At 36.0% G+C, this 72,089-nt stretch overlaps 2 protein-coding genes across 31 annotated transcripts; one reads left to right on the top strand and one right to left on the bottom strand.

Annotated features, from left to right (window-relative positions):
• Positions 1–26,997: 26,997 nt before the first annotated feature.
• Positions 26,998–67,976, top strand: LOC131155411 (pentatricopeptide repeat-containing protein At4g19440, chloroplastic). 30 transcript variants are annotated; one of them, XM_058108519.1, is made up of 12 exons: positions 27,038–29,812; positions 29,991–30,070; positions 45,085–45,154; positions 48,094–48,399; positions 48,491–48,579; positions 53,048–53,131; positions 55,110–55,175; positions 55,293–55,510; positions 55,736–55,860; positions 55,955–56,096; positions 56,803–56,868; positions 67,441–67,976. In XM_058108519.1, exon 1 carries the CDS (start codon positions 27,267–27,269, stop codon positions 29,793–29,795), a length of 2,529 nt encoding a protein of 842 aa, XP_057964502.1. In that variant the 5' UTR covers positions 27,038–27,266; the 3' UTR covers positions 29,796–29,812; positions 29,991–30,070; positions 45,085–45,154; positions 48,094–48,399; positions 48,491–48,579; positions 53,048–53,131; positions 55,110–55,175; positions 55,293–55,510; positions 55,736–55,860; positions 55,955–56,096; positions 56,803–56,868; positions 67,441–67,976. The 30 variants fall into 30 exon arrangements, with proteins under 30 accessions (XP_057964510.1, XP_057964514.1, XP_057964512.1 ...); XM_058108518.1 differs by lacking the exons at positions 53,048–53,131; positions 56,803–56,868; positions 67,441–67,976 and adding exons at positions 30,874–30,971; positions 56,234–56,441 and having other exon boundaries at positions 48,094–48,248; positions 48,319–48,399; XM_058108521.1 differs by lacking the exons at positions 53,048–53,131; positions 67,441–67,976 and adding exons at positions 30,874–30,971; positions 49,088–49,141 and having other exon boundaries at positions 48,094–48,579; positions 56,803–57,036.
• LOC131155413 (coniferyl alcohol acyltransferase) lies at positions 64,009–65,682 on the bottom strand. Its single transcript, XM_058108533.1, has one exon. The coding sequence runs from the start codon at positions 65,545–65,547 to the stop codon at positions 64,189–64,191; it is 1,359 nt and encodes a 452-aa protein (XP_057964516.1). The 5' UTR covers positions 65,548–65,682; the 3' UTR covers positions 64,009–64,188.
• Positions 67,977–72,089: the final 4,113 nt, after the last annotated feature.

Genomic DNA, 72,089 nt, shown 5'->3' with positions numbered 1-72,089 from the left:
ACAAAACGCAACCAATGCACTCACAAATAATATGTATTTATGCTCAAAATGAGATTGGTCAAGTTATATGTCAACTCTCAACCAATGTGTATATATTGTATATACGTGAGAGTGATACCTTTGATTTAAGATAATATATTCAAAAACCCAATAATTAAAGGACCTTGAAATCCTAATCAAATATCTCAAAAAATATTTTTCAAGTATTTAGCACTATAGATATTAGGATCTAAGCTTACCAAAAACGTTTTATATCAAAAGCACAAGCAAGCTTTCAAATCTAGAAACAAGGATGCCAAGTGTAACGCTCTGAACTCGAAAATCAGGTCTGGTGCATTATACTTAAATAAACCGTGCTTCGTGGTGCCCCGAACCTGCCTGGTGGAACCTGGGTGCAACGTCATCCATTCATTTACCTGATACCTAACATTCTATTATCATTTACGCAACGAAAAACATAAATATAATCCTCCAACAATATAATACTAGAGTTTTCTACATCTATCTACATTTCAAAATAAACTATTCATCCACCTGTATCCACATATATACATATCTCTAAAAACATAACTTATATCTTCCAGTATTTACAACTCAGAAAACTTATAACATAAAACACAAAATTTATACATCCCAAAAATATCATCAAGTTAATACCTTTTTTCCTTTCTATAACCCAAAAATGCTATAATAGTCTCGAGCTCTCTAAGCTCGATCCCGTTGAGGTCCTAAAAAAGATAAATTTGTATTTGGGTGAGACACATCTCAGTAAAGATTGGGATTTGTAAATAACATATGTATATGTATTCATCATTCGTATATCATTATCGTAATTTCTAAAATCCTTTCCTAAGCCTGATCAAACTCATGCAAAGTATTTTACCCACGAGAATACCTAAGGATTGGGGTGATTATCTGCTCATACAAGTAGCACCCCTTTATTGTGATATTTTAGGCAACAAATTATCATAATTGAAGCATATCAAGGCACTTACCTTACTTAGTAAGTCCCCAGGTGAAAAAGTAATCTCATACTCACACAGTTCATACAAAGATTTACTAGAAAAGACTCCTAAAAATAAGGAAATTTACCCGCCCATACAAGTAATTTCTCTCTGCTCTAATACGTTATGCAGCCTACTGCTACATCTGATACCTATTAGGGTACTCGTCTTTCTCAGCAAGCCCTCGGGAGAAGAGTTTGCCCCGCCCATAACACATACCATGTTATATTAGCATATATACTGATACTACTGTAATACATTATTCTGTCTATCATTTTTCCTGCATTTCTCACCTATTCATATTCTTAACTTTGACATTTCGTAGAATTTCACTTTACGTGGAACTTTCCCATTTTACATCATTCACATTTCACATTTCATTTTCATTTCATTCACATTTCATTTCATTCTCATTTTCATTTCATTTCCCTTGCATTCGTACTATAGCTCCTTTCAGTTGTACATCAGTTAGTCCACATAGATATACGCTAAATTTGCTCCTTTTAGTTGTCATCAGTTAGTCTACAGCTCCTTTCAACTATTCATCATTTACATGGTTGCATTAACAATCACTTGCAATATAATCTATATAACATTTTCATTCCCATTGCATTCCTTGTATAATTTGTATCTCATACGTATAACATAATCCAATATAGAATTCCCATTTTACTCATGCCACACAATTTACCAATATATTTCAACCATTTTTTGTAAAATAAGCCAACCCGCATTCAACATTCATATATTGAAAATATACCTTTAATTTTTTACATAATTATCCTAAAAAATCTTTCACTTTCATTAGTCCATTTTCACATATACATAACTAATAAAACAGCCTTAGGCTCAGAAATCATAATTTAAACGGTTAGCATTTTTAACCCATAAGAAAACGTATACATATACATAAATTATCCATTTTTATCTAATTAATTTCATAAAAACCTAGTTTAATATATTTCCCCTTTACCTGCTTTCTTGAACTATGCCAACAAGAACCCCAGAAGATGCCTGTGGCGCTCACCCAAACCTTGAATAAAAAACCCTAGTTTAATCAGATAAGCCCCAAATAATCTACTATTTTTGCATTTCCTCAACCTATAATATAACGCCCCGACCCTTTATACGGCCCCAGAGTGCTACTATATATACATAACCTTTACAATCAGATAACATACATCAAATACCCGCCCTAAGCTGGGACATATGGGTATATCATACTGATCTATATTTTCATATACTATGGAAAAACATAAACATTCATATGGATTCTAATAGACATATCAGAGTATCTAATTGTTCCTTACATACACTCATCCATACATAAAACATAAACTATATTACATTCCCGAAATGCCAACCAGGCTAACAACCCAGTTTCACACAGAAACTTACGTTAACTAACAAGACTCTATGCTCCACAGTCTCTCTAGAAAACTAGGACCGATTTCCTGTAACTCCTAAAACAAAGGTTGTAAGATTGGGGGTGAGACACTTCTCAGTAAGGAGGAAGATATTACATCAGTGTGTGACAACATGTGTTTAAATCATTAGTGGCACTTAACATTCACAACATTCTCAGTACTATAATCTAGGAGATATGTATATAATTCCTGCAATAGATAACTTATCATTGTAACAAGCGAGAGTTCCCGAGGTTAGGGTAGGGTACAGGTCCATACACTGCACAATCCCTCCGCCCGATACTCAAACCTGTGATTTTGCCAATTAAAGCTTTTAAATCATGTATATGCATATTTAGAACATCGTCTAGTTTTGAAACTATCATAACTATGCCAGTAACTCCCCATGGTCAAGGTTGTGCGATAACTAAGCACTGATCGAGCCCTATTCATGCAGGCATTGTCAGGCATTATAACATACTACAACCCGACGTGGCCATCACCACCGTGATCCCTTTTGACCAGTGGCCCTTCACACCAAGCCGACTACTAGATACCCACAATGAAAACTTGTGTGTGGTTGCACTATATCTATCTGTTCTAGCAATGGTACCGTGCTTAAACTTTTTAAGGCTTCATATAACATTGAGCTTTTTATGCTCTAAGTGACAAGTTGTTGTCCTAATTATCATATATACAATTTACAATAAAACATATTAACCTGTGCAATTATAGTATTTTTCACAATCTCATTCATGCATTCTTAAATATATACTTTCTTTCATTCATACTGAGGTATAAACCGATACATACCCTCTCGATTTAACCCTTACATACATAGTGCACAGTATTTAACCGGCATCTCATTTCTGCATTCCTGAAAGTCATTTGGGACTCAATCCCCATATTTCATATACATACTTAACTGAATCAGTATATTCTCTTATAGTACCATTTCATATCATATGCCACACCTATTTGGTCAAAATATACATTTCCTATAAACTGGTTTGAAAAATATCATTTCTGCTGCAATCAAGAGTTTCAAGCATCTCCTATTTTAGTTTTAATGCAAATAAAGTCATTTTAAGAAATTTGGAGATCATATGCCAAAAACCTTATTTTTTTCCAAAATTGTAAAACTGCAGAACCGACATATCTACTCGGTGAAATTTTTCTAATAAGCAGTCATATTATTCATATAAACATAAGCTACATATCTAGTGGTTTCGTTTTCTAAAAATACCAATGTAAAAAAATTCCTTTACCTTAATCCTAAAAATTGAAACACGAACGAATCGATACAAAACAACGACATGGGATCCTCGAAACCTAAAAACCGAAGAACAATACTTCACTATAATCCCAACTACTACATATCTACCGAATTAAAAACAAAATTAGGTCCTTACCTCAATTTTAAGGAAAAACCTAAAAATCCTCAGAACGAAGATCTTATCTACTATGACTGTAGAGATTCTCCTCCTAATCCATGTAGCGACATTGGATCATTGATTCTTGCAACAAATGGCACGAAATCTTATAGAGAGAGAGAGAAGGCCGGTTCGTGTTTTAGAGAGAGAGAGAGAGAGAGAGAGAGAGAGAGAGAATTGGGATAACTTAGCAATGAAGCAATGAATATTCTATTTATAACTAGGTTTACCCGGCCAGCCTCGTCGATGAGTTGGAGTTCTCGTCGACAAGCCGAAGAAGGGTGTTCGTCGCCAAGAGAGTGACCTCGTCGATGAGCCTGAGATTTCAAAATTTCTTAAAATCCCTTGGTATCTTCTCGTTGATGGGCCCCTGTATCTCATCGTTGAGCCATAGAAGAGACTTCATCAACGAGAAAAGGAGCTTCGTCGACAAGCTCTGTTGTTTTATCCTTTTTAATTTCCCTTCTCTTTTCTTTATTTATTTTTCGGATTCAGGTCCCTACAATATCCCCTCCTTATAAGAATTTTGTCCCCAAAATTCACCAACTGATATCAAGCATACTCTACCTTACATCGAAGACATACAGAAGATTCAGCAATTACCCACAAAGCAGCTCTGGCCTGAATTTATTACCTACCCTCTCTTATGGCAGAGGAATACCATGGTTACAACATGATGTTTCGAAAGATTACATACACATACCAAACTCTCATGAAGACCATACCAATTTAACTTGAACCACCTATACTACTATACATACTCATGTACCATCAGAAAATAACTGCGGGTACTTCTGGCATATCTCTAACTCTAGTTCCCATGAAACTTCCTCTACTACGTGGTTATGCCATAATACCTTCACTAGCGGTATTTTCTTAGTCCGTAACTACTGAACTTTCCAATCTAATATATGTATTGGTACCTCTTTATATGATAAAGCATCACTAATCTCTAGAGGTTTATAACTTAGCACGTGTGATGGATCTGACACGTACTTCCTCAGCACTGACACGTGGAACACGTCATGGACTCTAGATAGTGCTGGGGGTAAAGCCACTCAATAAGCAACCAAACCTATCCTTTTCAGGATCTCGAAAAGCCTAATATACTGAGGAATTAGCTTCCCCTTCTTCCTGAACCTCATCACCCCTTTCATCAGAGCGATCTTCAGGAATACCATACTTCCTACCTTGAACTCTTGCTCTCGTCGGCGAGTATCAGCATAACTCTTCTGCCAACTTTGAGCTGCCTTAATTCTTTCCCTAATTAACTCGACCTTTGTAGAGGCCTAATGAATCAATTTTGGACCTAGTATCTACCGCTCACCTACCTGATCCCAGTACAACAAAGATCGAGACTGATGACCATAATGTCTCGTAAGGTGTCATCTACTGGCCTGGTAACTATTGTTATACGCAAACTCAACAAATGGTAGATACCATATCCAACTATCACCAAAATCTCATACAAAAGCCCACAACATATCCTATAACGTCTGAATAGTCCTCTCAGACTGCCCATCCATCTGCGGGTGGAAACACATACTAAATATGAGCTACGATCCCAAGGTATCCTGTAGACTCTTCTAGAAATGAGACGTAAAATGTGGATCTTGATCTGAAACAATAGAAAAAGGGACACCATGGAGTCGTACAATCTCTTGCACATACAACTCAGCCAACTGATTCAAAGCATAGCTGACTCTGATTGAAATGAAATGTGCAGTCTTTGCCAACCGATCAACTATAACCCATATGGCATTCTGTTCGTGCACTGCTGTAGGTAACCCCTACACAAAATCCATCGAGATGTGCTCCCACTTCCACTTGGGGATGTCAAGTGGCTAAAGTGGTCTTCCTAGCCTCTAGTACTCTACCTTGACCTGCTGACATGTCAGACACTGCTCTATGAATCAAGCGATCTCCCTTTTCCTGTTTGACCACCAGAAAGATTCCCTCAGATCCGAGTACATCTTTGTACTGTCAGGATGTACGGTGTAGAGCGAACGGTGTGCCTCCTCCAGAATGACCCGTTTAATCCTAGTGTCATCTGGTACACATACCCTGCTATGGAATCTCAAAATCCCATCACTAGAAATATTGAAATCCAGCTTTAACCCACTCTGGACTCTTTCTATAACCTCAACCAGTTCTAGATCTTCCTTCTAAGCTGTTCAGATCTTCTATTGTAAGGTCGGCTGTACCACCAAGCTAACAAGAACAGCTTGGTGATTTCCTTTCACCACTTCTAAGCACAACATTTCTAGGTTCATATAAATCTGATGCTGAACTCCCATTGTAGAGACTGACGCATCAACAGACTTCCGAATCAGAGCATCAGCTACCACATTTGTTTTTCCTGGGTAATAGCTAATAGTACAGTCATAGTCCTTTATTAACTCAAGTCATCTATGCTGCCTTATGTTCAGCTCTTTCTAGGTGAAAATGTACTTAAGACTTTTGTGATCAGTAAAAATCTCACACCTTTCACCATAAAGGTAGTGCCTCCAGATTTTCAATACAAAAACTATAGCTACCAATTCCATATCATGCGTCGGGTAGTTCTTCTCGTACTCCTTGAGTTGACAAGAAGTGTATGCAACCACCCTTCCCTGCTGCATTAGAACACAACCGAGACCCTTCTTAGAGGCGTCACTATAAATAACAAATCCACCAACCCCAGATGGAATGGTCAGAACTGGAGCAGTAACCAATCACGGTTTCAACTCTTGGAAACTCAGCTCATACTCACCAGTCCAAGTGTACGTCACGTTCTTTCTCTTGAGTCATGTTAATGGACCCACTAAACTAAAGCACCCTTTTACAAAACGACGGTAGTAACCCGTAAGACCTAGAAAACTTCTGACCTCCCAAACATTCTTCGGTCTCTCCCAGTCCACCACCACTTCTATTTTACTCGGATCCATTAATACCCCTCCTTTCAACACTATATGCCCTAGAAACGAAATCTATTCTAGCTAGAACTCGCCCTTTTTCAGTTTAGCATATAACCTCTTATCCTTGAGCACTTGCAACACCAGTCTCAGATGAACTTCATGCTCTACAGCACTCCTAGAATATACTAGGATGTCATCAAAGAATACCATGATGAACTAATCTAAGTATTCTTGGAAAACCCAGTTCGTCAGATCCATAAATGCTGCAGGTACATTCGTCAGACCAAATGGCATAACCATGAATTCATAATGGTCGTACCGAGTTCGAAAATCTATTTTCAGAACATCTTCTGTTTTCACCTTCAGTTGGTGATACCCAAACCATAGATTGATCTTACAGAAGATCTGCGTGCCCTGAAGCTGGTCGAACAGATCATCGATCCTAGTGGGTATTTGTTCTTTATTGTCACCTTATTAAGTTCTTTGTAGTTGATGCACATCCTTATCGATTCGTCATTCTTCTTTACAAATAGCATCGGTGCTCCCCAGGGCAAAACACTCAGTCGAATATACCCCTTTTCAAGAAGCTCCTGTAGTTGTTCCTTCAACTCCCTCAATTCTGCTAGAGCCATATGATACGGAGCTTTCAATATTGGCATCGTACGGAGAACCAACTCTATACCAAACTCCACCTCATGATGTGGAGGTAATCCTGACAAGTCCTCAAGAAACACGTCTAGGAATTCGTACACCATGGGAATCTCCTCCAATTTACTTTCTCCTATTGGCGTATCTTTCATGAACGCCAAATACCCTTGGCATCCCTCCAAGAGTAATCTCCTAACCTGCAAAGTTGAGAAGATCCAGGGTGCAGAACGCATGCACGACCCAATGAAATTGTATTCTTGCTTCCTTGGAGGTCTAAACACCATTTCTCTCCTATGGCAATCAATACTGGCATAACTAGTAGACAACTAGTCCATCCCTAGGATGATATCAAAGCATGCATGTCAAATATAATAAGGCTGATTGGTAGTATCATCTCCTGAATTTCTATTGGAAAGTCACGGATTACCCTACTACATACGACTACCGACCCTGAAGGCGTAGTCACTACCAGTTCATAATCTAACTGTGAGTCTCAATTCCACACAGTTTAACAAATCCTCAGGAGATAAATGAATGGTTGCCCGCGAGTCAAATAGTATAACGGCTTTATTCGAAAGTATGTATATGGTACCTGTGACGACATCTCCTGCATTCTTTGTGTCACCATACATCAAAAACGAGCTCCAAAACCCTTCAAACACTTTCCTGAGTGAGATCTACCACACGTAGAACAAATTGGAGTGGATGTGGTACTCTAAGAAACACCATTGTTTTTCTTCTTCCAATTACCCTGCCTTGAACCAGAAGATGAATTGGGAGGCGCTGGCCTCTTCCTCGGGATTTGCACCACAAAATCTTACAGAAGACTCTCCTTTGCTATGGCGGCTTTATCCACCAAAGTAGCAAAGTCTTGCATCTTCTAGATTGCAGTTTGCTTCCTGATCTCCTTTTTTAGACCCCTGTGAAACTTCCAGGCCTTCATTGCCTCGTCGAGAATCATAAAGAGAGCAAATCGAGATAGCTTCTGAAATCTGGCAGCATTCTTCTAAACTGACAGCTGCCCCTGCTCTAGACTCATGAATTCCTCCATCTTGGCATTTCTAACCATGACTAGAAAATACTGTTCAAAGAATAAATCTTTGAACTGGGCCCACGTCACAACTATAGGAATAGGTCAATGCTCTTTAAACATCTTAACTAACTTCCACCACCTCTTTTCTTCGCCCATCAGCTTGAACGTCACAAAGGCTACCTTCTGCTTCTCAATGCAGTTAAGAACGTCTAGGATTTTCTCAATCTCTCCAATCCAATTCTCAGCTCGAATCGGATCTGCACTCCCTACGAAGACGAGAGGTTTCAATCATGTGAACTGGTCAATGGAGCATCCCAACTCAGCAGGGGGACGATCCTGACTCTTATTCTTTTGGACAACCTCAGTCATAAGCTGCTGAGCGAAGTCCCGCAGAACACTCATGGAGTCGCTGCCAGCCTCATAGCCAACTCTTTCACTACTACTGCCTCCAACGTTAGCAGTAATATCCCTAGATTCCATCCTAAAGAAGCAATTGAGAAAATCAATTAGAAGCTTAATCAACTAATACTACAATACTATAAACTCATTTCCCATAATAACATTCCTAACACTGAGGCACTCTAATGACTCACATTCTCATTCTAACTCAAGTTCCACCCTTCCACTTGGAAACAAAACCGCCAATAGATTGCCGTGATTTTTTGAACCTTTCAAATGATTTAGAAAAGCATAGAAGTCTATGAATGAATTTATGTCTCTAGGTATACAAAGCTACACTCAAGAATCGTATTCACATATTAAACTCTGGAATAGTTAAATCGACAAAACCTTGCAACCTAAGCTCTAAGCATATCCATAACCAGGCAGTGCAATTCACACCACACTTCTGGATGGCTATGGCTTTGATTTTAACTGTAACGCCCCGACCCTTTATTCGGCCCTAGAGTGCTACTATACATACGTAACCTATATAATCATATAACATACATCAAATACCCACCCTAAACAGGGACAAACGGGTATATCATACTGATCTGTACTTCCATATATTGTGGAAAAATAGAAACATTCATATGGATTATAATAGACGTACCAGAGTATCTAACTGTTCCTTACATACACTCATTCGTACGTAAAACATAAACTATATTACATTCCCAAAAAGCCAACCAGGCTAACAACCCAGTACTCACACAGAAACTTATGTTAACTAACAAGACTCTACGGTCCACAGTCTCTTTCGAAGACTAGGACCAATTTCCTGTAACACCTGAAACAAAGGTTGTAAGATTGGGGTGAGACACTTCTCAATAAGGAGGAAGATATTACATCAGTGTGTGACAACATGTGTTTAAACCATTAGCGGCACTTAATATTCACAACATTCTCAATACTGTAATATAGGAGATATGTATATAATTCCTGCAATAGATAACTCAGCATTGTAACAAGCAAGAGTTCCTGAGGTTAGGGTAGGGTATAGGTCCATACACTGCACAGTCCCTCCACCCGGTACTTAAACCTGTGATTTTGCCCATTAAAGCTTTTAAATCATGTATATGCATATTTAGAACACAGTCCAGTTTTAAAACTATCATAACTATGCCAATAACTCCCCATGGTTAGGGTTGTGCGATAACTAAGCACTGATCGAGCCCTATTCATCCAGGCATTGTTAGGGATCATAACATACTACCGCCCAACTTGGCCATCACCACCCTGATCCCTTTTGACTAGCGGCCCTTCGCACCAAGCCGACTACTAGATACCCATACTGAGAATATGTGTGTGGTTGCACTGTATCTATTTGTTCTAGCAATGGTACCGCGCTTAAACTTTTTAAGGCTTCATATAACATTAAGCTTCTTATGCTCTGAGTGACAAGTTGCGGTCCCAATTATCATATATACACTTTACCATAAAACATATTAACCTATGCAATTCTAGTATTTTTCACAATCTCATTCATGCATTCTTAAATACATACTTTCTTTCATTCATACTGAGGTATAAACCGGCACATACCTTCTCGAACATACATAGTGCATGGTATTTAACCGACATCTCATTTCTGCATTCTTGAAAGTCATTTGGGACTCAATCCCCATATTTCATATACGTACTTAACTGAATCAGTATATTCTTTTATACTACCATTTCATATCATATGCCACACCTATTTGGTCAAAATATACATTTCCTATAAACTGGTTCGAAAAATATCATTTCTACTGCAATCAAGAGTTTCAAGCATCTCCTACTTTAGTTTTAATGCAAATAAAGTAATTTTAATAAATTTGGAGATCATATGCCAAAAACCTCATTTTTTTGCCAAAACCGTAAAACTACAGAACCGGCATATCTATCTAGTGAAATTTTACAAATAAGCAGTCATATCATTCATATAAACATAAGCTACATATCTAGTGGTTTTGTTTTCTAAAAATACTGTTGTAAATAAATCCCCTTACCTTAATCTCAAAAATCGAAACACGAATGAATTGATCCAAAAAAATGACACGAGATCCTCAAAACCTAAAAACCAAAGAACAATACTTCAATATAATCCCAACTACTGCATATCTAGCGAACCAAAAACGAAATCAGATTCTTACCTCGATTTTAGGGAAAAACCAAAAAATCCTCAGAACAAGGATCTAATCCGCTATAACTGTAGAGATTCTCCTCCTAATCCACGTAGCAACGTCGGATCGTTGATTATGGCAACAGACAACGTAAAATCTTAGAGAGAGAGAGAGAGAGAGAGAGGGTTGGTTCATGTTCTAGAGAAAGAGAGAGAGAATTGAGATAACTTAGCAATGAATATTCTATTTATAACTAGGTTGACCAGGCTAGCCTCGTCGACGAGTTGGAGTTCTCGTCCACGAGCTCTGCTGTTTTATCTTTTTTAATTTCTTTTCTTTTTTCTTTATTTATTTTTCGGATTCGGGTCCCTACATATAAATCTCACATAAGCCTTTAAAACCCCAAAATTGAGAATCTTAACCCTCACCTCAGCTTTGGAGTGTTTCCCAAAAAGTTCAGTTTATAAATCTGCTTCGCTAGATGTGTAGAGAACCTTCGCTAGAACATCGTAGCGGTCTCTGTTTGTCGATTCGGGCTGAATCTGGGTCGGATTTAAAGAGATAAGGGAGAGGAGATGATTTCTAGAGAGAGAAAATGGAGAGAAATGGATTTCTTTGCGAGGAAGCTTCCCTGGTTCCTTTTATACGCGATTTTGCCACATGGATTCATCAACTAGAAGACAGGCTTCGTCAACAAACCACAGAAGGGACTTCGTCAATGAGAGGGTGCGTTCATCGACAAAACTTAAAATCTAAAATCTGCTCACTCAAGATCTCTTCATCGACAAGGGACTAAACTTCGTTGACGATCCCTAGAAGAACACTCGTCGACGAAGACAGTATATTCATCGACGAGGTTTGCTGTTCTTCTTTCCAAAATTTTCCTTTCTCCCTTATTCTTTATTTATCTATTCCATTTATTATCTTCCTAATTATTTTAATCATTATAAATTTTCAGGGTCGTTACATTCTCCCCTCATTTAGAAAATTTCGTCCTCGAAATTTCATTAATGATTCATTTCTACACTTCACTAAATCATATACAATTCAGTATTATCATCAAATGAACTTTTACATCATCTATAACTAAGTAAAATTATCATATAAATTTCCAAATTATCCATAATTGAATTAAATCAGACTTATCTTAATCATAAACCCATACCTGCGCCCCTGACATTATCTGGCTTAAGCTAAATCAACGAGTAAACTCGTGTTGGACCACCTCTTCCTAGTGGTACTTGCTGCTTCCCCCTGTCCTGGTTTGGTACAGATACAACAGGCAACAGCTCTTGACAATTTTTCTTGATATGCCCCAGCTTACCGCACCTGAAACAATTAGGAGTCCCAAACTAGCATTCACGCCTATGCCTCTTGTTACATTTCTGGCATACGGAGTAAGACTGATTACCCTGATAACTAGGATAACCCCAATCTTCTATCTCCTGTCTCGAGCCCACTACATCTTTCCCTTTCTTCCCTGATCCTTGACTGACCTCGACCTAAAAATTGGGTGGTGCAGACCTCTTTTTCTGTTTTGTAGGCTCTATACTGCCATGGATGCTTTTTTCTAGCACCGAAACCTTACCAACCAAGTCTGAGAAATTCTAGACCTGGAGTCCCACCACCAACTCATAAATTCCGTGTCTCATACCTTTTTCAAATTTCCTAACCTTCCTTAGCTCATTCGGGATCAAGAACGGTGTGCAATGAGATAGCTCCACAAATTTCGCTGCATACTACCCAACGATCATATTCCCCTAGGTCAGGTTAGTAAACTCTTCAATCTTTTCCTCTCTTGTAGATAAGGAAAAATACCTATCAAAAAACAGTTCTTTGAATCGCTCCCAAGTCAGTGCTATCTTTACCAGCCTCTACTCCTCTAGTAGCTTCACAGAAAGCCACCAGCGTTTTGCATCTCCAGTTATCTTAAATGTGGTATAACAAACCTTTTGCTCGTCCGTGCAGTTAAGTACAACCATGATCTCCTCTATCTCCTATACCCAATTCTCCGTAGCAACTGGACTAGGTCCTCCTACGAAGGTCGGAGGGTTCATTCTCATGAACTCCTTGATGTTGCAATCCTGACCTGTAGGTCTATAGTTTTGCCCTCTAGTATCCTTCCTCATTTCTACCCTGACCTATCGAGCTATACCCCACAGCATTGTGGAGGTATCAATATCCTCTTTGCTAGAAGTTGCTGAATCATCCCTTCCTTTAGCCTCTACATCCTTATCCCTAGGATCCATCTTGAAAATGGAATAGAAAAAGGATAAGAATTCCATTATCATAAACTTCTGCAATACAATCATTAAATTTAAATCCAATATACATCCAAGTTCTCCATATAAGGACTAGTCTCACAGCTCAGAAATGAAATCATTTAAGGTTTACTGTGGCTTGTCTAAGGTTGTTGACTGCTTTAGAAAAATCATAGGAAATCATCGACGTATTTCCGCCTCTAAATTACAAAACAAAATCTTATGCTTCTCAACACCTAACCTATCCATCTAGTATCCTCATCCTAATTGATTCCTATACTCTGGTATAAATCATCCCTAAGTTTGCAGATCCCAAAACCTGGCTCTAATACCAAATTGTAATGTTCTAAACTCGAAAACTCTGTCCGGTGCGTTATACCTGAATAAACTGTGCTTTGTGGCGCCCTAAACCTGCCTGGTGGAACCCGGGTGCCATGTCATCCTTTCATTTACCTGATACGTGAATTCTATTATCATTTACGGAGCGAAAAACATAAATATAATCCTCCAACAATATAATACCAAAGTTTTCTACATCTATCTACATTTCAAAATAAACCATTCATCCACCTATATGCACATATATACATATCTCCAAAAACATAACCTACATCTTCCAGTATTCACAACTCAGAAAACTTATAACATAAAACAAAAAATTTATACATCCCAAAAATATCATCAAATTTATACCTTTTTCCTTTTTATAACCCAAAAATGTTATAATAGTCTCGAGCTCTCTAAGCTTGATCCGTGGAGGTCCTGAAAAAGATAAATTTGTATTCGGGTGAGACACATCTCAGTAAAGGAAGAAACAATATATTAAATCAGTGTGTAACCAACATGAGGTTTGTAAATAACATATGTATATATATTCACCATTTGCAAATCTTTATCATAATTTCTAAAATCCTTTCCTGAGCCTGATCAAACACATGCAAAATATTTTACCCATGAGAATACCTAAGGATTGGGGTGATTTCCCGCTCATACAAATAGCACCTCTTTGCTATGATATTTTAAGCAACCAACGGTCACAACTAAAGCATATCTGGGCACTTACCTTACTCAGTAAGCCTTCAGGTGAAAAAGTAATCTCGTACTCACATAGTTCATACAAAGATTTACCAGCAAAGGCTCTCAAGAATAAGAAATTTTACTTGCCAATACAAGTAATTTTCCTCTGCCCTAATATGTTATGCAGCCTACTGCTACATTTGATACCTATTAGGGCACTCGCCTTTCTCAGCAAGCCCTCGGGCGAAGAGTTTGCCCCGCCCATAACACGTACCATGTTAAACTAGCATATATATTAACACTATTGTAATACATTATTCTGTCTATCATTTATCCTGCATTTCTCATCAGTTCATGTTCTTAACTTTGACATTTCATAGCATTTTACTTTACGTTACTCTTTTCCATTTTAAATCGTTTACATTTCACATTTCATTTTCATTTCATTCACATTTCATTTCATTCTCATTTTCATTTCATTTCCCTTGCATTCGTACTACAACTTCTTTCAACTATACATCAGTTAATCCACATAGGTATGCGCTAAATTTGCTACTACAACTCCTTTTAGCTATCATCAGTTAGTCTACAACTCCTTTCAACTATTCATCATTTACATGGTTGCATTAATAATCACATGCAGCATAATCCATACAACATTTTCATTCTCATTGCATTCCTTGTATAATCTGTATCTCATACATATAACATAATTCAACATAGAATTTCCATTTTACTCATGCCACACAATTTAGCAACAAATTTCAACCATTTTTCATAAAATAACCCAACTCGCATTCAACATTCATATATTGAAAATATACCTTTAATTTCTTACATAATTATCTTGAAAAATATTTCACTTTCATCAGTCCATTTTTCACATATGCATAACTAATAAAACAACCCTAGGCTCAAAAATCATAATTTAGATTGTTAGCATTTTTAACCCATAAGAAAACGTACACATATACATAAATTATCCATTTTTATTCGATTAATTTCATAAAAAGCTGGTTTAATATATTTCCCCCTTACCCACTTTCTTGAACTACGCCAACAGGAACCCTAGAAGATGCCTGCGGCGCTCACCTAAACCATGAATCAAAAAAGCTATTTTAATAAGATAAACCCTAAATAATCTACTATTTCTGCATTTCCTCAACCTATAAACCTCACATAAGCATTTAAAACCCCAAAACTAAGAATCTTAACCCTTACCTTAACTTTGAAGCGTTTTCTAAAAAGCCCACAGAAGGGACTTCCTCGATGAGAGGGTGCATTCATTGACAAAACTTAAAATATGAAATCTGCTCACTCGAGATCTCTTCGTCGATGAGGGACTAAATTTCGTCAATGATCCCTAGAAGATCACTCATCGATGAAGATAGTATATTCATTGACGAGGTCTGCTGTTCTTCTTTCCAAAATTTTTCCTTTTCCCTTATTCTTTATTTATCTATTCCATTTATTATCTTCCTAATTATTTTAATCATTATAATTTTTCTAGGTCGTTACACCAAGACTCATAAGCGAATAAGAGTTCTTCCCAAATGATATTTATCAATAAAATACAACAGGAATAACTTAGCTTACTCTAAAAAATTGATATCAATCAATGCAAATAAGTGAGAGTTGTAAGCTTTAAAAAGATGTATGAAATGCGCACAACAATCAAAAATCAAACTCCCTTTCAATTTGTAATTAGTTTGCAACCAAGGAGTATAACAAATGATTCTCCTCAAAAATAGTTTTTTAAATCAAAGTGTAAGGAAAATGAGTAGTATGCTTTGAAAGATTGAAAGAATTTGAGCAATAAGAGGAGTATGAGTATAAAAGATTTGAGAGAATTTTTGCTAATAATTTTTTTCTAATCTCTTGCTAATTAAGACAAATGAGGGAATATATATATATATATATATATATATATATATATATATATATATATATATATATAGACATCCATAAAAAATTAACCGTTGGGGACATGGAGGTCTTTTTGAAAAAAAATTAATTATGTTTAATTAAAACTAACCTTATTTATTTACGGTAAAAATGTTCCAACCCAAAAGTTTCGGTCGCTTGACGCCTAGGGTTGGTCGCCTGAACACTCACAATGACTCACAAGCAGTTTTCCAGTTCAGTCGATCGTGAACATACTTGGTCGGCTGAGCCAGGCGATTCCCCAAAAGCTTCATGGTTTCGGTCGCCCTGTGAGAGGTTCGGTCTGCTGAGTTTAAACTTCAGTCAACCGAGATCAATTTGAACTACAGATTTGGTCGGCTAAGGAAGGTGAAGAAAGTCACATCCCAGCTTCGGTCAACCATGGACAATATGCACAAAACATGTTCAGTCGGCTGAGGCAAAGTCAACATGTTGACTTCTAACCTATTTGGTCGATCGAGACATTTATATTGCCAAGGGTTCGGTCGACCGAGACCACTTAAAAGTGTGCATTTAAGTTCATCTTGGTCTCTGTGCTTCATCAACCTTATGTGAATAAGCATATGCCATTTAGGTTTGAAAGGTGATGGTTCCTATCATCATATTAAGGCCTCTTTGAGCATAAACCTATCATGCATGATATGCAAATATTATAGTCCATTATTACACACTTAAAATATGAAACCAAATGCATTACAATTAAAATAAATATGCCTTCTCCTTTTTTCCTTGCTCTTCTGACTTCATGGAATATGCCGAAGTGAGCGTTAAGTCCTGTCTTGGCTTCCATGTTCTCTTACCCTTATGTGTGTGTTGAATATTATACCTGTTCACGTACTGATACACACATAAGTAACTTGCGGTTTGTCATTATTAAAACCCGGGATCGGACTCAAAAAGTCAAAAGGTTAGATACGGATTTGAATTTATTCAATCATTAATCCAACTAATTTGTTACGAATTATCCAATCTGATCTGCTTTTCCAGTTTTGCCTCCATAACCTTTGCCATTTCACCTTATAATATCCAAAGAGTTTGAAATTGAAATGGTCCTCGCAAGCATGGTTGTAAAACCTAAACTGGTGACCAACCCAATGAAGCCATTGGTGTAACGACCCAGAAAATTTTAACTATTTAAAATAATAAGAAAGATAATAAAATAGAAAAAAAGGGAAATAAAAGAAAGGGTAAAAAAATTTTAAAAGGGTAGCAAATAGGCACTCGTCAACGGGCTGGATTTTCTCGTCGATAAGCAATCTTCTGAGCCTCGTCGCTGAGTATGCATGTCTCGTCGACGAGGGTTTACTGAGAGAGGTTCACATATTTCTGAATTTCGTCGACGAGATCTCAGTTTCATCCACGAACAATGTTCTTGGGCTCGTCGACGAGTCCACGTGTCTCGTCGACGAATCCCTGCCTATAAATAGCAATTCTTTTCATTTTTCAGCGAGAAAACGTTGCATGTACTCTTTCTTTCTGTGTGTGTGTGTGTGTAAATAGCAATTCTTTTCATTTGGAGTTTTCTTAACAAATACAATTATTTGGAGCCTAGGAAGTATTAAATGAGTGTTTTTCTGAGATTTGAGTAAGTAGGGATTTTTGGAATACAGGGTCTCGTGTTTGATCGATTTTAGACTGAATCCCGAGGAGCAGGTAAGGGGAAATATTTTATAACAACATTTTTATTAATTTTAAATCGGCTAATTTTGGGTATAAATTCTACATATTTAAGTATAATTTTCTGAACGTGCAGGTATTGAAAATACTGTTTTTGAATATATAATATATTGGAAAAAATTGTGTGGCATTAAAATAGCTTTGAAAATTAAATAGTTGCGAGTATTGTGGGATGATGAATTATTGTGATTATGAATACTATTTGGGCTGCGATTTCTGTTTGGTTGGAAATATTGGTTAGTTGTGAATACTGTTTGGTTGTGATGCTGTTTGGATGATTAAATTCTGTGAAAGGAAATGCGTTGATGTGTTTATCTGTACTATATGTGTATTGTGATGTGGTATGTGTAAAATTGCAATATAATGCTGGCAGTGGTATGAGGAGGTCATTATGTACCTAATACAAATTGCGATATAACGTTGGCAGTGGTATGAGGAGGTCGTTATATTGTACCTAATATAAATAGTCATATAATGTTGGTAGTGGTATGAGGACGTCGTTATATAGGGGGTAAAACATTGGCAATGGTATGGGGAGTTTGTTTTATCTATTTACCTTGAACAAGGTTGTGTGAGTATGGGTGTGAAGGAAGATTGTGCAAGTAATTCTGTGTGGACTGTGATACTTGCATGGATATGGACCCTGTGTGGGTGAGAATGGATAATGTGTATATCCTATGTAGATTGATTGTGATCTTGGTATGTGTGGAACTCTGTGAAATAATTGTCATTGGTTGCGTGTAACTTTAATTACTTAAGTATTTTTGGTAAAGTAGAATACTCCACCCGAGGGCTTGCTGAGGAAGGTGAGTACTCTAGTAATTATTTGTGGATACCAGAGTAGAGGGAAGCCACTTGTATGGGCAAGTGACCTTCCCTATTCTCAAAGACTTTACCTAGATACATAACCCGAGGGCTTACTGAGAAAGGTGAGTGTCTTGGTGTTAGCACTAAAGTAGAGGGAATCTATTTCTATGGGCAGGTAAACTTCCCTATTCTCAAAAATTATCAGTAAAAATAATTATGTATATGTGTATGTGATTGGGTGATAGAGAAGTTGACAATGGTGTGTTTATGAATGCGTCTTCTTGGCTACAACGAGTGGTGTAATACGATTGTATGTGCATTTTGTAAATATATTAAACACTTCAACCACACACTGTTATAACTTATTTCTTCCTTACTGAGAGGTGTCTCACCTCGTCGATTTATCAATCTTTTCAGGTCTTCCAAGTGATTGAGCTTAGAAAGCTCTAGGGCGAGGTAGTTTTGTGAGTAAATAAAAAGAACGGATATGTATAGTTTTATGTTTAATTATTCTGGTCATGTAATATGGATAACGTGGTTGTACTTTATGGGTTTGCATATGTAAATATAGAACTCTGGTATTATATTCGAGGTTATTTAATTATTTCTGCTATGTGAATGGTATCAGAGACGCGTGTTTGGTCTCATAACACTCCAAGCCCCACGTGGTTGTTGGTCAGACTAGTTGGTAACATTAGTGATCGAACTAGTAATGTTATAAACACACACATATTATACGTGTGTGTATAATATAGGAAAAAAAAAGTAAATCTTTATTTACTTAAATAAATTTATTTAGGTTTTGTTTGAATCTAGAATTTTGTTTTGAAAAAGGAAATAAAAAGAAAATAAGCTAAGGAATATACTTCTATTGTATTTTTCTCTAATTTTAAATATTATTAAAAATAAAAATTTATTTTAATAATTAAAAATTAAGAAAATCAAATATTAATGATGTATAAAGTCAAATTTTTGTTCATTATTTTAGTGTATGTGTATATATTTCACTTTCATTGATAACCAATATGAAAATTTTAGATTCCTTTATATATGTTTTTCTTTTTTGAATGTTCTTCTTGTTCCAAACAAGTCCTTAAGTTAAAAGAGTTCAAAAGTCAATAAAATATATGTGTTGTGTATATGTATTTATAAATATAATATAAATATATTGTGTTGAATGTGTAATCACATGTAAGACTTTGAAGAGAATAGGAGAGCAGGCCACGAGTTCAATTTCCCCCCTTCCCCAGCCCAATGCTCATTTATACAAACAGTTTTTATAAATAATATGGAGGTCATCCTAGCCGGCTCATTCGGCCCAACTAGGTCAGACCAAGTCACCCAGGCTTTGCTAGATTGACCCCAGTTTGCTCCATATAAGGTTTGAAAATCCTATCTAGCTATATTGATAGGGTGATCGATTTGAGTCAAACAAACCAATTTAAATTGGTTTTCAAAACTATATTGTAAGGCTTGCTATAAGTACTCCATTGTGGCCAGTGATAGTCTCCTATAATAGAAAGTAATTAAAGCACACCCATCTCAACTATAACTTACTAACTTTATCTTTTATCTCTTCATGCTCTTGTAAACCCCAGATATTAGCTTGGTGAGAGAGATATGCTTTGACCTTTGAGATTTCCCCAATTTAAAAATTGAACTCCTAATTTGAGCCTAATCTCACTAAAAAGATTTATATGCGAGATTTGGGAAAAAGTATAGAGAGAAGGGGATTTGAGCAAGAAACTTGGGGGATTTCTTGAAGAGAGAGAGAGAGAGAGAGAGAGAGAGAGAGAGAGAGAGAGCTCATTTTTTTCTTTGGAAAAGGAAAATGGGGTATATTAATGAATAAAAGAATAAAGAAAAAAAATAATGATGGCTAGATAACCTAAGACAAAAAAACTAGTGCAAGACAAGTGGAGATCAGTCAAGTTAGTATTAATCTGTCTAACAAGATCTTCCTCTTTACATTTAATGCCCTAATAATGAGTTAATTCCTAGCTGATCAAATATGGTACATAGTGGTGGACATCATGATTTTATAGATAGTAGCTAAAATACGACTAAGTTTAACAATTCTTTGAATCTCTCTCTCTTCTAAGGACATAAGGATTTAGGGGCTTCAACAGCAGTCCCAGACATATAGAAAATGTTTTTTGTGAAGTTGTATTTGGTAGCACCAAAAGAGTCCATGGGTGGGCTTGATACACATGGGTGAGCACTAACTTGACCCAAAAGTTTAAGCCTATTGGGTCTTAAGCCCAACCATGTATATAAGCACCCATCATCCACTCAATTTTTCCAATGTACGACAAACTTACAAGTGGAATTCTCAACAATCTCCCCCTTACTTGTGAGTTTCAATTGTTTCCTCTTGAATAGAATTCATCGATCTCCCTCATGAGAGTTAGCTCAATTCTCCAATAGTTGCTCAAGTGGGCCTTACCACAGCGTCTTATGTATTTTGAATTACATTCCACGTGCCTCCAAACCAATCCTACCTCCCACATCTTGACTCTATTTAGATCCATCTTCCAACCCTAGATGATCCTTATTGGTCTCGGTCATACACTTGGTCCTCCAACTGTTTAGAATGTCAAGAGAATTAGCTTCACACATAAATTTTTTCCTATAATGTCGCTCACCTAGAGTTACCGTCAGCTCTGATACCACTTGTTAGCACCGGAGGAGTGCATGAGTGGGCTTGATATACATGGGTGAGCACCAACTTGACCCAAAAGCTTAAGCTTATTGGGTCTTGGGCCCAATCATATATATAAGCACCCATCATTTACTTAATTTTTCCAATATGGGACAAACTCACAAGTGAAATTCTCAATCGTATTCAAAAAATAGGTGATCCCTGCTTTTATTTTCTTTTCATAGAAAACACAAGAAGAATAGACAAGCTACCATTTTAAGAGCCTGTCTTTGGCTTTTAAGCTTATTTTATATAGCTAGTCATACAATGATAAGTAATTGGGGGGGAGGGGGGGGGGGGTTGTCTCTTGAAACTAGATTGCCTCATACCGAGAGAAAAAAAAAAGGCATTTTTCCCTGATACAAATTCCAAATTAAGCTAAAGTTGAGATGAGAGATGCTTTTCCTTGAAAAAGGATCTTGTCAACCTGATAGGTTTTCAGAGGAAAAAGGATAGAAGTAATGAACTCTTTAGCCTTGATAGAATGCCTTCTAAGCTAAGCCCATTAACCATGTCTAATGATGCTTGAGACTTTGGCATCAAGCTGGAGCTACAAGTCGCTAAGAATGCAAAGGCTATACTTTACAAAAAGAGGGGGGGGGGGGGGGGCGCAATAGGGCACTAGTTGTCATGGATCACAAGAATGTCTCTTCCATCACCAATGATACATTTAAAGTCCAAGGAAACTTTGCTTCTAATCATTAAAATACTTTTCTAAGAACCAATGTTATTGGCCAATTTGACAGCCCAAATGTTCCTGTTCTTTAATAGAGATTCGACCATTTGATATAGAGAAACGACATGCCATGTCGGCGCTCGAGTACACTGTCAAATATGCGAGGGTTCCTACATCATTTTGGATGTGGATAGGTAAAGAAGTTAGTTAAGGAAACTAGAGTTAGATTATCAACTTAAAATATGGGGACCTTACGGGTAAAGGCATGAAAATTGTGGACACAATGATTAGAAGAAAAATTAATATAATTTGTATTCAAGAAACTAAGTAGGTGGGGGAGAAAGCTAGAGAAGTTAATAAATCAGGATTTAAACTTTGGTATACTAGAAAAGAAAAACATAAGAATGGAGTAGGAATTACTATAAATAAAAATTTAAAAGATAGCGTTATTGATGTAAACACAGTAGGGGATAACATTATAAAAATTAAGATGGTATTAGGCCAAGAGATAATAAATATCATTAATATTTATGCTCCTAAAGTAGGCTTAACAAAAAATCTTAATTAGATAATTTTGGGAAGATATCGGTAGTATTAAACAAGACATACCAAGGACTAAGAAAATATTTATAAGAGGAGATATGAATGGACATGTTGGAAGGGATAATAAAAGTTATAAGATGATACATAAATGATATGGATATGGAAACAAAAATGAGCTTGGGGAGGTAATCTTAGACCTCATTATGTTATATGATTTTAGTGTAATGAATACTTACTTTAATTAGAAGAGAGAAGAACATTTAATAACCTTTAAAAGTGGACAAAATAGAAGTTAAATAATTTTTTTTTAATTAGTAGGGTAGATCGTTTATCATGCAAGGATTGTAAAATTATTCCAAATGAAAGTCTAACCACACAACATAGAGTCTTAGTTTTAGATATATGTATTAAAAAATGGAAAAAAAATATAAAATAAGCCAGTGTAAAAGAACTAGGTGGTGGAACCTAAAAGGAGAAAATATAATAAAATTTAAAGATAAAAATGATCAAAGATGAGGATTGGACTATACAAGATGAGATAGATATAAATACTCTTTGGAGTAGAATAGCTAGCTCTCTATTAAAAAGATAGCAAAAGAGATTTTAAGTGAATCAAGAGGAAGATTCTCAAATAGTAAAGAAAGTTGGTGGTAGGATAAAGATATCCAAAAAGCCGTAAATACAAAAAGAATTTGGTATAAAACAGGACAAAAATGTAGAAACATGGATAACTTTGAAAAGTATAAAAAGACAAGAAAAGATGTAAAAAAGGTCATTTGTGAAGGTAAATAAAGATAATTTAATAGTTTGTATAATATATTAGATACAAAAGAAGGGGCAAGAGATATATTTAAACTTGCCAAAACTAGAGAAAAGAAGAGTAAGGACTTAGGAAATGTAAAATATATAAAAAATGAGGATGATATTGTTTTGGTTAAAGACGAAGACATAAAAGAAAGATGGAGAAGTTACTTTAGTACGTTGTTTAATGAAAACCAAATAGAAGACTTAAACTTAGACTTGACAAATGAGGAAAAGACAAAAAAATATAAAATTTATTCACAAAATTAGAATTAACAAAGTTGAGGTTGCACTAAAAAAGATGAAAAGTGAGAAAGTTATAAGATCAGATAACATCCCGATTGAAGTTTGGAAATATTTAGATGATAACAAAATTATATGGTTAACTGATTTATTTAGGATAATTATAAAACCTAAGAAAATGTCAGATGAAGGGAGGAAAAACACTTTAATACCTATATAAAAAATAAAGGAAATATTCAAAATTTAAATAACTATCGTGGAATTAAACTTATGAGTTATACGATGAAACTATGGGAAAAGGGTAGTTGAACAAAGATTGATATTAGAAATGAAGGTCTTAAAAAATCAATTTGGTTTTATGCCTGAGAGATCTACCACAGAAGGTATATATCTTTTAAGAAAATTAATGGAAAAGTTTAAGGAAAAGAAGAGAGACTTGCATATGGTATTTATTGACCTAAAGAAAGCATATGATAGGGTACTTGGGGAAATTCTATAGTGGGTTGAAAAAAAAAAGAAGGTATATGTAGTAGGTATACTGATGTCATTAAAGATATGCACGGTGAAGTAATGACTAGTGTAAGGACTATAGATGGAGAAATTAGAGAATTTTGAATCACTATAGGTGTACATCAAGAATTTGCTTTAAACCCTTATCTTGTTGCTTTAGTGATGAACCAAACTGAGTAAAAGTATTCAAAATAAGGTTCCATGGTATATGTTGTTTGTAGATTATATTGTATTAATGGATGAAATTAGGGGCGAAGTAGAGGTTGAGTTAGAATTATGGAGATAAATTTTGGAATCTAGAGGCTTTAGGATAAGTAGTAATAAGACAGAATATATGAAATGTAATTTCAGCAATGGTAGGAGGAATATTGGAGACAAAGTTAAACTTGATGATGACGAAATAAATGACACTTGTAAATTTCGATAACTTGGATCTATTATGCAAGCTAAAAGAGAAATTGAAAACGATGTAATGCATATAGTTAAAGTAGGTTGGGTAAAATGAAGAATTGTTTTAAGTGTACTTTGTGATCGTTGAATACCCTTAAAATTAAAAGGGAAGTTTTATAGGATGACTATAAGACTAACCATGCTATATGGATCAAAATGTTGGGCGATGAAGAAACAGGATATCCAAAAAGTAATTTGTTGAGATGAGAATGCTTAGATGGATGAGTGGTATAATATTGAAAGATAAATTAAAGAATGAACATATTCATGGTAAGTTACTTGTAGCTCCTTTAGAAGATAAGATAAAAGAGGGATGACTTAGATGGTATAAACACTTGTAATGTAGGCCACATAGTGCATCAGTGATGAAGAGTGAGTTAGTTACTATAGAGGGCAGTAGAAGGAGTAGTAGCAAACCTAAAATAACTTGGAATGAGATAATGAGTAAGAATTTAAAAACCCCGAATCTTTAAAAAAAAATGGTCCATGATTGTATAAATTGGCGAAAAAAATTCAAATAGTCATCCCCATTTAGTGAGACTTAAGATTTGGTTTTGTTTTTGTTGTTATTGATTTGCAACCTAATACATTACATTTTCTTCTCAAAACATTTTTTCCATTATCATTTGATTCATTTCATTCTTCCCAGATAGGTCCATTAAAATAATAAAATTTTAATTTAATGATTAATACAAGAATAGTGAGTATAACTAAATAACAACCAAAACTAATATAATTAGAAATTTTAAAATCCTTTCAAAGTTTTACATCAATTTGGGGTATTAAATGTCACATTCTTCTTTCTTCTTTAAATATTCCCCAAATTATTATTATTATTATTATTATTGTACTTACTGTTATAATTTTAAGAATAACAATTAAGATTGTGTTTATAAATCATAATTTATGTAAAATAAATTATCAATGCACATGTACTCTTATAGGTGAATTTTAAAAGAGTAAACTAGTTTAACTTGCTACCAAGAGAATTGGATAGTCTCATAGTTCATTGCTTAGTCCTTTTTATTTTGGGTAAAATCTTGCAACATCGCTTCTGTTTTCTAAAAATGACATTTTACCTCTTGTGTTTTTTAAAATTACCAAAGAACCCTGTGAGGTTTAATTTTATTGACAAAATGAACCATTCATTAGTTGACCATTAGTCAACAATTAAGTATATTTGAAAATAACTTAATTTTTGCCATAATAAAATGATATTTTAAACTGACACCTGTTTAAAAAATTGAATTGAAAAAATTGATCAGCATAATGTCTTGAAAACTAATTAAACAACTAAGAAATCTAATTGATTCTCAAATTAATTGGTCTAATCGTTAATTGCTTTAGATCAACCAATTGACGTTAGCATAATAAAATTTCTATTATTGTTTCAAATATTTTTTAAAAATATATGAAAAAATAAAGAAATATTAATAGACCATAAAAAATACCTAGTAATTATAATTCTACTAAATATTTATTAGATGTAATTTTCATTTAATGGTTAAACACATCATAAAACAAATAAAACATAGTTCAATATTTTTAAATTCAAGTAACTTATCAAACATTTTTAAAATTCATTCTTTATAAATTCAAATTATTAAGTTGGATGCTAGTTATTCTTTGTAGAATATGAATGCTAATTTGATAAAGAAAACTCAAATTTATATTAATTGGTTGATAATTGTTTGATACAATTCACTAGTTGTCCTAATTTTATTCAAGTTGGAATGTTATTAATGTGGTATTCAACCAAATCCAGAAAGCAAACCATAATTTGACCGACCGTTCGATTTGAGCCGATTTTTTAAATTATATTTTATTTGTTAAAGATATAGTTAGTCATTTGATTTTCATAATTTTTAATTTTTTTAAAAATAAGAAATTAATAATGTTGTCATGCTTATATTAATGATTGGCTCATCTACTATTGGGTTCATTTATAAGTTTAATTTTCAAAATATATTGCAATTAATTAACTAATTTTTTTAACTTAATTTATGAAATTAATATCATTTTTTAATTTATCTTATTAAAATTGAGTAAAAGGGTAAAATTTTCATTTTATTAAAAATAAGCTTTATTTATTTTTTACTAAATTTAATGGTTGATTAGCAGTCGAAAGATTTATTTTGTCAATAAAATTAAAGTTTTTAAAAAATTTATGATAATTTTAAAAATTTAAAAACATTATATAATATTTTTAAAAAGTAAAGAATGAAAAGGATGTAGATGAATTTTATCCTTTTTATTTTCCATTCCAAAAATAGGTTTGGTGGTTCTTCAATTTGGGCCATGACCATCTGGTTTCGCGGGCTTAGCCCACAACAATTCTTAGTTTAGGCCCGTCTGGGGCTACCTCGACCTGACCCGCCACTGGCCCACGCTGCAATTTGCAAGACTACTCTCTCTCCCCCTGACCTGAACCCTCATTTCTCCTTCGCCTTCTGCTCCGAAGTCTGAAACAGGATTCTGAAGCGCGAGGCCGTTTCTCTCTCTCTCTCTCTCTCTGCCTTTCCTTCTCTTTTCTCAACTTGTAACGTAACTCATGGCACCATTTCCACCGCCGCCGTCGTTGCCGCCACCACCGCGGCAAACCGAGCCTCTTCCACTCTAAAGGGCATTTGCAGACGCCTTAGAGCCACAATATTTTCTGTTTAGTGTATATGCATTCGTCTATGGATTTGCGAAGGCTCACTATCGCCAAACCAACCCTCATCTTCTATTCAGTTACGCGCCCCTTAACCTGCGTCACTTCTACCTTCCAACAACAGCCCGAACGACCGCAAGAACACGAACCAGCCCACACGCAGCCGCCATTGCTTCCAAAGAACCAACTAAAGCCGTTGGATAAGAGTCTCCTTAGCCGGATAACTTCAATTCTCTCAAACCCAATTTTGGATTCCTCTAAATGTACAGATATAATACCCCATTTGTGTCCTCATCAGTTCGATGGGCTTTTCTATACTAATCGATCAACGGTGAACCCAAAAACTGCTTTGAATTTCTTTTATTTCGCGTCTGAATCATATAGGTTTCGATTCACCATTAGATCTTATTCTCTTTTGATTCGTTTGCTCATATTTTCTAATCTTGATGCGCCTGCGAGATTGCTTTTGATTCGTGTGATCGATAGGAAGCTGCCTGTTTTGTTTGCAAACCCCAAAAATCGTCATATTGAGATAGCCGTTGCTATGGCAGATTTAAATGACATGTCAGAGTCGGCTCTTGGGGTTCGAACATTTGATTTGTTGGTTCACGTTTATTGTACCCAATTTAAGGATGCGGGGTTTGTCCTTGCTGTGGATGTGTTTCGGTCATTGGCAGATAAGGCAATGTTTCCATCTTTGAAGACATTGACTTTTCTTCTGAATTCTTTAGTGAGGGCAAATGAGTTCAACAAGAGTTATGAGGTTTTTGAGATTATGCTTCAAGGTGTTTCTCCAGATGTTTACTTGTTTACTACTGCTATTAATGCATATTGTAGGGGAGGGAAGGTTGAAAAAGCAATGCAGTTGTTTTTGAAAATGGAAGGGTTGGGTGTTTCTCCCAATGTTGTGACTTACAATAATCTTATTCATGGGCTCTGCAAGAGGGGCAGGATAGATGAAGCTTTTCGGTTTAAGGAGAAGATGTTGAAGAATGGTGTGAATCCTAGTCTTATAACATACAGTATTCTTATTAATGGTTTGATGAAATTAGAGAAATTTGACGAAGCTAATAATGTTTTGAAGGAAATGTCATCTAGGGCATTTGTCCCTAATGAGGTAGTTTATAACACGTTGATTGATGGGTATTTTAGAATGGGAAATATTGAGGCAGGATTGAAGGTAAGGGATGATATGGTGTCCAAGGGGCTTCACCCAAACTCAGTTACATTAAATTTGCTTATACAAGGTTTTTGCAAGAATGGCCAGATGGAACAAGCAGAGCAAGTTTTGGAGGAGATGCTGGTGAGAAGATTATCTGTAAATCAGGGTGCTTTCACTTCAGTTATTAATTGGCTTTGCATGAATTCTAAATTGGACTCTGCACTTTGTCTTATTTGGGAGATGCTATTGAGAAGTCTGAAGCCCAATGATAGTTTGCTGACCATATTAGTCAGTGGGCTATGTAAGGATGGCAAACATTTGGAGGCAGTTAAACTTTGGTTTAAGCTGTTGGAGATTGGATTTGCAGTCAATACTATGACATCAAATGCTCTAATTCATGGACTTTGTAAGGCAGGCAATATGGTAGAGGCTGTTAGGCTTCTCAAGGAGATGCTAGGGAGGGGTTTGCCATTGGATAGGATCACATACAACACCCTTATATCAGGGTGTTGCAGTGAGGGGAAAGTGCAAGAGGGTTTTAAGCTGAGGGAAGAGATGGTTAGGAGAGGAATTGAACCTGACATCTTTACTTACAATTTGTTAATACATGGGCTGTGTAGTATAGGTAAAATAGACGAAGCCTTGAAGCTCTGGAATGAGTGCAAAAGAAGTGGTATGACTCCTAATGTTTACACATATGGGGTTATGATAGATGGATACTGTAAAGCGGACAAAATTGAAGAGGGGGAAAATCTCTTCAATGAGTTGGTCACTCAGAATCTGGAGCTGAATACTTTTGTTTATAATTCACTTATAAATGCATACTGTCGGAATGGGAATATGATTGGGGCTTTTGGACTACGTGATGACATGAAAAGCAAGGGCATCCTGCCAACTTCTGCTACATATTCTTCTCTAATACATGGACTTTGCAACATTGGCCGTGTTGATGATGCCAAACATCTTTTTCATGAAATGAGAATAGAGGGTTTGCTGCCAAATGTTGTCTGCTATACTGCCCTAATTGGTGGCTATTGCAAGTTAGGTCAGATGGATAAAGTGGGGAATGTCTTGAAGGAAATGTCTTCTTTTGGCATACATCCAAATAATATTACTTACACTGTTATGATCAATGGGTATTGTAAGTTGGGTGATATGAAAGAAGCAGTTAAGCTTCTTGGTGAGATGATTCAAAATGGAATTGTCCCAGATGCTGTCACTTATAATACCTTGACGAATGGGTTTTGCAAGGAAAAGATGGTAGAAGAAGCCTTTAAAATGAGTGATTGCATGTCCCAGAGGGGTGTAACTCCTGATGAGGTTACTTACACCACTTTGATTCATGGATGGCAGTTTCCATCAACAATTACAACTCAAGAATGATCATGAAACTATAAAAGGTTCGTTTCTTTATCTGTACATGACTATTTTTCTCTCACAACATTTCAGATCTGCGATCAAGTTGTTTGAAGAAAGATTCATTAAATTTTGGTAATTCATGTACTTTGGTGTTCTTAGTTACATATATGTGTGGTTTACATTTCTCTTTCTCTCTCTCTTCCTTTTATCTTTTCTCAGGCGAGCTGTTTGTAGACCCTTCTAGGAAGGCATCATCTAACCTTCTCTTTTCAAGAATCATGGGAAGAGGCTTGTATAAAGTAGGTATTTATGTTCTGCAATATCTCTTCTTTCTCGTTCTATTTTCAACATCCAGCTGTTGGAGCATTACCTGTTTTTATTTTCTTGTTGCAACTAGCCTATCTTGATAGTACATAGTTGATCTCTGTTGATGGCGGGTCTATCTAGTTGTGAAAAACAATTTTTTTTTTTTAATTTCATTTTTTTATTTAATACAAAAATGCCATCTTGTTTTCCAGCTTTCCAAAATTTATATGGAGAACTTGGAAAACTAGCAAGATTTTCAACTTTCTTATACAAATGTTGAAGAACTAGAAACAGGGCCGGCCTAACCATTAGGCGGTTGAGGTGTTCGCCTTGGGGCCCCCAAATTTTTTTTAATATAATAATATATTTTTGGGGCCCCAATATTTTTTTTAATTAAATAATGTTAACATTATTTATTATGCTCTCTTCCCATACATTGACTTCTCAACTAATAAATAAATGAAATTGTATTTTAAAATGTAAAATAAATGCAATTTAAATTTTTTTTTTTTTTTCAAGTCTCATTGACTTCCCAACTAAGAACTTATTATGTTTCTAACTATCTATTACTCTCATCTCTTTCTCTTAGCCTCTCTAAAAAAATCTTTCCATCTCTCACACTTTCTCACTCTCATCTCTCGGCCTCTCTATGATTTTTGCTCCGGCTCTTGTGTTCATCATCTTCGGGCCTCCGATTCTCTATAATTTTCATTAATCCTAATTTTGATTTCAATGTTTGTGCATTATTTTTCTATTCTTTTCACTTTGAATTTTTTTTTTTTCTATTTTTTCTTAGATTTTGAAGGCTTTGAGGCTAGAGCATTGTATCCGACAAGAATCCGATATCTATAAAGCCTCGCTCGCCAATTGATTTGCAATAATAATAATAATCAGGTTATATTTTTTCAATCTATTATTTCAATAGATTTATTAAATTTTTTTTTATTTGTTTACATAATTTGTCAATTTATAGTTAGTGTTAATTTTGAAATTTAATTATGTCAATGAGAAAATATGAATCCGGATATGAAAAACGAAGAAAGAAAAAGAAAATATTAAGGGTCCTTGATTAAATCATTGGCCTAGGGCCCCATATTGTGAAGAGCCGGCTCTGACTAGAAAACAAGGTGACATATATGTAATTAATTGAAAAATTGAAAATGAAAAATGAAAACTGTCTTCCACAGCTACACTCTACATAGGCCCTAATATTTTTCTCATTACTCACTTTTGAGGCTGGTAAATTGAACTCATATGATAGAAAAAATAATTTTTTATTCCCCCACCTCCTAAAAATTACTCCCATATCCATTGTTCTTTGATTGTTTTCTCCAATGCAAAGTCTTCCTTTTGCTGTTTCCAGAATTTTCATCCTCTTTCCCCTTATTTATATATATGTAAAAATATATATATATATATATATATGTATATATATATATATATTATATTATATATATTAATTTTCTGCTTCACTGAACTATCGTGGTGGTCTATTGTGGCATGTCCATTAATCAAGGCAGCATATTGGTGTTAAATGTTTTCAATTAATATAAATGAGATCCATAAATTAGTTAACCATTAATTCATATGCAAATACAACTAATTTAGATATAAATTGCATAAATTGTTGTAGTTAATCACAAAAGAAAGCAAATTTGATAAGATTGATATTTCATTTTTGATTGTTAAGAATCTTAAACTTCAATTTCAAGGTTTTTCCATAGCCAAAATGTTGACAAATTGTGTTAAAAATTCAAATTTTTCAATAAATTTTGGGTGTGTGGAACTTTTGATTGAAAAATAGTAAATTGAAATTGAAAGCCTTTTTGATTTCAAGGATAGCAAAAGTGGAATCTTTGATCAAAGTTTGACAGTTTTGTGGAAGTTTAAGAGCCGAGTTCGGTCTGAATGAGCTCAAATTTCCAACCAAACTGATTAGGTTGGTTTGAGAAAGAAACTCAAACCTAAGTCGAACTATATGGGATGTGGTTTGGATTGGTTTGATATTCGGGTAGACTGGATCAGGTTGGTGGTTTAGTTTTATTTCTTTAAGAAGCCAAATAACATATAAAAGTGTTAGTGTAAATTGAAATTTTGCAAAACAAATGCAAGTGACTTAAGTTTCTAATGGCTCGAAACATGGATATTAAATTGCTAGCAAGCTTGAGAGGATCATGAGAGAGTTTTTGTGGTCCGGTGGGGGGAGTCATAGGGATCATTTATTGAGTTGGAATGAGGTTTGTAGATCTAAAAAGGAGGGCGGTTTGGGTCTTGGCATGTTGGTGTCTAAAGACACCACTCTTCTAGCCAAAAGGCTATGGAATTTCCCTCAGGAAGAATGGTTCCTTTGGTATAAAGTTCTAGCCAAAAGGCTTTGGAATTTCCCTCAGAAAGAATGGTTCCTTTGGTATAAAGTAATAAGAAGTAAGTTTGGGTTGGATGAGAATGGGTGGGATACCAATACTAATTTAAGATGCTCTCTGGGAAGTCCATGAAGGTCCATTTCTTACATTTATCCTTCTTTCATCCCTCACATTGAACTTGAGGTGGGGAGGGGTTCTTATATTCGGTTTTTGGAAAGACCTTTAGCTAGGAAATGCACCGTTTTCTACTTTTTTCCTTCGTCCAATTCATCTTAGTTCTGAACAAAATATAGACATTTCTTTCTTTGTTGCAAAATTGAGTAGTCCTTTGGTTTCTTGGAATCTTCATTTTAGGAGACCTATAAATGATAGGGAGGTGATGGAGTTGTCATCCTTGTTATCTTTATTGAGCCAAAGTAATCAATCTTCGGGGAGGGACTTTCATTCTTGGTCTTTGGGCTAGTCAGGTGCATTTTCTTGCAAATCTATTTTTGAATTTTTGATTCGTTCCAACTCTTCTTTCTCTTACTCCACTATTTGGAAGGCTAAGGTTTCTCTAAAATAAAGGCTTTCACTTGGCTGGTTGTGCTTAATAAGATAAATAGCAATAACTTGTTGCAAATTAGGAGACCTATGAAGGCTCTCTCTCCCAATGTATGTGTGATTTCTTACAAGAACTCTAAGACAACATCTCACCTTCTTTTGCAATGTGAACTTTCTTAGAGTATTTGGAATATGGTTTTTGGCGCTATGGGAGAAAGCTAGGTTTGTCCTCCCTCGGTGGAAGACCTTTTAGAAACATCCTTTGCAGGTTTTGGTAGAAGAAAGGGCCGGACAACTTTATGGTGTGGTTTTTTCTTAGTATTATGGGGTTTATGAATGGAACGTAATACTTGGATATTTTTCGGGGGAAAAATTAATTAGATGTTGGTTTGGGAAAAAATAAAATATTTGGTCTCTTTGTGGTGTGTCGGGTATGGATTTTTTAAAGAGGCAAGTTTTCAGGAGCTGCAAAGAGATTGGGGGAACACGTTGACTGGATGATTTTCTCTTGGGATTTTTTACTTTTATTTTTGTTTTTTTAATGCTTTTTGTTTAATATTGGAGAGTTTCAATTTGTCTCGAGAGTTTTCCCATTCTCCCCATTGTAAATTCTCTTTCTATTAATTATATTTTATTTTCTTTTGTTATTGAAAAAAACATAGATATTGAATTGGAGAAAGTTTCTCTTAAGAACCTTAACCTCAACGCAACACCCTCAATATGCAACTCCCTTTTTTTTTGTTCTTTATTTTACCTTTTTGCCATTATATTTGGTTTGGGTCGGGTTGGGTGGTTTGCACACTCGATCCGTCATCCAACCCACATGTTTGGTTTGTATGGAATTATAATCCACTACCCATCTCAATCACTTTTGAAACCATTCTTCATAGGTGGTTTGGATTGGATTGGGTTGAGTCGGGTTGGTCAGTTCTATGAACACCTCTAGGCTCTAGCTCTATCATCCCTTCTTTTTATTCTTTCAATGCAAGCCATCATCTCTCTCTTACACACACACACACACACACACACACACAAAAACACCCATCCACACGCATACCCCACCAACACTCACCCACCCACCCTCATGCACACCCACACCACACCCATGCCCACATAAACACACCCCGGCGTCCAATATATTAATTGCCATTGAATTTTCTCACCATCACCGATTTGTCATGGTCCATATCTTTGCCGAGAAGCCATTCTTTACATTAGGGGTTCTTGGTTGTTGCCATTGTCTTCTTCCTTCCCCTCTTCATTTCATTGTCCACCTGCCCTACTATTTGTTTTCCTCCTCCTACTTTATTATTCTTTTAATTTGAATACCAAAAGCAAAATCTAAGGGAGGCCTGTGCGTTGGTATTTTGGTTTCTAAAAGCATTTCTTTGATAGGAAAATGGTTATGGAGATTCCCCTTAAGAGTTTGGTTGCTTATGCACAAAGTAATTAAGAGTAAGTGTGGTATTCATGGGAATGAGTGGGATGCTAAGGGGAGTGGAATTGGTTTTGATGCATGCCCTTGGAAATTTGTCTCTCAAGTTTCTGGCTGTATCATTCCTCTCATTCGTTTTTCTGTTGGTTTTGGGGGTAGAGTTTGCTTTTGGGAAGATATTTGGGTGGGTGAGACCTCGTTGGAATACCTTGTGCCTTGATTACATAGACTTTCATCTGTGCATGATGTCCCATTTCTGAATTTTATTTTTCTAAGAGGGTTCTTGTGTCATAAGACTTACATTTTTTAGGAGACCCAATAAGAGAGAGATTGAAGAGCTCACTTGCATGAGTGTGCATTCATTCCCAAAAGTAGGGGGAATAGTAGGCTTTGGATTGGGGACTCTTTGGGTTTATTCTTTTCAAACGTATTTTTTTGTTCATTTGTCTAAACCTATTATTCCCAGTCCTTTTCATTTGGGTAAAGTAGTGTGGAAGTTTGTTGTTCCTTTTAATATTCGAGGTTTGATATGGATTTTCTCTCAATAGGATTAATACAAATGACTTGCTTTAATTAGGAGGCCTTATGAGGCTCTCAGTCCTAACTTCTATTTGATGTGTGGCAAGGAAAGTGGGACTAATCTCATTTCTTCCTACATTGTGAGGTGCATGGGCGATGTGGACTAATTTGTTTTCCTATAGTGGCGAGGATTAGGTGGCTCTGAAGACTATTTATGATTTCATATCGATACAACTTTGGGACTTCAGAAGGAAGAGAAAATGAAAAGGTTTTGGTTTTGTGTGTTTCTTGCTATATTGTGGACTTTTAAGCTTGAAAGGAATGCCAGGATAATTGGAGATCAGAAGACTCCAATGCATTTGATTTGGGAGAAAGCTTCGTTTTTGTCTGCATGTTGGGCTTATTCTTTTGGGGTTTTTAAGGGTATTTTGTTGTCTGATATCCGAATGGATTCAAAGGCAGATTATTTGTTTCTTTATTACTTTTGTTTTTGTTGCAAAGAAGGATTGCTTGTCCCTTTTTCTTGTAGTTTTTTCTTATTTTTTGCATTAATAAAAGTTTCTGTATCTAAAGAAAAAAAAAAATAAAAAAAATAAACATAGAAATTCTAAAATCTTTTACCAAAGTAAGAACTATAATTACGAGAAAAGGTCGAAGACTTTTTGCAAAACTATTGCGCATATTTCTTCATAGATGTCATATGATAATCAACTTCAATTCTTTTTGTCTGTCGGAAGACTAGGTTAGAGCCAGTATGAATAGTAGCTTGATTATCACAAATCAACTCCGTAAGTCGAGAATGTGGAAAACCAAGTTCTTCCAATATGTTCTCTAGCCAAACAAGTTCACATGTAATGTGGGCCATGGATTGATATTTTGACTTAGAACTCAATTAGGCCACCATAACTTGTTTCTTACTCTTCCAAGATACCAAGTTACTAGACTTTGCACCAATTAAAAAACTGTACCTTGGTTTGGATCTCTTGTGTTGGAAGGTGAGTTGGTCTGATCTACATATGTATATCCTGAATATTAGTGTGATCATGATCCTGATATAAGAGACCACTTCCAAGTGCACTTTTGAGGTATTTGAAGACATGAATGATGGCATCCTAGTGACTGGTTCATAGAGAATAAAGAAACTAGCTCATAACACTTGTTGCAAAAGATATATCTCATCAAGTAATTGTGAGATAATTCAACTTTTGAATAGGTCTCTGGTATTGTCTAGGGTTAGCTAGTAAATCATCGACATCTGGCACTACTATTAGGATCCCAACACCCAATTTCATCTAAAAGGTTAAGAAAATACTTCCTTAGTGACAAAACAGTTCCTTCATGAGATCTGGATACTTCAATTTCCTAGAATTTTTTCAATGTCCTAAATCTTGCCATGAAATTTAGTTTGTAGTTTAGGCATTGGATACCTTGACAATCACAATATCATGCACATATACAATGAGTAGTATCTTATTGGAACTAATATGGCAATGCAATAGAGTGACCAACTACACACTGCGGAAGGCCAAATTCAAGTACTATGACACTGATTTGACAAAATGGTGCTCAAGGAGATTGCTTTAGACCATACAATGATTTCTTGGAGCCAGCACAGTAATCGTGATTCCTTTTGAGCAACATAACCCATTGGTTGCTCCATATGGACCTCCTCCTAACTATTACCATGTAAGAAGGCATTCTTCATGTAGAGGTTATTGACAAGTGGCTGCTAAGGAGATAAGAAAAATGAGGTAAGGTTAGCAACCAAGGAGAATGTGTCTAACTAATCTAGACTATGCACCTGAGTGTATCCTTTAGCAACAAAGTGGGCCTTTTAATGAGCTGCAAAACCATTAGGATTGACTTTCACGGTACACACTTAGTGACAACCAACCACAGACTTATCGAGAAGAGGTAAATGTTCCCAAGTATCATTATTCTAAAACACATGCATCCCTTCAACCATTGCAATCCTTTGCTCAGAATGAGATATGGCTTCAGTAAAGAGCAATGGAAATAGAGTATTAACAAAATAGTAATATGAGGGCGACAAGAGATCATGGCAAACAAATTTAGAAATTGGATTCGTATATGGTTGCATTTATCTTTTCAGACAACAATGGGAAATCAACATCTCGCACAGATAAGGAAACTGAAGTTATAGTGGTAGAAGTTGGAGGAGGTTCTCTGCCCTTGACTTGACATTATATATAGTGTATATACACTAGAAAATTAGGATGATTGTGGCGATGAGAAGGAGTCAAGCTAGATGAAGATGTAGGTGGATGACTGGCTGATATAATAAGTCAAAATATGGAAAAGGGACGCATCGAGGTCAGAAGGGGCTAAAGGAATGAGAATAGTATGCTGCAGACTCAAGAAGGTAACAGTGGTGGAAACAAAAAAAATGATGCAAGTTGGATCCACATGCCATAAAATGTATTTTTTATGACCGGAAAGACTCACACTCCATGACTAGACACAAAACTTTAAGTAGAAACTAGTTTTTTTTTGGCTTGTTTAATGAAGGATGACCTAGGCGACAATGGATTTAGAGTGGCTGTGCAGGCAGTAGGAAAAGATAGCAACTCAAATTAGTAAGGTCCACCAGCCTAATGTCCATCGCCAATTGTCTTCCTTTTCTTCAACACTTGATTGTGAAAAAAATGAGTGTTACTGAACTATTCAAGGGTTTTGTAATCTTGCTAATTGACATAGTGATGCAGGGGCAGCCTCAAGGTTCTGCAGCCATAGAGAAATTAGAAGAGAGGAAGGAAGGAAAGGGAGGATAAAGGAGATAACTGGGGGAAAACTCATGTTCAATTCAATTCAAACTCATCAACAGCTGCCTACATCATGGCTTTCACACACTATTTATAAGAAAGCCTCTTTACATAAATTACACATAAACCCCTAAAACTACATTACATTACATTACAAACATATCTCTACCTTACACAAATATCACAAATGAAAAGCAAGGTTTAGTCCCAAGAGGGGGGGGGGGGTGAATTGGATTTTAAAAATTTCTTTTAATTCTTTTTAAGAATCCTTAAACTTCTTTTTAACCAATTCTTAACTTTTTGATTTTTCAGACTTTCAGCAAAAGCTTATTTCTTAATTCAATCCACAACAACATAATCATTCAAACATTCAAGTAAGTAATCATCCAATCCAATCAATCACAAATTGAAAGTAAACAACCAAACCAAAATTAACACATACACCACTTTGGCAATATAAGCACTTAAAATAGTTTGTTTGTTTATATAAGCCCTGTATATATGAAATTTGTACTTGCTGATATAAAGCCCTGTATTGATGGTTTTGCTTCTTCAATATGATGTGCAATATAACATCCAATCAACACAATATCTACACTCTTCTCAATTATTCAGAACTCAACTAAACTCTTAGTTAATTTATCCTTGGGCTGTTTAACTAAGTAACGTACTCCTGTATGGTTTCCGCAAGATATGGTATAACCAACGTACTCCCTTTCGGTTTCCGCAACCCAAATCAAAATTAGACTTCAAGTTTACTTGATTTCTATATTGCGTAGTATATATGATTATCAATTAAACCATCCACACAATTTAAATATGCTGAAAATAAAAAGTAAGGGAAAGAGAGAGTGAGACAGAGATTTTTACGAGGTTCGGCTTATACCTAGTCTACGTCCTCGCCTTTGGCAAACCACCAAAGGATTCACTAAACCTGTTCTTTTGACGGGCGGAACAATACCTTTACAACATTCCTTAGTTAAGGCTAGAGTCCGCTTTCTCCAAACGATATCTCCTCATCCGGTCACTCCTTAACTAGGCTAGAGCCCGCCTCTCTAAGCAATATCCCCTTGCTTAGCCAACGATCCAAACAATCCTTGGAATCGTCAATCTACAAGATACAATTCAAATAGATGTACAAAGAATGCTCACACAAAGAGCTAATTAGTACAAGTTAAAAACTAATATACTTCAAACAAATTCACAATATGAAATATGAAGCTCAAGAAGATATCATCGTAAGCCTTCTTTCTAGGTTGAAAGAATTAAGAGTAGACTCAGAATTTTTTTGATAAATTCACAACAAATCTCAGTAGTGAAACTTAGAAACTGATTGCACAAGAGAGCTTTGAGAGAATTGGGAGATTTGAGAGCAAGAAAACTTGTTTTCTGTATTTTCTTGGTGTATTTAATCCTTAGCCTTGGGAGGTTATTTATAGATGATAAATCAACTCTATTTCGTGTTCCCCAAGTGTCTTGAAGTGTCCCTCAAGTTTATAGAAAGTTTGGAGCACAAGAAATATAAGTTTGAATTTAAAAACTTTTAAAAAATATGACCGTTAACAGTGTTCAGACGTCTGAACTTTCAAGTTCAGTTGTCTGAGGTGGTTCTGCTTCGTTAGAAAAATTTCAGCAAAAACTTCAGATGACTGAACTTAATCTTCAGTCAACTAAAGATATTCTTCAGACGACCGAGGTCAATGGTCAGACGACCGAAGTGTCCAGTTCAGTCTTCTGATGTTCCGCCATGAACAGTGTTCAGTTGGCTGACAGCTTCGACTCCGCTTCAGTGTTTTGGTCATAATTTTTTCTATTCAACTCCAAATTAGCTTGGTGTCAAAAGAAAGCTAAGAGAAAATACTACAACTTTCATGTTGAATATTTTTTAAAATAAGGAGTTTTTGATAGAGAAAATTGCACCTCAATGCGGATGTATGAAAAATGATAGCAATTGGAAAATCCTCTTTTTGGTGTTTTTCATTCCAAAAATGATTCTAACCTTTTTGAAACAATTTTTGACCTTATAAAAATATTTTCCAAGTATGTTAAAAGGTTTCTAGGTCTAATAAATTAACCTAAGAGCTTCTTGTATCCATATTGAAATCGAATGAAGTACTTACATAAAGCTTTCTTAAGATTCCTTCAACTCTTGAAGTCTTCATGCTTTGTCTTTGCTTTAAGTCCATCTTTTCTTCAAGCTTTCAATGTACTTTAGGCTTATAGCAAGTTCACTTTAATATGCATGCTCTCATAATCTTCAAACTTTATTTAAATCATCTTTAAATCCATGCTTTAACTCTTTTAAGCTTCATTTGATCCTTGTGAGTACTTTGACCTTGCTTTCTCATATATGAGCCCTGAAATCATTACTCACACAAATATGTTAAGTTCCACTTGTTTGTTAACATGAAAACTAAATAACAAGATTTTAAGCCTTGTAAGGCCAACAACAAACAACCCCCAAATACACATAATATTATACTAATTAATACTAAACACACATAATAATTCCTTAACCCTACTCTTCTTAATTATTCTTGAGCAAGGATCCTCCCAAGGTCTTGCTTCTTGTCCTACATCAATTCTGCCCCAGTTAGAAAAAATTCGGCCTCGAATTTTGAAATGTTGGAGGATCAAAACGGAGAAGCAAACTTGGATTCTTCGAAAGCCAGCACTTGAGTGTTACAAGAAACCGCAATCCTTTGGTAGCATCATAGACTTGAATTGAGAGTTGGCATCAATAAGCACATCGGGAATGACAAACCCTACAATAGGAATGTTTGATGGACTTTGGATGTCTTCAAACACATTCATTTCCTTCCTTGTATTGTCTTCAAGCTGAGTATTTGTGACTGATTCTTTGTCTTGGTTCATTGGTAGAGCGGACTTCAAAACGATTTTCTTCCCAATATAGTGAAAGACATGTGTTCTCATGTCCTTGAGTCACACCTAAATCATCCAACAAAGGAGAACCAAGGAGTACGTGGCCAATCTTCATAGTTAGGATATCACACCAAATATTTGCCAAATATTCACCCATTTGGATGGGAACCAAACATCTTTCATAAACATGTACAATAGAGTAATCAACCCAAAACATCTCATAGGGCTCTCGGTGAGGTTCCAGATGAGCTGCATTCGAGTGACTACATTTATAGAAACCAAATTCATTGGACATCTTCTATCAATAATGATTTTGAGACGAACCTTTCTCCACATTTGAGAAAGGTGTTGAAGAGCTTGAAATTGTGCCCACGGTATGATAAATGGCATTCCTTTTTCCTATAATTTGTCAACATGTGGTTGAATTTATGGATATATATGCTGCAACATAGATATCGCCAACAACCCTCCCAACACAATTTTCCACAAGCCTTACTCCCAATTTCTCAAAAACTATCTTCACTTCACCTTGATATTGATTGTCCTGCTGAAATGAAACAAATTCACAAAGAAAACTCACAAATTACAGCAACATGACCTGATTTTTTTCGCTGGAGTGACAATTTCTAGGGTTCTGTGCCAAAAATTATCACATATGCTTGCATTATATTGTGTTCACAATCAAAATATATTCTTGCCGCTCAAAATATCACAGAGAAAATCCACAATATCGTGGCTGGGCAAGTTCTTGTGAGACTGGAAACAGGAGATGCAGGCAGGCACTCTCACTTGCAGTTGCCGGCGCATGGGGCACTGGCAATGGTGCTCTGGTGATGACTTTTCAGGCGAGGGTAGATCAGGGGTGGGGGAATACAGTGCTGGTGGCTGTATGTCAAAAGAACTCCTGCAATGGTGGATTTTTTGAAGGGGTTGGTGGCTGGAGAAGTTTGGCCGGCATGTGGGGGTCCTCTGATGATCAGATGGCAATGAAATTTTGAGGGGAAGGGTTTTTCTGCGGGGGGTGGGTTGCTGTTTTTGGTGGTATGGGTGGTGTTGCAGGATGGTGGCTGGAAGGTGGTGTTTGAAAGAATGGGGATGCGGCTGAAATTTTCTGAAAAGTTCTGAAACTGCAGAACTGCTTTTTGGAAGAAGAAAAAGAACAAGAGAGGAGAAGGAGAGGTTACAGAACAGAGAAGAAAGAAGAGGAAGTGAAGGAGAAGAGAAACAAACAAGAAGAAGAGGGCAGACTGCTGCTGAGCAGCAGGGAATTATGGACGGAACAGGAGATCAGAAACAGAGAAGAAAGTAGAAGAAGAGAAGGAAGAAGAGGAAGAGAAAAGGAGAAGAGTGAGGAGAGTAACAGGTCATCTTTGGAATATTGGAAGGTGCGAAAGGAATTGGCTTTACCTGTCATGTGGTCAGTAGTGTCTGAATATATGACCCAAGGACTAGTGCGAGAAATGCTGGACAATAGGGAAGCTGTATGGTTACCTATATGAGTAAGAAGTGCGATAGGAAGAGAAGTTTGCTCGGATGCTTGGTATTGCTGGAGCTTGGAATACTCTTCCTTTGACATAGATATAGTATGCTAAGAGTGGAATTTGTCGTGGTTGCATTGATGATGTGTGGTGGCTTACTGTGAATATCTCAACACTGCCCAATGTTATGACCTCCTTGTCCACAATTAGTGCACTTGCAAGGGGACCTCTACCATATCCATCCTTTCCACCGCAACCACTTGTACGGTTGAAGAACCACCCTGAGAATTTTTGTGACTACTTGGAAATCCAAAATCACCTTGTTTAACAAAAGCAGTCTTCTCAGACCCAGGGGCTAAGGAATGTATGTTGGAGGAAGCATGAAGGATGCGTGAATAAATATCAATGCAAATTATGGCACTCGCACTACCAAGGATCTGAGATTGCCTCGAATTCGGGTTCCAAACTAGCTAGGACTTGAAGGATTGTCATCTGCTGCCTCTACTTTTGCATCTCATGGGTATTAGTAGTTATTAGTTGCATGATGTTAAGTTCCTCATAGATTCGCATCATCTCTAGAAGGTACTATTTGACACTGTTGTCTTCTAGTTGTAACTGAAAGTATTTTTGGGATAAATCGTACATACGTGTAATGTTATTGGAATATAAAAGCTTGGCATAATTGTAAATCTCCTTGTTTACATCTAAATGCATGCTCATTTGTGCAACTTGGGGTTCCATCAAGTTCCACAATAGGGAGACGGGCAATGCATCTTTCTGAATCCATACAGCTTTTCTTTTTGTTGGTCAAGAGGCCCGGATTGGAACAAGTGTTTAAATTTACCTAACCCTATCAAATAGATCTTGACAGCCTCAGACCATGACACATAATTCTTTCCATCCAAGTTCTTGGTTGTTATCTATGGCAATGATGAAGGAAACATACTTTCGGGATTCATGGACTCCATCACAACACTCACAAATGAGACCAAAAATGATCAAGGTCAATGCCCAGAAAAATAAACAGCCACAAACAAGTGAACAGCTGAAATGATCATACACAAGTCACCAACAAACTAGCATAACATTGACACAGCCCCAAGAAGCTAACATGCAACCCTTGGTGTCGAACAACCATTAACAAAGTGCCCGAGTAACCAACTAAAAAAGTTTCGATGCAACTTGATATCATGGAGTATGGAGGTATTCAAGGTATTTTGGATGAAATAGGAGCATAAACTGTGCTGAATGAGCTCTCACGTGCTGTCCTGTGGCATCGGAGCTAGCAGCTCTTGTCCAGCATGTGGGGGTGCATGGCTGCTCCTCCAGTGATGAAATTTCAGTGGGTTTGCAGATCGGCATTGTTTGTAACTATATATGGGGTTGGTTTTGCAAAATCTTAAGTGTTTCTTGAGATTCTGAAATGGTGACCAGGAGTTCTCCAGTGACCACTGTGGTTTTCTGGTGATTTCTGGAGTTGTTTTTGGTCTTTGGTGGTGTTGACAATCCTCCTATAGTGGAAGATTTGATTATGAGGTTAAGGGTTTGGTTTGGCACTAGCTACGTGGTTAGGGTTTAGGTCTGATCTCGCTCTGATACCATGTTGAAGTATTGGGTAAATTGGAAGACCTAATGACAATGATAGGCCCCTTCCTCTATTAATAGTATATGCTGAGTACATTACAATGACCATAATACCTCTACTAACTCACACTTGCTAACACAGCAATAATACAATGTTAAATGGCTAAAATAATGATTAACAAGTGCCTGTTTGAAAGGATTTTTTTATCATTTTTATTTAATATGCAAGGTATTGTATATTTTTCCTTTACATGAAATAGTTCCTTTTTTTTTGGGACTGTATCAGAAGCTTAAAGTTTAAAGTTTAGACAATTTTAGTTTGGGGTAATTTTGGAAAACTGGCTTTTTTTTTTTTCCCCTTTTGTTTTTCCATTCTATACTTGTAATCAAGCAAGCAGATCAAACATTGAAAAGGAATGAGAACTGTGATTCCGACCATTATTCTGCATTTACAACCGGATGTAGTAATTGCATTGCAGTCCTGCCTTGATTCCATCCCAGCCTTAATTCCTTTCAATTATTGATTCTATTCCAATCTTCATTCCTTTCCAGTAACCAAACATAGATGGCACAATAATGCATATGTAATAATTCCATTACCATGGTTGACGTTCCTTTCATGGCCAATAATTCAAGCTTATATGGTTAAAAGTTGTGTCACATGTTTTTCTCTAATTTCTAATAAATGTAAAGTGCAACATTGGTCTTGTTGATGATGTATATGCTTGCTCTTTGGATCATGCAAGAGCAGAAGGGTTGTTGTTAACATTGCCTGATGTACAATGGGCCAGTCATTTTGAGTTAGATCAGATAGATTTTAGTGGGGGCGTGTTGCAGGCAGTGTCATTGTAGGGTGTAAACTTATATACCAATGCTGATTTATGGGGCACTCTAAATCATGTAATCTGAAACAGTTAGGTATTCTTCTTGGTGAGATGGCCAGAAATGAAAATGCCTTGACGCCATCATTCATACTGCCTTGACAACTATAAATGGTGTAATGTGAAAATCACAGCTGTTTAGTGAGCTATTCAGAAATGGAATTATCCTGGATGCTGTGATTTATAATGCCTTGACAAATAGGTTTTGCCATTGAGGAAAGGGAGAAAAAAAAAGTTAAGTCCATAACACTGGAGAGTAGCAGCTATTGATGAAGTTATATACACTGCATTGCTTTATGGCTACAAATAACCAAAGACATGTACAACTCTAGAATGATGAGAAAGCTCATAAAAGGTTGGATGTTAATATGCAGTTGACATATTTTTATCCCTAGTATTGTATCAGATTTGTAGTTTACTTGTTCAAATGAACTTATGGTACATAAATTTGGGTGTCCAAATTCTGCTGGTTTGAAGCATTTTATGCTTGATTTTATGATCCTTGCTTATTTATTTGTTTATTTATTTATTTTTGTAGGCGAGCTGCTTGTAGACTGTAGGATAGTGTCGATTTACCTTTTTGAAGAATCATGCTGTGCTTCAGAAAGGTACTTTTCTTGGACTTGTATAACACATGTCATTTTAACCATATTTCAACTTTAACATTTTCTTTTTGTTACTTGTTCCTTAACAGTTATAGTGGACATTATATAGTATTTCTTGAATTTTCCAGCTTCTACTGAAGATATATTAAATTTGCAATCACGGAAAAACAATGGAGACTATATTTTCAAGTCTAAAGTGACCAAAGATTTGAGGGAACCAGTGTTTTTGAAAGATGTAGAAATCATTCTTTCTTTTGTCTTCCCCTCCTTGATTTTCAATTGAGGTTAAGAATGTCGTTCCTTAGGGTGTCCTCAGGCAACATGGCTCCCCGCTTTGCCAGGGTAAGGGGAGTGTCATTGCAATATACACAGCTTTACCCTGCTTTAATGCAGAGAGGCTGTTTCCTTGGACTCCCCGTGATCAACCGGTGACAAAGGAGCAACCCTACTATTGATCCAAAAGAATGTCGCTCCTTCAAGGTTGAAAAATGAGATTGGATTCTATTGGCCGCACAAACCTTTGAAAGCTTTTCTGCCCCACTTTTATGGATGAAGTATGGAGTTGTAGTGCAATTAGACTCCAATGGGGGAGTCACCCATGTATAACAGAAACGAAAATAACAAAAAAATGACTTGTTCTCCACAAAAAGGAGTCAAAATTTTTTCCAACATCTCCTTTTGGCCATAAAATGCAAGGTCGTAATCCAAAATGATATGATATTCTTCAGAAAAATTTCTTTCCCTTCCTGTGCCCTTGCATTTCTCTCTTTCCACACAAAATCCTGAAGATGGCAAGTATGACGACATCCTTGAGATCCTTATCCTTTTGCCTACAAAATTAAGGGCTCGTTTAGTTGTGGAAAGCAAATTTCATTTTCCATTTTAATTTTCAAGGATTTACAGAAAAGAATCGGCTAATTTTTTCAGTTTTACAACATTTGTGGAAAAAAATGAACAATAATAAAAAGTTCTGTTCCTATTTGCTTGTGGAAATAGTTAGTAGTCTTATTTTCCGTTTTTAATATTTCAAATAAGTACAAAAAAGAATTCCATCTTGTTTTCCATTTTCTAAATTTATATAGAAAAATTGAAAAGTGATTTTTTTTTTATTTTCTAGATTTTTTGATTTTTTAATCTGCATTTCAGTGCACATGTATTTTGTTTTTTTTGTTTTTTGTTTTTTGTTTTTTTGATAATCATAGAAACGAGGCATTAAGGGGATGGCACCCAAGTACAAAAGAAACAACGAGAAAGAAACACCCCTTACTGAAAAGTATCAAGAAAATCAAGGATTACAAAGGGGTCCCTTTCAACTAGCTCAGAATGCCAGCTAGAGATCATAGCCATCCGATGGTCCATGACAGCCTGAATAGGAGAGATAATCCCTTGAAAGGCTCTTCTGTTCCTTTCTCTCCACACCACCCAGAAGGGGAATGAGGGAGACAGATCTTCTCCCTTATTAGATCTGATCCCTTCCCATCCTCAAAGTTCACCTCCCACTGTAGCTGTAGTGATCCATTTCTGATTTACAATGGAGATGGCTAAGTTCCACAATTTCTTGGTCCATGAACAATGCAGGATATGTGATCGATCAATCCCTCCTGCTCCAAACATAAAAATCATCTATTGACAAGAGGGAGACCTTTTTTCTGAAGATTGTCTATGGTAAGGATTTTTCCAAGAGTAGCTTCCCATGTGAAAAAGGCAATCTTTGAAGGGGCATCTGGACTTTGATTTATGTGGATTATGACTCGATATAGTGTAAAATTATTTTTTCTTTAAAAATCCACACAAATCAAAATCCAAGCGCCAAAGTCCATTATCCCAAATATTGCATTATATAATCTTTAGAAAAAAAAATGTAAGCAATTTATATTTTTTGTAATTATTTTGAAATCTAAAAATGAAAAATGAAAAATTGTTTTGCACAACTAAGCAACTCTTTATTTTCAACTTTTTTAATATGATTTTTGCAAACAAAGAAAATAAGGTGAAATTATTATAATTATTTGGAAAACTCAAAAGGAAAAATGGAAAATGTTTTCCACAACTAAACGAGCCTCAAGCCTCTACAGAATTTTAAAGTTGTTTATCATCTCTAGCAATGACCCTGTTGAGTTGCAGCATAAAAAAAAATCAGGTACCACAGATTTTTTACCTGTTTGCAGTGAAGTTTCAGGCGATAAATTGTGTCTTCATCTTCTTTACATAAGATGCATGTCTCTCTTCAAGAAAAGATCTTGGGCGAGAATTTTACCCTAACCTGTTTCCAAAGTGAAAAAGGATACTTTTGAATTGGAGGTGCTTTTGGATCTCATAATGCCTTTCAAAGGAAGCAATATTTACTTCTACTCTTTTTGTTTTGTTTTGTTTGTTTGTTTGTTTGTTTTTTTTTGTTTTGTTTTGTTTTTTGTTTTAAGCAAATAGTAGGATATGACTTTAAATTTTCTTTTGTATCGATCGATGCTGCTCTGTCCTCTTCTCTGCCTTCTATCCCACTTTCCTGTACGAGGGTGATCAGATTCATGGATTTTCAGGATTTTCATTTCAATATTCTCTTCTTAGGTTATTCCAGCTTAAGTAGTTACCTTTTACCTCAACACGCCCACTGATCGTGTTGCTTTTTTCAATAGCAAAGTATGAATTCTTAAGGTAATTGGAATTTCAGTGATTTCAACACACCACTCATCAAGCTGGAGAAACACTGAATTACCATTAGATCCACCTCAAACACTATGCCTTCAAAGAACTCCTCTCAGCCCTTTCTATATAACTCTCAAAACCCAACATCACAGGGATTTCTACTCCCATTAATCCCCAACTCATTGTAATTTTGTAACTTTCTCCATATTTGGTAACTGCTGCTTTCCTCGACACTGTTTCTTTTCTTGGAGGAATCTGCACAACCACTTGCCTATTAAGGTTTTATTTTCAACTTGCAGGTCAATGTTTTCCATCCCTCTTTCAGAAGGAAGTTCCCATCTCACTACATGATACTCATGAACACCTTCATTGACTTCTCACAAAATCTCCTTTCTCAATCTTCTTTGTGACTGATGCTGGGAGTATTGAGTAAAGACACGAAGGAAATGTGCAGGTTGGCTAATGTACTCTTAACAGGGTTAATCTTCTTCCTTTAGACTGGAGTTGACCATTCCACCTTGCAGGGTAAGTGATAGGCCAAAGAACTGAGCCACATCCCACTATCTTAGCCAGTCTCTTACCATTAAATCTGCCAAATGGGGACAGTATTGCTCTTACCTTAGTTGATTTTCAGCATTCAAGTAGCTTCACATGCCAACAAATTGAACCTCAAATTGAGAATTTTCTCCTCTTCAGGATGACAGAAGGTTATGGTGTCAACTGCAAATAGAACATGTGATATATGAACCTCTGCATTACTTTTAGCCCTTGTAAGCTTAAATGAGGTATAATACAATTTAATGTGTTTTTTTTTTTAAAACCCTTTGTGGTTCATTTGGTTTTTTGTTGCTTGATTTAGTGATTTATACATATTTTTTATTTATGTGGCATAAAATTATAGGTTACTACTATTTACTTCACATTAATTGAATGTTTTCCACGTTGTCTTTTTTTATGTCTAGTACTTGGATTTGTGATATTCTGCTTAGTAGTTTTATTTGTTCTTCCAATTATTTTTTATTTGTAATTTCCATTTGACATTTCTTAATTGTTTTTGTTATTATGCTAACAAATTTTAGTTTTCAAGGGTGCAAACAAATTTTAGTTTTCAGAGGGATACTTGTGTTAAAAAAAAAAAATTCCGAAGGATTTTTTTATGTTTAATTTATGTTGGAGTTACATTTAGTTTTTATGATTTGACTTTTGTCATAATTATATTGTGAATGGATTTTTTTCCCAATAATATTTATGTCTTAATTTAAATGTGGTTGTTTTTCTGTGACTTTCTTGTAGTGTTTGGTTCGCAAATTCAATGAATGATTCGTGGGAATCCTCATTGATTCCCAGGTATTCCCACCTTTGTTTTACGTTTTATAATTGGTAATCCCATTCCACGAAATTATATATATATATATATATTCCCACAAAGCTCTTGAATGCCGGAATCCCTCTTCTCGTATTAAAAGGTGGATATGCTGATTCTCAAACCATGAATTATTAAAAATAAAGTGACAAAAATATCCTAGTTATATTTGCATATGGTTATGAAGTGGCCTATTATATTTGAAAGACCCTTGTTTTAAAGACCTAGTTATATTTTTAAAAATCCATATTTAGCCTTGTTATGAAGTGATCTATACATGGTTAAGCGTTGAAGGTTGACAGGTTTATGTATGAATTGCATGTTATTATTATTGTTGTTGTTGTTAAAAAATGGTTGCATTTTGAATTGGCCTTTGAATTATGTAATAATTTATAATCTTATTTTAATTATTTCTTTTGATATTGTGTTTTTTAATGGCTATTGTCATCAACTTTTTCTTGGACTTGGGAACTTGTGCCTTCCAGTATTTGCCTAGTTGATCAAATGAATTATCTCTGCATTTCTCTGTAATTTTGTTGTTAAAGACTTTAACTCAAGTTCTAACAGTTCCCTATAGGTGGAGTGTAAATTGTTGAAGCTTGAACTACTCAAGCATCATTGCATTTTCCACCCCTCATAATTTGGCTCAGAATAGAGGTGGTCATGCCTTAAATTTGATATCTTGTTCCTATGCCTGCTACCGATGTTTCATCTGTGTGTTTGATTTCTGTTTGATTTCTTGTGTCTTGGATGTAACAATTCACCTCAACTGATTTATTGCTGCATGTTACAACCTTTGATGTGGGATTATGAGCTCAGGCATTGAAATGCATAATGGTATATCACTAGGAAAGAAATACCAGAACTGTTGAATCTGCTGCAGAAGTGCTGTCAAAGACTTTGTTGTTTCTCATAATGTTCTTGCAGTGATATATGAACTTTGAAATGGTTCAGTTTTTCCATTAAAAAAAAGGTTCTTTAAATTCTTTTCCCCCTTCAGTTTATTTTGTTCATCATTGGTTTTCTTTAGATATTGAATTCACCATATTGAAATTTCCAAGCTGGTGTCAAGGACATGAATAAAATATTGTTTCATACACTTGGAAATGAATTAAATTTGGAATCAATTCCTAATTAAATGCAAGAAAATACTTCTAACAAAAATGTTGAAACAGAAGGGGATGACTATCTAGTTTCAAATGGAGGTTGATGTTCATGTTCATAGATTTAGTTTTTCTACCTCTATGTACCTACTTTTGGATTTTTTTTTAAATGTTATGAAGATGCCTTTTTGATTAGAGGAAATGAAACAGGTTATCAGCTTTAGAAGATGTTAAATTGATGACAGTTGAAAGCTGAAGATTTAACTGTTTGCACACATCCTAGAAATGATTGGAGGCCTATTATCTGCTAGATTCTTAATCTTGTGGAAGTTAGTGGCTCTTTTCTTTTTCAAGCAAAGGCTGGCCTAAGCTTTCCGTGAAATTGGCCTTTTTCTTTCTGGCTAATCTTCTTTTGCGACTCACACTGGAAGTTGATATGATACTATTTGTTAGCTTTACCGTGATCCCAAGAGGGGGGGTGAATTGGTATTTTTAAGCTTTAAGCCCTAGGTTAATCTCCTAACACCAGTATATTCACAACCCTATGGACAATCTAGTGCAAGTAATGTAAACGTATACCAGAAAGTAAATAAATCAATTTAATCAATCACACATACATTAGAAAGCAGTAGAGTAAGAGTGACACGCAGGAATGTTATCGAGGTTCGGCCAATTGCTTTCCGTCTTGGCTAACAAGCTCAAGGATTACTACTATAACTTGCTCACTTAAACGGGTGGAGCGACACCTATACAAATCAGGTCAATTAGCACATGACTGACCTCAACCTTTACAACAATCCTTACCGGACTGGGTTACCGCTCCCTCAGGCCATGCCTAGAATCACTCAGATTTTACAATCAAATGGTACAATCGATAAGTGCTTTCACGTAAAGTAGATTTGTAGCCAAATGCGTTCAATCACATACACCACAAATGATTTAATACGTAAGCTCACTGTGGTCTAAATAGTTCAACTCTCAAATGTATTTTCTATCAGTGTAATGAGTACGTGAGAGTGTCAACAATCAATTTTTGTATTTCAAGATATTCTCAATCAAGGTGCTTAAACAAAGATATTACTCAAGTTTCAAATATTCCAAAGTGCAGAGTATATCAATCACGTGAATAGTGTATATGCTTGGTTTGCAAGATATATGTAATATTTGTATTTAGCAAAATGATGTATATTTGAATAAATATTGCAACAAAGATTAATATCACAAATACATATATCTTTTCACAAATATATCACTGTAAACTCAAAAGATATTTGAGTAGGTTTTGAAGAGGTTTTGCAACCCAAAACAAATACAAACTTCCTAAGTTATTGCAACGTGCAACGAGAATGTAACACTCGGAAGTTCAATACAAGTCTTCTTAGGACAGACTAATGAGCAAAGCCTCCTAAGAATACTTAGGTTATGCTCTCGTAAAAATCGATTCAAACACTCAACAAATGAGAGAGCAAATCTCTTAATATCAACACTCAATACACTTACAGATGATATAGAGAATTGAAGAAGGTAAGTTTGAGTGGTTTTAGAGAGAGTATGAGTAGTAGGAAGATTTTTGGCTTGAGAGAAGTTTTTCATTTTGTTTTGCTAATCTTATTCCTAATTTTTCTAAATGAAGGGGTATATATAGACACCCCATGAATTATGACCGTTGGAGACAAGTTTGGTATAATTAGAAAAGATTAATGACCTTTTAATTATTTTAACCCTGTTTTAAAAAATTAACCACGATAAAAAATTCAGGGCAATCCGAGAGACCCGGTCGACCAGAACACTTTCGGTCGACCAAAGTTCATATGATATGGTTGACCGGGCCATTTTTGAACTTGGGACTTGGTTGACTGGATGTATATGTCCGAGGTGATTTTTTCATTTTTCCGAGGTTCGGTCGACCAAACTATTTTGACCTGGGTGATTCGGTTGACCAGACAGTTGGGATTTCTCCAGAGGACCCTCGGTCGACCAGACTATTGTAATGCAATTTGGGTTCGGTCGACTAGGTGGTCAAAGTGTTGACTTTAGGAGGTTCGGTCGACCGGAGGGTTTGAACTATAATGGTTCGGTCGACTAGGCTGAGGTCAAAATGTTGACCCAGACCGGTTTTGGTCGACCGGGGCAGAATGAACTGCATAGGCCGGTCGACCGAAAGTGCATAAAGTGTGCATTTCGGTCCTGTTTTGATTTACAAACACCCTATTCAATGTGCCTAACATATATAAGCATGAGTGAGTATCCTAGGGTCATTTTTGGGTCCTTTTGAAGAGACCGAAAAAATCCAGTGTCGGTCGACTAAGGGTAACCCCTAAGGTCTTTCTAAGTTCATTTTTAGTTATACTTGGTTTGAGCTTACGTATTATACCATGCATGTGATGTGTGTGCTTATTACAAACCAAGGACCCTAATTAGTATTATAGACCAATTACACAACTGAATATATATTACAATTATAAACATGAATTGGTCTTCAAGCTTCACTTGCTTTGTGCCCATCTCGATTTTGGCAATTTAAGGTTCCTGCACAAAGTCTTAAACACCCATTAAATACAATGAGTATTTGTCATAATCAAAACCGGGTGTGACCTATAGGGTCAACACTATTTTCATTATTGGGATCTTAACGTTTGCACATTTTTAAAATCATTTTACGATCAATGGATGCTAATAACATCCTTTTGTTTGTATGTGTGCGATCATGCATCAGCATTTTATTTATTTATTTATTGGGTTTCCCACACTGTTTTGATGATCAATCGATTAGGTTTGTCCCTTCAGCAGGATGACACTGCCTTAAAATAAATTGGACTTTTCGCTTCAAATTTTGACAGAAAAGAGATGTATCTGGAGAAGATTTTTTTGGTAAATGGCTTTGCTTCAAACTCTGACAGAAAAGAGATGTATCCTGGAGAAGCTTTTGTAGTAAATGGCTGTGTTCATGTTATTGTATTTAGGCATTTTTATGCAATTATCTTTTTAATCATAGACCAACTATTGGTTTATTTTTCATATTTCCATTGCTTCTGTTTTTTTCTTTTCCAGAATTCGTTGGTCTTGTTAGTGGTCCTACTTTGAGTTCAATTCAACATTTCTTTTTCATCAAAAAGTGATGCAGGTTACTTCCAGAAGCAGATAAATAAACAGTCTGTATAGATCTTAGTTTGAGATATGACTTTCTGAAATATCATAGCTTCACCTCCTTTTAACAAGGTTCTTCTTAAGAGAAAAAAAGGAAACAAAGGAGCAAGTTATCGAATGGCTCCTTTTGGAATTCTTGCGTCATTTATTTTGTCAAAAATATGATACAAACATGTTTCTGTTGGGTATTGTTCTCTGGTGTGTAAGTTTGAATGTTGGCAATCCTTGGCAAGAAAGGGAGCAGCATATTGATCACTTTCTTTTTTGCCAAAATTCAGGTCACACTTTAATGAGAGTGTTTAAATCCATGTAGTTTGGGGCCTTTTTAGGTTTTACCTCCTTGACTTTTTAAAATGTCACTAAACCTCCCTTTGGTAAGTGGATAGTTCAATTTGCCTCCCCATGTTTCTGAAAATCACTAAACCTTCCTGAACTTTGGACTAGAGTGAAATATTCAAACTTTCTTTCCAACTTTGGAGAGAAGTACGTGGATCACCTAGAGCTTTTAGGTTTTAAAAAGAGAAGTAGAATTTGTAAGTTTCACTAGAAATTTAAAATTTCTTGATGATTATTGGACGAAAACTGGAAATTCTTGCATTTTCCAAGGTACTCTAGTTTACTAGCTTACTTTGTAGACATGTAAACTGTGCATGTATATACTCTAGTTTTGGTTGAAAACATGATGATTTGGGTTGAAGACTTGGGCAATATGATGTAATTGGTGCTTTTCTCCATCACTTTGGATTGATAACTTGACATTTTTACTATAATCCAAGGTACAGGGAGGTTTAGCGTCACTTTTAAAAAGTCTGGTAGGTAAAGTATAATTTAAAAAGTCAGGTAGGTAAAGTATAATTGACATCACAAAAATACCTTCGTAAAATGTGTTTTTGCTGGATTTTGGTTGTTCTTTTTTGTTAAATATAAAGCATTAAAAAAAAAAAAAAAAGGAAACAGAATCGGTATATTGTTGAGCTAACTTGTTGAGCCTTGTTCAGCATCATGAGGTGTCAAAAGAACATTTTACTTGAATGCTTGGATTCCCTGCCATTCGAGAATGGTTTCATTGGTGATCCAGGGACTCTAAAATCTTGCCTCTTTATGTGCCTGTTAAGTTGCCACTGCTAATCTAAAATTCACTTTTTAAATATTTTATCTTGATGCATTATTGCTGCACAGGGACACTGTTCTTATAAATCCAACTTTCAAATGACAAGTGAGGAATTTTAAAAAATTCCATTATAGGCCTTTGATTACTATTTTTTATTGATTCTAATCTGAAAAAACAAATGTTTGAAAGCAGCAAACAAAGTATCTTATGCTAATTTTTTAAGGTCCTCATCTGTCTTTTTAAAGTCAGATTTATAAGAGTGATGTCCCTGTACTACAATAATGCATCAAGATAAATAAAAAAATGACTTAGTATTTTCATAGCTTACATGTTCATATTTTCTGCTTGCATCCTGATTGGTAAGTCATGCTAGTTATGCAGTATTTACCTTGACCCTATGTTTGGAGAGACCTTGGATTTTGATTTGTATTGGATTTAGGTAAAATGTAATATAAAATTGTATTGAAATTTGTTCAAATTTGCTCAAATCCAAATCCAAGGTCCAAACAATCCATGCTTCCAAATGCAGGGTGAGTGTTTTCTAATGGAGCTGTAAATTTTTATTTTTATTTTTATTTATTTATTTTTCAGGGATCCACGTGGTACAGCAACTGGACCAGTTACAATCTGCTTGTCAATTGTATGAGATGTGTAATGGTATCAATTCCTCAACCAAGAGCAGCTAGAATGATACATCTGATAACTACTATCAGATGCATGGCAGCAAACAAATAACTACTACCATTGATACATCTTATCTTTGGATTATTGTAGGATCCCTACGAAGTTTTGGACGATTGTGCTAGCTGCAGATGGATTGAGCCCCATTGACTTCAACATGCACTGCAAATTTGTGGCATGATGAAACTAAAACAGGACCCATTGACATTGATCGTGTAGATTCCATGGGGCTGGGGCAGTTCTTGCCGAAAATTCCTTGCTCAAATTGGAGTAGTCCTGACTAAATCTGCAGCATTTGTAAACTCTCTCAGGTATTCATCTGCCTGATTGCCTTGGTTGGTGGTTGGTACTTTCGTAGGATTGAGCCTTTTTCCCTCATGAACCAATTTATTTAAAGCTAAACCAATTAATCAAATGAACCAGGTTGCTGCTAAGAACAAAACTATTTGATCATTATCCAAAATTTGCAGCAGCCTTAAGCCATGCCTTGAAATCACCCTGTTTAGAATGTCTCTTAGATTAATTTTTGTTGGCAGGGGGTTGCAGCAAGCTTTCTGTGCAAAATATTTAATCTCGTTGGAACCTACTTGGATCATTATCCAAGGTTGGCATAGCCCCAATCCATGCCTTGAAATCATCCTGTTTTGGCAGGGAGTTGCAGGTAGCTTTTATTTAAAATGTTTAATCTTATTGGGAATATTGACCTGCCAAATCAACCTCCAAGTTGAGTCCTCTGACAGAAGAGATGTAAGCAGATCTTCGACGTCTTTGATTGAGTGCCAGATGGTAAGTTACAGCAGACTGAAACAAGTTGCAACTAATGTGGTGCAAATCTACCTTTTATTAACTGGGATAATTGGAGGTGTAATGCAAATAATCTGTGTCACGAGGAAAGAGGTGTGTACTAGGTCGATTTTCTTATACCTCTCACATCATTAGCAATCAATAGTTTCTATAACTTTATGTGCTAACTCTGTTTTAAATTAATTTTCTTTGCTTATGTTTTTGTCTATGTTTATTGAAACTATGCTCAGGATGAGTTACAAGTCGGGTCACGTTAGTCCAGATTACTGCAAACAAAAAATTGTGTATGTGCTTAAGTTCATTCAGTGGATAGCAATGAAGAGTGAGAGTAGAGACTAATTCTTCTATATATATATATATATATATATAATCTTTGTACGCTAACTCTTCAATAATTATTGAACTAGGCATTTGCATGGTAAGTTCATTTAATTTGCACAATGATCCATGTGCTTTTGAGATTTATTAGTATTAGTAATTAATATTGTTAAAGCTTAATATACATTATTGGCTCACAACCTAATAATTTAAGCTTTTAGGTGAAGTGGTAATCTAACATGGTTTCAAAGTTGGTCACCAGGAGGTCCTAGGTTGTCCATGTTTATTGTGCGGTATTTAAAAAAAATATTTTATTCCTAGTAATGGGTATTATTTTTTGTGTTTACCTCTCCATGTGCTGTTAGGCGACATGTTCGGGGGAGTTTAAAGCTTGATATACATTGTTTGCCCACAACCTAATAGCTTAAGCTTTTAGGTTAAGTGGTAATCTAACAATTATTACATGCCAACCTCCTTGCAGGTTTGCTGAAATGATGCATACCCTCCATTGGTGTTTCAAAAATAAAGTCAACTTCCCTTCATTTAGGTATAACACACTTTTACATTGTTCCAGTTTGTTTGTTGATCAAGTTCATAAGAACCAAAATCAGTTGGTCTGTTGCCCTTCTTTGGAACTGGTGTCTAAACTGCGGAACTGGAAAAAAAAAAAAAAAAAAATGAAGAAATGAACATAGAAACAACTGTTTAGCCTGTCTGTTTACGAGTTTTTATCTTTTCCCCTGCCTTCAAGGGCCAGCTTTGCAACCATTGCTTGCATTCTTGTTGAAGCTCATTTCATGAATGGTATTCAAGTTCTTGTGTTGTTGGTATTAGGAATTCTTTCACTTACTGTTTAAGGGATTAAATTTGTTTACAAGTTTTTATCTTTTCCCCTGGCTTCAAGGGCCAGCTTTGCAACCATTGCTTGCATTCTTGTTGAAGCTCATTTCATGAATGGTATTCAAGTTCTTGTGTTGTTGGTATTAGGAATTCTCTCACTTACTGTTTAAGGGATTAAATTTGTTATTGAGATAAATATATTATGTCATCATGGAGGGTCCACCACCTGTGGAGAGGGTATTTACATCATTATATTTAAATGTTAGATGAGGTTGATGCCATTTTTTAAATGTTAGGAGAGGCAAATTTCAGGCAAGGTCAGTGCGTGTATTGTAGAGTATGTGCGTTATGAATGTTGCACTTGATCTTATGGACTGCATTCTTTGTTTAAGAAAAAGGCATATATTTGGACCTGTATGTCGGTGGTGATTGGTGAATGGGTTTGATTTTCAAGTTGCTGGGTGATCATTTGTGTTAGGTCAAAGTTGAGTGCCTTGTAAGTTGGGAGGTGATATTGAGAATGTTTTTAATGTGATAGAAATGGAGGGCAATGTTTTTAATGAGATAGAATGGAGGGCAGGTGAAGGATGGTGTTGGTTAATATGAGTTTTGTGCGTAGTGTAGTATTGAAGATGGCAATAACGGTAGTCCTGAACTGTCTGTAATTTGTACATCCAAGAGATAAATAATAAGAGATGAGGGTTCATAGGCCTCCATTATTGTGGAGATGTGGTGCTTGGTGTGCTTTTTAGGGTCTTATGAATCATGGGACGAAGAGGAGGGAAGGAGGTGGGCTTTGCCATAGGTGCCTAGCAGAGTGTCACGGTTCGACTATTTTCACACACTTGTGAAGGGTCGTGTGATGCTAGCTAAAACACTCTTGCTTAACTAGCCAGCCTATCGTTTACCAACATTCATCAACGAAGCACTTTCATTAACATTAATTCAGATAGCAGCGGAAACAGTAATCAATCCATGAAAGCCGTGACAAGCAAACAGTAAACATTGAAGCAAACGTAATTTATTAACAAATCCTCCATTGACATGGTGTACTTATCGAGGGAGGCAAGTAGGCTAAGTACGTTGACAATTGCTAGTGAGTTTTACAATGACTGATGAACACTCATCCTTCCCTAAAAAGGTTTTTATGTAATTATCATTCTGGCACTAGAAAACATCAAAGTGACTGAGGAATCATACTGCCTTATTTGGCATACAAAGACACTACTAGTAGAAGATAACCCTACACTAGTATTTGCATGATGGAAACCCATCCCAAGCACACGAGATAAGCAGTCACAGGCAAGCATAATGCCCTGAACAAGCTTAGCTCGTGACATTCTCCCCCACTTATGCGGTTGACATCCTCGTAGACTTTTTGGCGATAGGTACATTTCAAATTTGTCGACGAACGGTTAAATATCTTCCGCAGAAATCCAGCTGATTTCTTTGTCATCAAGGCATTTCCACTTCACTAGGAACTTCTGCCGCTTCTTGCTTGAGGATATGAACTTTTTGTTTGCAAGGATCCCTTCAATGTCATGTCTGTCGGGTTGCACTATCTTCTACTTTGCTATGTTGAACGGACTTCTGCTCAGGTCATTGGTGTTGGCGTTGAACGGCTTGAGGCAGCTGACATGAAACTGCGGTCTTCTCCCCTTATCTACCCACTTCTTCATCTGCTCGGAAGCTTTCTCCAGATAGGCTTGGGCAAACTCTGCATTCTGTCTCCCTTCACTGGTGAAGATGTATGCCCTAAGACTCTTTCGTCTGTACGACTTGCCCACTGTGTGAGGTAACAGCGGTAGCTGGCCTGTAATAAGCTCAAAAGGGCTCTTGTTGGTTGTTGGGTGCCTTTGGGTGTTGCCACAAAACGGAGCCACATCAAGTAGTTGCATGCCATTCTTCTGGTTGTCATTGACAAAATGGCACAAGTACTCATCTAGCAGCTCTCTGAATCTCTTCATCTGTCCGTCTGTCTGTCGGTGAGAACTCGAAGAGATGTCAATATGTGACCTGAATATCCTGAAAAATTATATCAAGAAGTTGTCAGTGAACATTAAATCTCGATCACAAATGATAACTTGGAGAACACCCTAATGTTTCACAACAGTCACAAGGAACAATTGTGTCGTCTCCTCTGCCGAACAGTACTTTGGTGCGGCCATGAAAATACCATACTTCTTCCGCTCCCCCTTGTCTTGTTGGCAAGTGAGACAAGTTTTAGTATAATCAACCACATCATCCTACGTGTGCAGCCAATAATACCTTCCCAGTAGTCCTGTCATTGGAGTCATTCTTCCCGAATATCCCTCAACAAACTTCCTGCAGTATTTAGTAAGGCCAAGAAAGGAACGCAACTCCTTCACTGTCGTGGGGATCTTCCGTTTTTGAATCATCCTTACCTTCTCCATACCCCTCTGGATATAACCTTGTTCAACCACTTGACTAAAGAATTTGTTGCTCCGCTGAGCGAAAGAGAACTTCCCTTTCTTCACATACATACTGTCTCCCCTTAGCTTGTTGAACACCTTTCGTAGATGCTCTTCATGTTTGCTTTGAAACAACACCGATGCTCCCAACGATATTTTGGAAGGGCAAACACGTCTCGCTTCCAATTCATCAAGTTGTTTCCCCAACTATACTATCTCTCGAGGCGCAATCCGACATGGCCCTTTAGCAGGTGGTTTCACTCCTGATAACAACTTGATCTCTTGCTCCACAGTCCATCGTGAAGACAAATTGAGGTAGCTTATCCGGCAACACCTCCTTATGCTCATCCAACACCGTTTGGATGGTCGTAGGCTCCAGCTCTTGGCCTACTTCTTTGTCTACTACCACTGTGGCTAGACGTGTCTGCTCACCCTGACCCAATCCCTCATTGAGTTGTATGGTTGAAAGAGACTTCCCATCGTCTCCTTTCGTTGCAACGACTTGCACCATGCACGAGTGATCTCTCATCAGACACAGGGAACCAGTCGAAGGCATTAGCACTGCCCTCGTCCCCCTTACGAACTCCATTCCTGGAATGACTGGAAAGTCATCCAATGGCACCGCTGTGAAATTCACATGACCTTCCCACTGTCTAAGCTTTACAGCTACTTGCTTGGCTACTCCCAGAGTAGGTTGGGCTACAGAGTTAACTGCTTTCACACGTCCTGTATTCTTCTCTAAGGAAAAGTTGAGTCTCCATGCTTCCAACTGCGAAACAAAATTATGAGTAGCCCTCGTATCCACCATAGCGCGAGTACTCTTCCCATTTATCCTCAAGTCCACAAACATTAACTCTTTTTCTCGTGTAACTTTTGATGTTTTTTCTTGCTTTTCCAATGCGCTCACCAGCCGCACTGAACCTACCCTCGGTGTATCATCCTCTTCCTCATCATCTTCCACTGCCTACTCTGCAATGGAAGCCTGTAAAGCATTAAGTGATGTTTTGTGAGGGCACTCAAAAACTTTATGAGGCACACTATACAAGTAGCATGAAATTTTACTCTTCCCCTTTCTATTGGGTGTGTTGAACCCTTGAGACGACGAAACTTCCTTTGAGGTTGATGATTTAGAGTCGGCTCCCTTACTCTTGAGTTTGCCATTCTTGAAAGACTTTCCACTGTTTCCCTCTCTGTCAAACCGTTTGGACAAAGCGGTCTCATCACCAATGTAGTCTGTCAAGCGTTCTGCAGCAACTTGTGCAGTTGACAAGTCTTGAACCCTTTGCCTATGAAGTTCAGTTCTTGCTCATGATTTCATCCCCTCAAGAAAATAGAACAACTTGTTCTTCCCCGACATATCCCGAATATCCAACATCAAAGAAGAAAATTGTTTCACATATTCCCTGATCAACCCCGTATGCTTGAGATCTCTCAGTTTTCTCCTTGCATTATACTCAACATTCTCATGAAAGAATTAGGCCTTGAGCTCTCTTTTCAAGTCTGCCCAACCATCAATTACACAGCTTCCATTTTCAATTTCTCTGTACTTGGTTCGCCACCATAGTTTGGCATCACCAATCAAGTACATTGTCGTAGTATCCACCTTTGCCTGTTCTGAGGTCATCCTCACAACGCGAAAGTACTGCTCCGCATCAAACAAGAAGTTCTCTAACTCCTTGGCATCTCGGGCACCCCCATACGTCTTGGGTTCTGGCACCTTTGTCTTGCTAACTTCCGGAGTGTTGGAGTTCCCCATAGCAAGAATCATCACATTCATCTTTGCATCCAAATCTGCCATCCGGGCCTGCAAAGTTTCCACAGTGTGGTGAAAGTCCTTTGACATTTCACTTGTCAAACTTGCTTGATGCTGCTGTGATCCCATCACTTCATCAACAAGTCCCCTCAGTTGGGCCATCTCGTTGGTCATATTGTTGGTTGTCTCTTCAACCTGTGCTTCCAGTGCACTGATTCTTTCAGCGTTGTTTGGTGCCATGGTCACTTACCAAAACTTCCCAAATCCAACAACGAAAGCAATCAAATTCACGTAGCAACTCAACCTTGGGCTCTCACCAAGTGTCACCGACTTGGCTCTGATACCAAATGTCACGATCCGACTATTTTCACACACTTGTGAAGGGCCGTGCGGCACTAACTAAAACACTCTTGCTTAACTAGCCAGCCTATCGTTTACCAACATTCATCCACGAAGTACTTTCATTGACATTCATTCAGATAGTAGCGAAAACAATAATCAATTCATGAAAGCCGTGACAAGCAAGCAGTAAACATTGAAGCAAACGTAATTAATTAACAAATCCTCCGTTGAGACATGTACTTTGCAAGGGAGGCAAGTAGGCTAAGCACGTTGATAATTGCTAGTGAGTTTTACAATGACTGATGAACACTCACCCTCCCCTAAAGAGGTTTTTATGTAATTATCATCCTGACACTAGGAAACATCAAAGTGATCGAGAAGTCATACTGTCTTATTTGACATACAAAGACACTACTAGCAGAAAATAACCCTACACTAGTATTTACATGATGGAAACTCATCCCAAGCACACGAGATAAGTAGTCACAGGCAAACATAATGCCTTGAACAAGTTTAGCTAGTGACACAGAGGCAGATGATGCTGGAGTTCGGTAGATGGTTTGTGATGGAGTTTTCAACTTCTGGAGTTCATGAGGGGGAGAGCGCAGGGTTAAGGAGTCTTGGCTGGCTAGCAATGAGCTATCGTTGATTGGATTGGTCATGGGTGTTTCATGTGTCATGAGTTTTTGAATTTTGAATTTGAATTTGAATTCAGGATGGGTTGATTAGATTGCACGTGGAATTATGACAGTCCCACAAGAGCACCTTCTTGAGGTTACCAACTCGTGAAACATAGAGTTGATTTTTGTGCCATACTTAGCCACCCTCCACGCAAGTTTAGCAAGATTTGCCCCCTTTTGACTAGCGTAGTGATTGTTAGAGTAATTAGATCGTTAAGAATGTTATGATTAATGTGTTTCACATTGTGTTGACATTCTTATTAGCTATCAAGGGTGTTACTCTTTGGATGCGATGCTTGCAAGCTTGACATTCCTACTCTTGCCTCTTATCTCTCTCCTTTCAATTCCGCATCATGGAAAATCCAATTGCTTTGTGAAGGCAATGCATGTATATATATTAGCATGTTGGTGTGCATGATTCATGAGAGTGGATACGTTTGAAGATATGTAGCACGTGTGTGCATCAAATTGCGTGATTTTGGGTTTTCAAAACTTAATCTCGTATGAGGGGATAAGGGAAAGATTATAGTGTTTATTTTTCATGCAATAGGTTGGGTTTGTAAGTCAAAAATAAAAATTTATTTTCTTTTGATTGTAAATGAAATTGATATAAATTACAGAAAATGTATCCCTAATATTAAAGTCTGCTATTTTTTTTCCCAAATACATTTTTTTTTTTTGTTAGATGGATCCAAAGCACTAAGTTGATATATTTAGTTTAATATCAAATTAATTATCACTAAAGTAACTTTGGAATGACTTCAATTTCTAAATAATTAATTGAAGCAAAGATTATTAGATGCAAAACTGTTCCTCTCAATGTATAAATAATATCACTAATATTTCAAGAAAGTTTTCGAAAAAGGAAAACGTGACAAAAAATAAAAATTTCGAATTTCAACACTGGGCTTGTAAATTAATATTTAGAAATAATTTTTTAGATAAAATTATTCATTTTATGCGCTTATAATTAAAATTAAGTTTAAATGGTCATATGAAGTTAAATATAATTAAAAGAAAAATATGCATAAGTTTTAAACTAATAGTAAGAAACTTGGTTGCAAAATAGTTTTACAATTTTTTAATTGTCATGTCCAATAAAATATTTATTGTAAAGTAAAACTTAAAAGTAGAACAATTAAGTAAAATAATTATAATTTATTTTATTTTTGTTATAATGAGTTTTTAAATGTGTATTATTTGTAATTTTATTAGTTTAATCATATTTTTATAATATTTTGATTTAAAGATGAAATGAGCATTTTTGAAATTAAGTTTAAGTTGCTAGTTTCTCATTCTAATTTTTTATTTTTATTTTTGATTTTTGTTCCTCTAATGTTTGAACCAAATGGTCCTTAAGAGTGTTAAAAAATATCTATAAAAACAAAAAACAAAAACCTACAGACCATTTTTTCTGTCTTGGAGACCTGTTGGCATAATCATTCGTCCATCCCAGCTCAAGTTGAGCTGGCAAAACTATTTGCCGGTGGGTAGTAGTCAGCGACATCAGTCCTGATTCCTGTCCATGATAAATATGGTGTCCTTCAAGCACATGCAATTGCTTGGTATTAGAATAAACGTACTGGAACTACACACTAGCACGTGAAATTTTGACCTGTGATAAACAAACAAAAAAAAAATTCATTGAAAGATCTCACGTTATTTAATTCATATGTTGATATTACATTATAAATATTAAAACACTATTACAAAGCATTAGTATTACACATGGGTGCATAAAGTAGATTGAGGGGCCATGACTTACTTTTTCAACTAGATATGCATGCTTAAGAAATTAGTAATTTGGTAACTTGATGGTACTAAACATGGAGATGACTTGCAGACATAGGCTGGAAAATGGATTTGGACTCCAACGCCTCAGCTAGTTCCGGCCATAAGATAGCAGAGACTACCCAAGAGCCATCCTCATCTGCAGCTGGCCTCTGATTAAAGTAATTCACTCCGATCTTCTCCACAGTAGAACACACCGTCCCAAGAACAGGCCTCCCGAATCCAAAGTCCAGTTCTACCACCGGAAACCTTCGGCAGGATGATAGAACAACCGCCGGCCCCCCACGGCCGAGCACCACCCTCGACAGCATCAATCCCGGCCTGTGGCACTCTATCCAATCTATTAGATCTAAGAAATGAGCCTCATTAGCAACCTTGCCTATGGCCTCATGCGCAACCTTGGCAATATCACTTATAGACCATTGCTTTAATTCCGTCAAACTTGCCTCCCCAAAAGCGACAGACAAAACATTTCCTATGTAGTTGGACAAAGAACTATCATTGCCCATTAATCTACCTCTTCCATCTACCAACCACCCCATCTTGCACTTCTCATTGCTTTCTTCAACCACACTAACCATAACCTTCCATATATAAGCCGAAAAAGCCTCTATTTTTGTCCTCTTCTCACCATTAGCGGATGCCAGACTTTGCAGCTCGTTGATTCTTGACGCATGAACATAGTAAAGTCGCTTAACCAAGGTCTTTGGCAGTGGCATATTTTGTATCTCCTCCAATGTGCATGCCACAAAATCTTGGTCCAAGGACTTGTCATACCTAGGAGGAACACGAGCGTTGAGAAGGCTTCTTCGGTGATTGGGAATGCTCGAAATAGGTTTCTTTAGTGACATTTCAGACCATGCAAGAAGAAACTTACCGAAGGAACTTGCATCGCCTAGCGCGTGATCAAAGGTGAACGTAATCGAAACACTTCCACAAGCGTAACTTGTTACTTGGGCTTGGAATGGGAAGCTTTCGTGGATGGAGATTAGTTTTCCTTTAAGAGAGTCGTCAAGGTTGTGGAAGTTGAAGTCCTTTAGAGGGATATTGGCATGGGCTTCAAGGATAAGTGCACCATTATTGTCACAAATGATTTCAGGTTCGCCCGTGCTTGCATTTTCAACGATTCGGCCAGCGAAGGGGTAGAAGAAGTTGAGGGTTTCAGCTAGGGAGATTTTGAGGGCTTCAATGATGGAGTGGAAATCATGATTTAGTAGTGGTTTGTGGTAGAAATAAAAGTATGTCACAGGAAATCGCCCGGAGAGGAGGTCAAGGTTTGAGAGAGTGAGGGTATGTGACTCTTGGGGAGGATGGCTTGCTTTGACAATAGTTTTTGTAGCGAAGTTCACTTCAAATTTTTTGTGATGTTGTGAAACCTTGGCTGCCATGAGTTTGTGTTATGAGATGAGATTTTGCTGGAGTATTGGCCCCTTTATTGAGAGTGTGTAGGATGACATATACCTAATATTTGTAGCTTGTGTTCATTCATAAGGTTACAAGTCATTGCAACTTTTTTTTTACTCGTCCTCAGTTACACTGTTTTTAACAAGAAGATCTGGACATAAATTGGTTGACTACTTTGGAGACATTATGATTAATTTGTCCAAAGGGCACCATCACCCTTTTTGGGGTAGTATCTTCATTAGGGGCCAACATGGATTCCATACCTAGCTATGTGCACCACAAGAGGCCACACCTAGAAGAGCTAGCATTTGGTTTGTGAAATTGAGTGAAACGAGAATAGAACAGAATGGAATAAAAATCTTAGTAGAGAACGTAAAGAAATCATATTATAAATTTGATCCCATTCTATCTCCATGCACCAAACATTTAGCCGGTACTACACATTTTTGTTGTAATTTTTTTTTTTACTTAAACACATAGTTATATTATATTTATGCTTTAGAAAAAGCTACACGCATTCCAAATCTTTATTTGGAATTCATGCTCTCTCATGCCAGTTTGATTTATTTCATTATAGGCCACCTTTTAGGATACTTTTAATCAAGTATATCGAATATATATACCATGCATGATAGGATATGCCGATTAAAACAATGAGAATAAAAATTCTACTGGAACACGACTCTTGGAGCATTTGCAACTTAAAAACATTACCTAAAAAAAAAAATGAAAGAATTTTATTTTTTATACTTAATTATTAAGAAAAATGATAAAACATAAAACAAATCAATGAAAAAAATTTTAATTTTATACATCATTAAAATTTGATGTACATTTCTTAATTTTTAATCCTATAAAAATAAATTTCCTTCTTATTTGTTTTCCTTTCTCAATAAAATTTTAATTTTATACATCATTAAAATTTGGCGTACTTCACTTTTCTCGATACCGAGCTCTTTCATACTTTACTTTCCTTTTTACTTATGTTTTTAAAGTTGCGGAGCATAAACTTTCCCTCAGTTAAAGCGATAGAAAATATCTATAAAACAAACAAAAACCTCAACAGGGGCCTAAACTTGTGACAAGTTGAATAGTTAAAAAATATCTATAGAACAAACTAGAACCACTACGTACAGCAATTTTCTCTTGGAGACTTGTTGGCATAAATGGGCGCATATGCTAACCCAGCTCAACTTCCACTATGGAACCATACAGATGTAGTGTGCGGTGGGTAGCGGTCAGTGACATCAGTAGTACTGTCCATGATGAGTATGGTGCTTCGATCAATCACCCAGTGTAGTGCAATGTTAGTGGTTGCCGCCCCCACCGCCAAGCACTTTTAATAGCTTGTTGAGTGGTAGAATAAACGTACTAGTGATATAATACTAGCCACCGTCTTGTCAATGGCGTACTAACCGGTACGTACTACATCAGTTGATCATGGTGCTTCTTTTTATATTTTTAGGATTAGTATTGAGTTTTCAATTATCCGTTTTACGGTTCATGTGACTAATCCTGCGTCCCTTAAAATCGATTCCCAACTTCAAAGGGAGGTAAATTTCAGGAATCCAGGGACGAAAACAAATCCGGAAGGGTTTGAACACCTGACTTCGTGAGAGGCACTTCCGCAACCCGCACTACCATTTGAACCACACCCTGGGAGTTAATAGTGCCTCTTTTGGTGTGGCCCGAGAGGAGTTCTTCAAATCTTCTTATCAAATTGGGAGAGGATATGATCAGTTGTATAAAACTCTTTCCTTGTAAATCAAAAATAAACCTATTATCTTTTTATAATCTTGGAATCTTACAGCCTATTTATGTTCATTTAAAATAATCTTGGGTCTGCTGAGTAACATATTCTTTGCTTATTGTGCCAGGGGACAAACTGAAATAATGTGTGATCAATAAGAAGAGGTTAATTTGGAGTTGCTTGCTAGTTCTGATCAAATGAGTAGGCATGTTAGGTTCAGAGAACCAGACTGTGAAAAGTGATTCTTGCGTGCGTGGCCATTAGTTGGCCGTCCAATCTAGGTTCTAGGCCATGGAAGTTCAAGTTTGGTTTCACCATAGTGCCAGATTTTCAAGAGCTGATTGGAAATGTTTTTAATTACTTTGGTCCTAAGGGATCATGATAGATATTTTGTATGATCCATGACCATTGTTGGACTACGCGTCAGCACAAGAGACCAGAGTGTGTATGGGTTATGGACCTTCTTTTACTTTACAACAATGTTGTCAACACAAGATACCAGGGTGTGTATGGGTTATACTCTCTTTCACTTTACAGTGTTGCCATGTGGACGTATGATGTCATGGCCTATGACCCTAAGTATTTTTTATTTTATTTTATTTTATTGTATGGCTAACTATGATTAATTTTACCTAAAAATTATTTTGTAACTTTGGAAATAAAGTTGGGATTTAAATAATAATAAAGTACATGATTTAGAAAATGGTCACGTTATAATATTAAGGTGTTTCAAGTTGTGTCCGGAACAAACACAAGAATAGACCCTATATTGTGGGTCAACTCATGTTTGTATATATGTGTGTATGGGACAACCAAGGATACCCCACCCGGTATAATTAAAACTTTCATATATCAAATGTTCATCGATTGAATTGGTTTTACATGTATGGTATTAGTTGAGGTGCATGAATTAGGTTCATGCATAAATGTGGAAGATGCTTGATGATTGTGAATGTATCTAAAATTGTCCCTAAAGTCTATAAGTACCCATGTAGATCTTAAGGAAAGTGGAGGGAGAGAGTTACTGAAAGAATGAAATTAATATTCCCTCTACAGTTAAATTTATGGAGTTACATACTATTGAAAAACTTTAGTAGTCAAGCCTTTAGTTAGTGAATTGCAAAGATATGCTTTGTGGTTATGTACTTAATCTAAGAAAGTAATAAAATTTTCTTTTTTAACAAACAAATAGTTCATGTTAATATGCTTTGAGCAGGAATAACTCTTATTATTTCGAATGAAAAAGGCTAATATATTTATCTTGATATTTTAACAATAATTTTTAGATGGAATAAACGATATGAAGCTTTGAAATGAAATTTCATGATCTCAAAGATTGACATATAGCCATGTACCAATTTATATGCTCTACCTCTAGAAAAGTTGAGACAGTTATAAAGCCTATTGAAACTCCCCCACAAAACAACTCCTGTCATTATAAAAACATATCCCAAAGTGAGCATTTTTCCATTTGAGCAACCTCTAGATAGGGCATCAAAAAATAACCAATCACCTCAAACAATCAAACTTCCTATAACTTGGCACAAAACGTTTAGTGCCTGGTAACTATCATATTATATTCTTTGCAAATTTTCAATGAGTCACCCTAGAATCACTCAAGTATGTTTCAAGTACGCCAACTACATAAGCAATATTATGAAAATGTTTGTATAAGTAAGCATATTAATTTCAAGATACTAGTGACTTATGCCAAGGATCTCTTATATATTTTTCAATTATTGTCATCATTTGGAGGATATTAAGTCTTAGAGAAATAATTTATCATTCGATACTATAGGTTTGGCATAAGGTGACTACGATTGTGGGTTGAACCTTGTAAGGACTTTCTGTCATGTAGGTTTCGTACAACAAACCAATCATGGTGAATTTATACATACAAAAAAATAAGCATCACCAAAATCCTTTATATCAAACTAATATGATAATAGTTTCTTTGAGTCATCCAAAAAAAGTGTCACTACTAGTACTAAGCAATGTATCATCAACATAAGACATGAGAAATAGGAATCACTTATCTTGAAAGCGTCATTAATATTTTCTTAAACCTAAAGGAAGCGATGATTTCATTAAAGTTAAAAAATCATTGCCTTGAATTTTGCTTTATACATGAACGGACTTTCTTGACTTGCAAAAATGAGATGCTCATAACCTAAAGTCACTTGATCAAACACATTAGGTTACTCTATGTGAACATCCACTATTAAGTTATTATAAAAAGACAATCTTGACATCCACCTAATAAGAAAGCCCAAATCTAAATAAGCTATACCCAAGTCATCATTACCCAAAATGAGTCCTTTTAAGACACTAAAGAGAGTGTATATTGTGATCAAAGCCTTTTCTTTTGTTAGAAACATTTGGTTTGAAAACCATTTGCCACTAACAACTCAATTTGCATCTGAAGAACAACTCCATTAAATCTAAGACTTTATTATGAGGCATCAATGCCCAGTCATCACGTATAACATCCATCGAGTGAGAAGCTTAAGAACTATTTATCACCTCCTAGAAGGCAGTCAAATAAAAACCAACACATATCACATGTTTCTACAAATATAACATTAAGTCATATTTCAAATTCTCTAAAATTTCCTTATTGGAGGATCAATGACTATTTGATTCTAATCTCTCAATCAACATGTACTTTCTTATTTCCCATTTTTAGTATCCTGAACACACATCTAATAATAATAGTAATAATAATAACAATGTACAACAACAAATCTACAACAATGACAACAATAACAATAGAAATAATAAGCGTAGTAATTGTCGGAACGTCCTGGAGAAAGGGTTCAGAGTGGCGAGTAATAATAATATTAAAAGTTCAATGGAGTTGTCACTAACCTGTTATTTACTTGGGTGCGGTTTGTTCACCTAATTACTACTTTTTGATTGGTCTCTAGACTAATCTTAGGTCAAGGAACCAGTAGGCTCAGTCTACATTAACTAGAGTTGGGATTGAGAGTTTAGTAGTTGGGATTGAGAGTTTAGTTATGCGAGGAGAAGGTAATTGCATTCTTCCCTACACACCTATTCTACGAATGATACCTAATTAATTATGAATTATCCCTTAACTGAATCTAATGGTCTTTAATTAACTCATTTAAAAATAAATAAATAAATAAATAAAAATCTAAAAGGAAAAAATAAATAAAAGTAAAGTGCGATTTAGGAAGGTTTAACAAGACCTCTAAAGGAGAGGATCTTATTAGATAAACCCCCTCTCATATCTAATATAGGTGAAGTCTGAAATACCTCTTTACCTTTTGTTTAATTATTGGGACACACACACATACACAAATAAAATATATACAGACAATAAATTCTTCAAATTTGATAAAAAAAAGAGTCTTTAAAATATTCCTAGATTTTTCCATACTTTTTTTTTTAGAATTTTCTAAAAAATTTTCAACATTTTTCTAAAATTCTATGGGATTTTTAAAGAGTTTTTCTTTATTTTTTGGTATTTTTTCATTTCCTTTTGTTATCTGAGTTAAAATAACTCAAATATTTTTTTTTTATTTTTTTATTTTTGATTTCTAAATTTTTTTTTTCTAATTTTTCATGATTTTCCTTGAATTTTTTCCTCTTTTAAAAAATTAAAAATTAATATAAAAATAAAATAAATAAACTAGTAGTTCAAAAATCAAACCGGTTCAACGGGCCAGAATCGAGTTTAACCCGGTTGGGATTTGTTAGCTTTAGAGTATTCCTAAAAGGGGGGGGAGGTGAATTGGGTATTTAAAAATTCCTCCTAGGTTTTGTCCAAAATTACACAACTAACATTTCACAAATCTAGGGTTTTTCTATATATTCAAACCCAAATGCGCATATAATATGTGAAAATTAAATCATGTGCCATAACATACACGTGCAAAAATGTAAAGTGCTAAGAATATAAAGTACACGCACGATATGTTATCGGGATTTTGCCAACTGTGTCTACGTCCCCACCTCTAACTCGCAAGCTCGAGAATTCCACTAATGCTCACTTAACGGATGGAGCGACACCGGTTACAATCAGGTCAATTCAATGGGCTGACCTCAACCAACACGCCTTACTAGGATGGCGCACCTAACTTTCCTAACCAGGTCTAAGTTAGTCCGGGACTATTCAACAGGACTAGTCTTTCTCTTCAAGCCCATGCTTGGAATACAACAGAATGTTCACAATAAGATTGGTACAGTGATTATGCTTTCATGTAAAGCAGATATATACCCAATATAAGCAATCACATGCACATCAACAGTATAGGTAATGTAAGCTCAGTGATGTGAATATATGTGCAAATAACACTCAATAAGATATGATCACAATAATGTTCAAGAGTGTTCTAAACAAGTTGTATCTTTGAAACAAGTTAATATCAAATCTCAATGTTCAATCAGAGTTTCAAAGATGCTTAATCAAATATTCAAACTAACTCAAAATATTTTCCTTCAATCTAATGAGTTCAAGACTAGTTTGAAAAATATTATTGCTTGTAGAAAATATTTTTGCACAACAAAATCAAAGTTAAGGGAATCTTGCAATGACAATGCAAAGATCCCTAAGCTTGTTAGTTTATCCCCACACAAGATTTATAATATTGAAATCTGTGGGATAAACTTAACTAAACTCCCCCAAAATCAATCAATCAAACAAGAACAATGGAAGTATTAGCAATGCCTAATATACACTAGCACAACCAATATGCTCTTACAATACTAAAATGTATCAAGGGAATGAAGATATAAGAGTATTTGGGCAAG

Source organism: Malania oleifera, chromosome 5 (assembly GCF_029873635.1).
Source record: "Malania oleifera isolate guangnan ecotype guangnan chromosome 5, ASM2987363v1, whole genome shotgun sequence".
Classification (NCBI taxonomy): domain Eukaryota; kingdom Viridiplantae; phylum Streptophyta; class Magnoliopsida; order Santalales; family Ximeniaceae; genus Malania; species Malania oleifera.
The sequence above is the reverse complement of the archived record's forward strand: the minus strand, read 5'-3'. Positions and strand labels throughout refer to the sequence as shown.

Bases quoted from the DNA above. Each gene is read 5' to 3' on its own strand.
- LOC131155411 (XM_058108519.1), top strand. From the start codon at position 27,267: ATGCATTCGTCTATGGATTTGCGAAGGCTCACTATCGCCAAACCAACC.
- LOC131155413 (XM_058108533.1), bottom strand. From the start codon at position 65,547: ATGGCAGCCAAGGTTTCACAACATCACAAAAAATTTGAAGTGAACTTC.